The 72,089-nt window shown below is 34.2% G+C and overlaps 2 protein-coding genes across 2 annotated transcripts; both read left to right on the top strand.

Moving 5' to 3' along the window:
• The first annotated feature begins 33,739 nt into the window (after positions 1 to 33,739).
• LOC131648610 (protein neprosin-like) lies at positions 33,740 to 35,172 on the top strand. Its single transcript, XM_058918353.1, has 5 exons — positions 33,740 to 33,772; positions 33,876 to 34,031; positions 34,157 to 34,210; positions 34,295 to 34,441; positions 34,715 to 35,172. The coding sequence occupies exons 1-5, from the start codon at positions 33,740 to 33,742 to the stop codon at positions 35,105 to 35,107; spliced, it is 783 nt and encodes a 260-aa protein (XP_058774336.1). The 3' UTR covers positions 35,108 to 35,172.
• An 11,865-nt stretch (positions 35,173 to 47,037) lies between these two features.
• LOC131648609 (protein neprosin-like) lies at positions 47,038 to 56,573 on the top strand. The gene is made up of 10 exons (XM_058918352.1): positions 47,038 to 47,241; positions 47,368 to 47,550; positions 47,645 to 47,735; positions 53,348 to 53,466; positions 53,986 to 54,072; positions 54,190 to 54,384; positions 54,552 to 54,716; positions 55,337 to 55,390; positions 55,489 to 55,635; positions 56,202 to 56,573. The coding sequence occupies exons 1-10, from the start codon at positions 47,038 to 47,040 to the stop codon at positions 56,571 to 56,573; spliced, it is 1,617 nt and encodes a 538-aa protein (XP_058774335.1).
• Positions 56,574 to 72,089: the final 15,516 nt, after the last annotated feature.

Here is a 72,089-nt window from a genome sequence, read left to right as displayed (position 1 = left end):
ATTTTTGTATGAATTCCTTTGTCAGTATAAATATTGTAAGCAAAGTAAGAGATACATAATGGAAGGAATGAACTATTGCAATATGCAGTAAAAATGACATGTATATAGAAAATATTTATTTCTTATTTTATATTATTTAGTATTTATTTAAAGGCAAATATCACTCCTACCAGGTCCACCATAGAAAATATATGACCCATGAGATTTGTCAAACCCTCCCTTTATACGATAACAATTTGGTTTTTCTTCTAAATATTCAGGATTTGGAAGGTCAATATAGGTGTCATGAGTAACTGCAACTTGCATATTTCTAATAAATGCAGCAACTTCTAAACCTAGTTCTGGAAACTGTCCACTGCCCATGTCAGTGGCAGTAGTATCCCCTGTTGGGTTTAAATCCACAACTTCTCCACCAAATTGAATTAAATTTGCTTCATGGTTTAATTCTTTGAATAGAGAGTATGGCCAATAACCAACTTTTTCAAAAGGTCCAGTTCCAGATCCATATTCAAGCCACCAGTGCCCACTCTTTTGATCCTTCATACACAAAAATAACAAAATATAAAAGTAGTAAACAAGAGGAAATAATATATATATATATATATATATATATATATATATATATATATATATATATATATATATATATATATATATATATATATATATATATATATATATATATATATATATATATATTTATTATCATTTTATCCCTTTACCATATAGGTTATTTCTGGTTTTCTCCTGTAAAATATTTTTTTTGAAAAACAACCTTGTCATTTCAAAATATTAACAATTTAGTCCTTAAAATCAAAATCCGCATGAGAATTTGGAAAAAAAATTCGCAGAAAACCTGCAGATTTACCTGTGAATTTTGAATTTAAGGACTAAATTGTTAGTATTTTGAAATGACAAGGTTTTTTTTCAAAAGAAATATTTTACAAGGAAAATAAAAAATGGCCTATATGATAAGGGGGTAAAATAATAATAACCCTATTTCTAATTATCTAAAAATTTTAAACATTAAATTTATATTTTCAAAAAGATATTACCTGCTCGATCTTTAAGTTAAAACTATATTGTGTTCCTAGATGCTTAGACACTGGAGTAATAGCAGCTCCAAGTCCAATAGTTTTGCTAATTTGAACAAAACCAGGGCAATGTAAATTGTAGCATCCAGTGGATTGATAAGCATCTGCCTACAATTATTAATATTTATAATTAATTATCATTTAAGTTTATATATTTTTTTCACATCCTTTACTTCAATCAATTTACTTACCGTCCAATAAATAAATAATCTAGGATTGTGGTCTCCATATTGCTTCGGGAATACCTGCATAAATTATTATTTGAATTTGATTTAATTGGTCAAAATAAAAAATAAATAAAAAATGTTTAGCAATTAAATAAAAATACTAGAAAGCAAAGAAAGAAAAAACATGCAATGGAAATCAATGAAAAAAATAAATAAATGAGAGTAATATTTAACATGCCTGCCAACCAGCTTCAATACTTTCTTTAGCTGTTGGAGATTGAACCCAAATTTTAGCTGAACTGGATTCCTCTCCATTTTCCACTTGGGGTGCCCACACATTTAGGGAAGCCTTTGCTCCATGGTATCCATGCCCTTGCACAAACGTTATAACTTCCTATTTAGTATGGAGCAAGAAGAGAACAATCAATTAAGTTTAATATAAATTTTAGTGTTTAAGTTGAGAGGAAAAACATTAGTGATTGTGATTACATACATAGAGTCTTTTAGGAATGGTCATATCTTTTCTTCCAAATCTTATTTCTTGTTCTTTTGTTCTTCTAAATGGTATTGTTCCTTCCGGACAAAATTCACCCAATAAACTCCATGATTGAACAACACTCAAATTATTTATTTGGTTGCGCACTTTTGATTTTCCTTGAAAATCCTACGGATAAAAATATGGACGGAAATATTTTCAATTATACAATTAAAATATAATAAGTTCCTTAAGTTGAAACATTATTTCTGAATTCTATTAAATTAATATAAAAACATACCAATGATTTATATTCTTCGAGTAGTGGGAGATCAAAAGCTGGTTGTTTATGAAACAAAACACAATCTATGATATCACCGTCAGGACTCTGAAAAAATAAACACAAATCAGATAAACCCTAAAATATCAATGATGTTTTAAAATTATATTAACGTACTTGAATCGATTTTATCGCGGGTTTATTGATCTGATGTGTTTTTATTGTTTTATTCATCTTGTGAAATTCTTTGACATATTGTAAAGATTGATTGACTATTTGGTGGTTGTTTGTTTTTGAAGAGTAAATAGGACATATGAAAGTAACAAGAAAAATTAAATGCAAGAGGAAGGAGATGATTGGTGAGTTAAATTTCATATTTGTGTGTGTTTTTCCTATGTGTTTTGATGAGTTAAATATATAGGAGATGATTACTCAAACATTTTAATAAATTAACTACTTATTTATTATGAGGTAGTACAAACAATATATATTTTTTATTTGCATATCACTTTAGCTATCCCACCATAATATGAAATACATTTTAAATTTTATTCATTGAAGTTGGCTTCAAAAAAATAATTAAATTTTATTATATAAATATACATGACATTTACTATGGACTTGATTTTTGGTCAAATATTTTTTAATAATTTAAAATATCTCAAAATTAAATAATTAATATATATTGACCAATAAAAATTGAGTTACTTAGCTAAATATATTTTTAGTCTATATTATATTCTTTCAAAACTGATAAAAATATTTATTTATTTATTTTTAACCAAAAAAGAAATTCAATAAAACCAACACACGAGTACATAAGGAGACCAAATCAATACCCTTAAAAAAATCTTTACCTAGGAGTATCAATCTTATCTACCAAGTAATCTTTAACAATATCACCATGAACATGACTTACATACTTAGCCTAGGGGGACCAAACTCAATTTATTTATTTATATTCATTAGTAAGAAGTCGACTTCCAAAAAGATTATATTCTTTTGGACTTTATTTTTTTTATTCCAAATATAGACCTTATTTAAAGGTGAAAATATTAACTTTTTATAAAATATTTTATCTATTTTCTATTTTTTATTTGATTTTATAAAGTTGAGTTTGTAAGAAAAATGGTAGTACTATATTTAATTATGGTTTATTTTTAATAAACCAAAAATTATTTGACTTTTACATTTTCTTAAATTATATTTGGGTAATCAGTAAGATATACATATTTTATGAGTTACAATTTTATTTATTTAAATTTTTTTTAAAAAGGTGTTAATTTATAAATATCAGCAATTGTTTATATTAGTACATAAATGTATATAAATTTTGTTGTCAAAGATCAAATTCTAGACTATTAATTTACATTCATTTAACTCAATTAACACACATCATCTAAGCTACCTCACCCACCATATTTTTATAAATTATAATAAATATTTTTTATTTAAGTTAAATGATTAACAAAGTTAATCTAATCTAGTAAGTAAAATTAAAGGCTATTTTAATTTATTTGACTATATTTAAATAATAGATTAATTGCCCCGTCAAATTTATTTATTTTGTTTGTAATCAAGTTATATTGAAAGGGAACAAAATTTTAAAAACACCATTACAAAGGAGGGGCTAAAAATGAGCCCAACCACAAAAAATTGCTCACCAAATAGAACTATCTCAAGTATAGCAAAGAGTTTTGAAGGGTTTTGGGAGTCTACATAAATATATATCAAATATGCAAAAAAAATTATATTAGAGAGGTGTATTTGAATTCTTGACATAGTCCTTATTTATCTTTAATGATTGGTTTTTTGGTCATTAGTTTTTTAGATATATTGGAATTATGGTTTATATAAATATATTATTGAAATAAAATTATTTGTGTTTATATATTGAAAAACAATATTTTTATATGATTTAATATATATTTAAAAAATTGGATAAGATAATTTAGATTTTTTGAAAATTTATTTTGGTAATCAATTTTTTAAGAAATACGTAGTTTATGAGTTTTATTTTTAGTTTATTTTGACAAAATATTATTAAGTTTAGATTATATTATATGCTCAATGATATAGAAAATTAATCTAGTCAACCAAGTTAAAGATTATTTTAAGCAAGTTGTATACGCTAAACTAATACAACAAAAGAGTTTTTTTTTTTTTTTGGTGGCAAACAAGTTATATTGATAAAGAATGAAAGATTTCAAACAAGATTACAAGTTTGTGGAAAAGGAGTGGTCTTTGATTAAGGTACAAGATTACATAAATGTAAACAAGTTATATTGATAAAGACAATAGGAAGAATTGGGGCCCTAAACCGTTTAAATTTAACAACAACTGGCTGAAGCATAAAGACTTTTAAAAGTTTGTGGAAAAGGAGTGGTCTTTGATTAAGGTGCAAGGTAGAGGTGATTTTTGCTTGGCGGAGAAGATGAAAGTGCTAAAAGCTAGACTTGTTTGGTGGAACAAAACGGAATACGGGTGGCTGGATTTGAAGATAAAAGATGCGTGCAAGGAGATACAAGTTTTAGATAATGAGTTTGTTGCTTGTGCAGGTAAAGCTACGGAGGAGATGGTTAAAAAAAGAGCTAAAGAGGTGGAAATCTTTTGGGATAGTTTAGCAAAAAAAGAAGGGCTTCTCAGGCTTAAGTCTAAACAAACTTGGCTTAAGGAGGGAGATTGTAATTCTCGGTTTTTTCACAACTCTTTACGGAGTAGGAAAGGTCGGAGTAATTTGTGTTCTCTTAGCTCGAGGAATGGGATAGTGGTAGAGGTCGAAGAGGTTAAAAATCTCGTTTTTAATCACTTCAAGGAATTCTTCGAGGAGGAGGAAGGTATTAGGCCGGTTCCGTTGGATCTTGGTCTTGTTAAGTTGTCGTGTGCGAATAGGGTGATGTTGGAAGGAGTTTTTGAGGAAGAAGAAGTGAGGGAAGCTTTATGGTCTTGTGAAGGTAGCAAAAGTCCGGGGCCGGATGGTTACACTTTGGAGTTTTTCAAGGCGTTTTGGTGTATCTTGAAGGAGGATATCATGAGTTTTTTCGGGGACTTCCTCGCCAAAGGGAAACTTGTGAAGCCGATCAAGTCTTCCTTAATAGCTCTTATTCCCAAGTCTAATAATATGCAAGATTTGAGTGAATACCGTCCGATTTGTTTGGTGGGAACTTTGTATAAATTGCTTTCGAAGGTGTTAGCTTCTAGAATAAAAAAGGTGGTTGGAAAGCTTGTGTCCCCGAACCAATCCGCCTTTGTTCCGGGTAGGAATATGATGGATGGGGTGGTGTTAGTGAATGAAATCTTAGATTGGTCTTAGATATTCAAGAAAAGTTGTTTCCTCCTTAAGGTCGATTTCGAAAAGGCGTATGACAACGTTTCTTGGGATTACGCTAGATTTGTGTTAAAGGAGATGGGTTTTGGGGAGAAATGGATTAAGTGGATGGATGAAAGTGTGTTCAATAGCTATATGTCGATCCTTATGAATGGTAGTCCCACGAAAGATTTCGAGGTTCATAAGGGTCTTCGACAAGGGGACCCGATATCTCCGTTCCTTTTTGTTCTAATTATGGAAGGCCTCACCGCGTTAGTAAGGAAATCCGTGGTGTTAGGGGATTTTAAACCTATCAAGTATGGAGAAGGTGGGGTGGTGGACATTCTTCAATTTGCTGACGATACTATTCTCCTTGGAGAACCGACTACCGATAATCTATGGAGCTTGAAAGTTGTTCTGAGAGGGTTTGAATTGGTGTCGGGTTTGAGAATCATCTTTACGAAGAGCAATGTTTATGGCGTTAATGTTGGTGAGTGGTTTATGAACTCGGCGACGTACTTCCTTGGTTGCAAAAAAGGGGAGGTTCCTTTTATCTTTCTTGGTATTGCGGTGGGGGGAAACCATAGAAGAAGGAAAGCTTGGTTGAAACCCATTCAAAATATAAAGAATAGACTTTTGTCGTGGAAGGGTAAATCTATATCTATAGGAGGAAGGGTGACGCTCATAAATGTGGTTCTCAACGCATTCCCTTCGTTTATGTTCTCTTTTTACAAAGCGTCGGGGAAGGTAATAAAAGAGATTAGAGGTATAGCTAGTAACTTTCTTTGGGGAGGATGTAAGAACAAGAGATGTATTCATTGGGTTGATTGGGACACGGTTTGCAAAAGCAAAGAAAAAGGCGGATTGGGAATAAGGGATGTTGGAGACATTAATAGGGCGCTTCTCCTAAAGTGGAAATGGAGAATTCTAACGGAGAACAAAGCCATTTGGAGTAAGTTTATCAAAGTTATATATGTTGATCCGAAACTTAAAGTGCAAGGAAAAGTATCAGATGAAGTCAATTCGAGAGATTCATTATGGTGGAGGGAGGTAATAGCTAACGAAGTCATGTCGGTCGATGGTTTAGAAGGTTTCAAGAGCAACATTAGATGCTACTTTAACAATGGTGCTAATATTCTGTTTTGGCATAGTCTTTGGTGCGGTGATAAGCCGCTGTACCTTGCGTTCCCAGGTCTGTATGCAGTATCGGTCAACAAATTATGTGTTGTCTCCACTGTTTTTTTCAGGTCTGCGCAGGGAGAGTGCTGGCAGCCGTCAGTTTGTTTAGGCAGTGCTGAAACTGTGTCAGCGGTTATGGCTTGCCCAATTTTGGTGGTTCAGTGGTAGAGATGTCTGGAAATTCTGGATTCGGTGCAGCAGTGGGAGGGAAAGGGGGACGGTTTCGGTTGGAACCTCAACTCTGATGGGAGTTTTTCGGTGGCTAGCGTTTCCTCGTGGTGTTCCCGTGCCAAATCTTGTGCTTGGCAGCCCCCAACGGTGAGTAAATTGAAATCTTTATGGTGTTTGGATCTTCCGTCTAGGATTGCCATCTTTGCTTGGAGATTTTTCGTTTCTCGGCTCCCTACTATTGACTCCCTTATAGCGAGGGGAATCGATAATTTATCTAGCTTGAGCTGTGTGTTTTGCGGTGACCATACGGAGTCCTTAATCCACCTTTTTTTTCGACTGCAATGTTTCTAAGAGGGTGTGGGAGTGGGTCTACGATTGGATCGGTGACAAAGCTCTTATTTCGTTGGACGATTTAAAATACTTCCAAGAGGTTCAAGAGAAGGTGAAGAGAGTTAACGAAAGAATGAAGATTCAATTCATTTGGTTATCTTTAATTTGGAGTTTATGGCTTATGCGAAACTCTATGATCTTCGAGCAAGCTCTTTTTAGTTTTGAGGTTGTGGTTTATAATGTAATGTTTTTTTCTTGGATTTGGTTGGTTAGATTAGGGGGATCTATTCCTTTGTCTAGTTTTTATGAGTGGTACAAGTATCCCATGGATTGTTTCCACAAATTGTAACTTGGTGTAAGGGTTGCACCCCTAGTGCGATTTCTTAATCTCAAAAAATATCATGACTTTGATATTTGTTAGTATATAATCATATAAGACGTTATGGTTTATTCTTATATCATACTTGATTGTACAACATTATTCTAAAATAGTTTGTGGTCAAATTTTATTTTCAGTAAGCGTTGGAGAAGAATATGGGCTTGAATAGTGTCGAAATTGGTTGAATAGACCTTTCTCAAAAATATTAATTTTAAAACGTTTTTTCTTTAAATCAAAGCTTAGAAAAAAAATTTGGCGTAGTGTAATTTTTGTACAAAATATATGCCATTGAATTGATCGTATTATACATTTAATCAGATTTAATTAAAAGTAAGAAACTGGTCTTTGTTAATCTTTACTCAATCTCGACTTCTCACCTTCTAAATCCAAGAATTATGCTCTAAGCGTCCGTTATGCAACAACATTTACATAGTTCCATTTATTTCAATAGTTCCTTATTTGAGCCTTGATTCATCTAAAAGTAATAGAAATTCCAATTTTGCATGTAGTAGCTTCCACGGTTTGAATAGATGCTTGCCACGATTTGAAACACGCTTTCACGTGTTTCTTGATCCAAATCTCTAACTAATTGACTATATATAAACATATTATGTTGAATTTAAGAATATGGTTTGATTTATGTATTCGTAAAAATGATTTAGAACTCAACTCTAGAATGTGCAACTATGCGAGGAGACTCGATTACGACGGATAAACAAAAATATTAAATTGACAAGCAACAAAACATAAACAAGTAAATTCTAGGAAGCCAAACAACTTTTGTCTCCTCCTTTTTTTATGCTTGGCAAGCTTGCAATTTTTGCAAATGGAATTGAGTTGACATTGAGTAAAAGAAAAGTGCGATGAGTACTTTCCTCCTTTTTCTTCCCCCCTTAAAATATTGCATAATACAATAAATAACGTAAAACACATAAATTATATCTAGACACAAATTACACCCTTCCTACCTTTAACAAGATCAAAAAGAGATAGATGGTAATGAGTCTAAATACAAAATAACCAGCAACACATAAAATAATCTAAAGAAAATAAAGCTAAACATAGTTAAGAATGATATACCTCATATAAGAAGAATACATCACAAAGATACAACACATACCAAATGTAACAAATATGTGCAATATGATATGAACCAAACAACAACTAAACTTGAACTGATTAACAATAATGGAATGGAAGGATTAAATATTGGATGAAAAATTCAAAAGATGTTCCAAATGCACATAAACAAAATACACACTTAAAAATGTATTAAATGCATAATAAAAAAATTATTCAACAGATTGAATGTAAAGTCACATAGAAGATGTAAACACATAAACATATAGAATAAATTAAGAATAATAATACAAGTAAAGATAAAAGTTGAAGGGATCATCCAAATAGATTTGATTATAAGTAACTTGCTACACAAGAAATGTTATTTTATAACAAAAATATATATAGAGAAATGAATTAGAATCTGAATCTATTTATAACACGAAGAATCCATGATCCTTTGTTCCATATAAATCTTGTGAAAAAGCTATGTGGATAGAGGTTTTGTAAAACTACCAGCAAACTCGTAAATAACAATGTTGTTTTCAACATCATCTCTAGAAAAACGGTGTTGTATTTCTATATGTTTAGCGTGTGAATGAAACAGAAAATTCTTAATAAGATTCATAGAGCTACTATTATCGCATTTGATAGAAACATAATCGAGTTTTAAATTAAAATTCAATACCTGTTGCTTTAGCCATAAGTCTTATGGATAACAATTAACGAAAACTATATATTCAACCTCAGCGGTAGAAAAAGCAACGGTATGATGCTTCATACTGTGCCAAGAAACTAAATAATTTCCAAACAAATGGCTAGTACCACTCGAAATCTTCCTATCCTATTTACACCCAGCAAAGTCAAAATCAAAATATCCTACTAAGCTACACACACTTCACTTAGGATACCAAAGAATGTGATGTAAGGTTCCTTTAACATAACTCAAAAAAATTTAACGAACTTAAAATGAGTTTCTCTTGGTGACGCTTGAAATTGAGCGCATATACATATGCTAAGCCTAATATATTGCTTACTCATGGTTAAATAGAGTAAGATCCTATGATATTTATATATTTGGTAATATCGATCTATATGCCTTATTCATATTTATCAATTAGAAAATTTGAAATCATAAGAGTAGAAATGATCTTTGAATGTCTCATATCATATTTCATTATGCTTTGTTTGTGAGTTTGAAGGACAAGGGAGGGGAGGACTTTGAAAAATAGGAAGGGTTTGGTGAAAAGTATGGAAATATTTTGGGCAAGAGGGTTTTGTTTTATTTATAACACCATAAAACCCTTATATGGAGGAACTCAAAAATTGTATTGAAGAAGGGTTTTGGAAGGTTTTAGGGGGTCTACATAAATTTTCCAAATATCTTTTAGGTTTTTATAGTATTATGAAAATTAAAAATATAGTAATGATAATGACTATTTTATCTTTCCAAAAAAAATCATTTTAGAAAAATGTCAAATATTTTCCTGTATTTTTATAAAATTTCGTTTTCGGAAGCATTTCTCTCCCCTCCCCTTCAAACTCGCAAACAAAGCCTTAGGAGCTCCAAGCAATAAATACTTTGTTTAACTAATGAATGTACTAGTCTTTGATTGCTTGATCAACAATCCTAAAAAGTAATTAAGCTTTATCATCAATAAAATTTCAAACCCCCTTATATGATACTTTCAAACCCTTTGTATAAAAAACCATGAGTGGGTCCAAAAATATGTCATCAACAAAAATCTCAACTAATGAGATATGCATTTTCTTAACTTTTTGATTAAGTTGAGAAAACGCTGATATTAATAGAAAATATCATGACACATCCTTTGACATAGTAACCCAACTCAACACCAAACGCTAGGTCGTTAGGTAGAAAAAGTAACTAGTGCAACAAGTTGTCCCAAATTTTCAACTTCATTACAAAGATATTTGACTTGTACATGGTAGAGAGATAAAAAAACATCAAAAGAATCATAAACTAGAAAAAACAAAAAGTACATGAGTACTTACTTATCTTATGTTGTATACTTGAGTTGTAAGCGTAGGTGCTTGAGCTACATGAAAACGTTTGTCGTGAATATACTAGAAGAAAGGGAGAAAATTTTAATTAACGATATAACCTTTTAGCTATTCAGGCAAGCCATGCACATGCTCAAAAAAAATATCAAGTACTAATTCAATACTTCTCCACCAAACGTTTCCATTCATCAGATATGTGATTCACATGCATTTTCGATTCAAAATATTTCCGTACACAAAGATAAGAAAAAGGCTCACACTTTCTAAAGATTTTCTGGAACAAAAATAAAATTGGCAAGAGTTTGTGTCTTCTCTTTTTCATTTAATAATCATCTCAACTAAAGTTTATTTACATAAGAGGGTAGTTTTAAAAGTATAGTTAGCTAAAATGGAATTGTTTTTAGACATATTATGCACCTATGGTTGTTAATAAGGTATTGTGCGTTAAAGTGGTGTTAGATTTTGAATATGTGAGAATGTCTATACAGGAAAATTTTGTGATTTGAGAGCACACATTCTAGTCACAAATTGTGTTTCTTTCTAGCATCAAGTTATTATAAAAAAATCTTATAATCCAACAATATCAGTCTCTCAAGTTTTTTCAATACCACTTTAAAAAGTCATGTTATCTAGTGCTTCATTAGATAATGCAATTTTTATTTGTTTTTTTTTTCCATAAGCAATTTCTTATATTAAGAAAATGGAGTACTAGGGGTACTCCAACCCTTACAAGAAAAATCCTACAGCCTTACACAACCATAATGCTATGTTACAAACACAACAATGGATTTTTATACCATTCATAAAAACTACATACTAATCTATCCTTGGCTTCCATAGATAGCCACCACCAAGAAGCTCTCAATATCATGAAGAATAGCTCATCAATATCCAACTCCGCATTGTTAAAGACAATATCATTTCGCTTCCTCCAAACGCACCAGCATGTTGTCATCCATATGTCGCAAATCCTTTTCCTTTCTATCTTTCCCAATTGAGCCTCCACACATTTTAGCAAATGGTTTCTGCACTCATCCTCAGAATTGTTCAGTATATTCAGCCAGTTGAGTATTTTACACCATAGCAGCTTCATTCTTGGGCATAGCAGAAATACATGATTAACATCTTCCTCGCTCGTATGACAAAAGACACATAGCCCATCCTCCATTTGTTGTAATATCCTTAGCAGTAGGTTCTTTGTTGGTAATATGTCCTGGATTAATCTCCAACCAAACACCTTTATTTTCGACGGAACTTTTGCTCCCCACATAATGTCCAGAATCTGTCTACTGCTCTCGTCCATCACTGCCGCACCAATCTCTCTCTCCATTAGTGCATAACAGCTTTTTACAGAAAAATTATTAGAGCTATCATAAGGCCAGACAAACCTGTCCACTTCATTTATTGCGGCCCTCAATCCATCTAGAACACCACACAATTCTGCATGTTCCAACGTTGCCTCATGGCCCAGCACTTCGTTTCCTTTCCGTAGATTCCATATCCAGTCATCACCACCTCCGGTTCTCATGTCTTTAATGGTTGAATCCTTCGAGCTACACTCTTCAAACAGTTTCGGGTACTGCTCAGCTAAGCTCCTAATCCCTATCCAATTGGATTTCCAGAAAAACGCAATTGAACCGTCACCCACCTTCATTCTAATGTTCTGCCTAATTCCATTAGGGACATCACATAGTGCTACAATATCCTTCCACCATAACGAAGGCTTCACCTTTGATCCCACCCCTTCCGCCTTACACATCCAGTTCAGCATATTACCATATCTAACCTGCAGAATTCCTTTCCAAATGGCCTCATGCTCAGTTAGGAACCTCCATATCCATTTAGAGATTAGAGCTTTATTATACCTTCCAACATCCTTGACACCTAGTCCACCGTCACTTTTGTTTTTACATATGGTATCCCACCTTACCCAAGACACCCCTTTTTTATCCACCACACCATTCCATAGAAACTTTCTTTGGATGCTTCGTAACTCCTTTACAACAAGCGTAGGAACTTTGTAGAATGACATTTGAAAACTAGGAATATTTGACAATACACTATTCAATAAAGTCACCCTCCCACCTATTGATAACGTTCTACTCCTCCAAGATGAAAGTTTTGACTTCAAGGACTCAATGACTGGTCTCCAGAAATTTACCCTCCTATGATTTCCACCCACCATAAAACCCAAAAATTTGAATGGGAAACCGTCAGTCTTGCAACCAAGAAAGGTAGCTGCCGTTTCCAGAAAGTTAGGAGGACAACCAATACCGTAAATCTTGCATTTTGCCAAGTTTATACGTAGTCCAGAAGTCATCTCAAACCCTCTCAATATTGCCTTTAAAGCCCATAAGTTAGACCAGGATCCGTCCCCAAATAGTATAGTGTCGTCTGCGAATTGCAGTAGACTATACTCCACCAAGTTAGCCACTTTAAACCCTTTATATACCTCATTCGCTACTGCTTGTCTCACCAGCCCCGCCAATCCTTCTGCAACTATTGTAAATAGGAATGGAGATAGTGGGTCTCCCTGCCTTAGACCTCGAGTTACAACAAAATCCTTCGTCGGGCTCCCGTTAACTAAAATTGACATAGAACTTGAGAATATTGCTGCCTCCATCCACCTCATCCATTTTGCACCAAATCCTAATTTCTTCAACATAAACCTTAGAAAGTTCCAATCTACACAATCATATGTTTGTGCAAAATCTACCTTAAACATAAAGCAGTCCCTCTTGTTTCTTTTTGCAAAATCAATTATCTCGTTTGTGACTAGTACTCCATCTAGAATCTGCCTGCCTGGAATGAATGCAGTTTGATTGATAGACACCAATTTGGACATGAATTTCCTTAGTCTTGCTGCCAGCACTTTGGTAATGATCTTCAGCAGACAATTTATTAGGCATATTGGTCTGTAGTCGTCCAGAGTTTGAGGCAGATCACATTTAGGTACAAGCGCAAGAAATGAGGCAGTTAGAGCTTTCGGTAATTTCCCCCCTTTATGGAACTCTTTCATGAATGCAACCACCTCCCCACCCACCATATCCCAACACTTTTTTATGAACAACAAATTAAACCCGTCTGGGCCTGGACTTTTATCTCCATCCCCCTCAAATACAGCATCTTTTATCTCGTCCTCTGAAAATTCTGCCTCCAAACTATTTGCTTCTGCTACTGTCAAGCTAACAAAGTCAATATTATGTAAGCTAGGACGGGGAACAGCAACTTCTTGGAACCGGGCAGCAAAATGGTTCCTAACTTCCTCCTTCACCTCATGTACCGTCTCCACCACCTCACCATTCCTCCTTCTCACCGAGATTAAAGCATTTCTTCTGTATCTTGCCCTTAACGTAGCATGGAAAAATTTTGTGTTATTATCGCCCTCCCTAACCCATCTTGTTCTTGATTTTTGTTGAAGAATTCTTTCCTTGTAATGTATATTTTTCCAGAGCTCTTCCTGCTTCCTACTCCTTTCAAGACTCGCTTCATCTGTGATTTGTGATATGCACTCCAACATACTTTCTTCCATAGAGTTTAAATCTTTAGCATTCTCCTCTATTTTCAAATCCACCCACCCAAATACGTTAGTGTTCCACCATCGTAATTTATCCCTTAGTCTCTTGAATTTTTCCTTTAGAGTGAATGCTTTACTGCCCTTGAACTTGAGTAAATTCCACTCTTTCTCTACAAACTCTTTGAACTCCTTATGGTCAAACCAACAGCTATTAACTTTGAACACCTTTGGTCCCCAATCTAACCTACTTGATTTGAGCCACACCGGTTTGTGGTCAGAGATATTCCTTAGGCCCGTCTCCTGAGCAACAACACCCCAAATTGAAACCAACTCTTCAGACAGCAGGATTCTATCCAACCTGCTACACGCCTTGCCATTCGGTTTGATCCATGTGAAAATGCTGCCAATTGGTTGGACATCAACAACCTCCATACAATCTATAAAGCTGCCAAATTCCTCCATTTCTACTCTTCTACTAACAATCTCCACCCCCCTCCTTTCCACTCTACTTTTAATTGCGTTGAAGTCCCCTCCCACCACCCACAACCCTTTTTCCAATCTACTTTTCCACCCTAACAAATCCTCCCATAACAGTCTTTTATCTACTAATGTACAGGATGAATAGACATTTATGAAATAGATTAACTTACCTTTGCATAACACCTTCATCCCTACAAAACCTCTACCCGTAAAACTGAAAATAGGAGTGATGGATCCCTTCCTCCATAGAGTAAGAATACCTCCCGATCTTCCCTCCGCATTCCTAGCCGTCCATTCCACATCTTCAGAACCCCAAAGCCCTCTAACCACATAATCCTCCATCTTCTCCAATTTTGTTTCTTGTAAAAAGAGCACATCTGGTTTCTTTTTACTCATAATCTGACCAATTATTCGCCTCTTTGATGAGGCTCCACATCCTCGCATGTTAAATGTTCCAATTAACATGGTGACACAGTTGCATTATCCTTCACTCCTACTTTATTGCTCACTCCTACTTTATTGCTTTGGTCCCTGGTCTCCAGCTCCCTTATAATTCTCTCAAATACCTCGTCATCTTCATCTCCTTCCACCCCCAATTCCTTTATTGAATTCCATACCTTTCTAGGTACACTTTCAATGGCCTTCCAAATTCTTCGGTTTCCTTGTTGCACCCCTGAGTCAGTAACTGAATTACCAGGCGAATTGCTCCGTTTCAGCATCCTTAATTCCTCCTTATCCGTTTCGAGTCTCTGATTACTCAATTTTTTATGGGAAAGTGACACCTTCCCCATCCCAGTTTTAGGGTTTGTTTGTGATTGTAACAGAGACGAAAAATACGAAGGGGAGTACGGAATTTTCATAGAGTTGTATACATCTAACAAAGGCTTCTTTTTTGCATGAATTCTTGGTCTTATTGGGCCAATAGGGCCCAACTCAGTACACACAATAGTATCCTCCGACTCATTACGTTGGCCCACAATTTCCAAAACCGGATCCATCCTAACACGTGCCAGCTCACTGCCCAAACTCACGTGATTATCCCATGCCAGCTCACTACCAGGATTCACGTGGTTTGACCTCTGGTTAATGTCTCCACCATCACAATCAGCATTTAATGTTGACTTGTTCAGGTTTTCCACTCCTTCTATTCCATCATTATCTTTCTCGGTACTTACTCCCTTTTGAGTACCCACACACGAGTCTGCCACAACACTATCTTCCGATTGCACAGTATTATCACCTTTTGTACCTCCGCCGGCTACCTCTGTCTGCACATAATTGCAGCTATTCCTCAGACTACCCACTTCCTCTTCCTCACTCTCCCCGAAGTCTTCTTCTCCCCACATGTCGCTGTCATCGTCATCTTCCTCCATGGATGCATCTTCCGACAGTTCTTGGCTACTTTTCTCCATAGGTAGTAAGATTTGCTTTGGTCCATGCATATCCTCCATCAACTTGATCCCATACACATGGTCATTAATTTCCACGTTAATAGATTGATTCAACACCAGAGCTGACTTAGTACGAATTAAGAATCTTGCAACATCCAGTCTTGTTCTATCAGTAGTTTCCTCGTCCATGGCTACATAAACTCCCACGCATCCCGCTAGGAACTCAAAGAACTTACTATTCCACGCATGGCAAGGAAGTCCAAAACACCTCATCCACGTTAACCTTTCATTGTCTACATCCTCCGGCGTCCAAGGGTGAATCTCAGCAAACCATTGTGATACCCAATCTTTCGCTTCTTCAACTAGTTTCTTAAGTACCCCTCCTTCTTGTTCTTCTAGTAAACATAAGTTGGCTCCCATAGGTGTAGCTTTTATCCTGAAGATTCCCTCTGCATGGAGCGCATTCTGTACATTATACGTCATCCCCGGCACCTCTACAACTCCCACGAAGGCACTCTCATATCTTTCCAACTCTTCCTTCTTAACATTGAACTGTAAATGAGCAAACCACTTTTTTTGCTCCTTATTCTTCCATCCTATTGTACAATCGTTCTTTCTTTGTCTCTCCTTCAAGTTTCCCATGAATACCACCTCTTCCTTTCCTTGGTTAGCCTGGTCTTTCACAACATTAGCATAAGATCTACCTTTTGATTGTTGCTCCATTGTCTTAGTTTCACCTCTCACCAAATTTTCTTGCTTCCTCTTAGTCATATTATACTGCACACCTCCCCCTACCACCCTATCAGCATTTCTCTCCTTGCTAAACCTAGGGATATTGGCAAAAAGCTTCCTGCCTCTGATGTAAATGTTGTCAAGTTTCGTTGCTAATATTCTTTCGTCTCCTACATTCCTGAAACGCACAAACCCATACCTTCTTCCCCTCTTATCTCTTCTAGGTGGTATCGAAACATCCACCACCAGACCAAACTCTTTAAAGATTCCGAACATCTCCTTTGCATCTACCTCATCTGAGAATTCTGTGAAGAAAAAATTTGATACTGTTTCTTCTTGATCAACTCCTTTTCCTCTTCTATCCTCCCAGAATGACCCCCCACCTCTCCGCTTGTTGATATATTTCCTACCAACTTCCGTCCAACTTCCATCCCCCATGGTTTAAGCTAGTAAAACACACAGATTGCTAGAAAGACACGAAGAACTAGAAGAACCACACCAAAACCAAGGCCCCTAACCCTAAGGTTAGGAGTTTAAGCCGAAGATCTTAATGCGTTAAAACTAATTCATCGTGAAAGGAAGATCTTAAAAACATAAAAAAACGTTCAATAGGTTCTAAATTCAATACTTGTGACCACAAACATATGTCATATTTTTGCAATTTTTATTTGTTCCATACATGCTATAACTTGAATATCATGGTATCTTACAAGAACTATTGCATGTAAGATGGTGAAAACAGTTCTCATGTATTCATATTTTGGAATTAATATGCAAGATGTATGTAGAAAGAAGTATGCAATTTATTTTGTTATGAAAGAGATATGAGTGGAAATGCAATAAAAATGATTTTGCTATGCAAGGTAGACATGCAAGGATGCAAAATGCAAAACCTAGAGACAAGGGAGAGCTTCTTGGTAACTCACTATTTTTGAGATAATTAGGCCTTATTACGTGACTTTATTTTATTAGCAATGAGTTTTAAACAACTATAAGAAATAACCATGGTTTTCAACGGAAATCAACGGGAAGGAGGTTGGGAGAATGTTCACAGGAGAGGGAGAAGTTACACAAACAGAGACAGATGGGATATCATGAAGAATTCAAATCCAGGGGATGGAGGAGAAATAACATCTTTTTTCTTCACTAATTTCGATAACAAATGGAGAGCCAAAGACCTGTTCTTCGAGTTCAAGGATTTGGGGCTGGTTGACGAAATTGTGATTCCACCGAAAAAGGATTGGAGAGGTGAAAGATATGGTTTCGTGAGATTTTGTAAGGTGGAGGATGTTAGGATTTTGGAGGTCAAATTAGACAATCTATGGTTAGAAGGGAGGAAGTTAAAGGCAAATGTTTCAAAAATCAAAAGGAAAGGGTTACCGGTGAAAGCCCAAGCTGAGGATAGAATCAGGGGAGGAGGTTTGGCGAAGGGAGAGGGAAGAAAATCGACAGACACAGGAGGTTTTAGGGTTAGAGGCGACGGGATCTTTAAAACGTCTTTTGCAAACATAGTGAAGAAGGGTAAAGGAGAAGAGATTAGTGGAGACAATAGCAACAAAGAGATGTTCAACAAAACCTTTTATTTTAAATCTGAAGCAGATGAGATTGAAAGGTTTAAATCAGCCTGGGTGGGAATTTCAAGGGAACCAGGTTCTGCTTTTTGTGTGAGTCAAAGTCTACTGGAGGAAGGTATATTCACGGTGGTCGCTACACCACTTGGCCCAAATTTGTGCTTGCTGGAGGAAACAATCGAGGGCGATTTGGAACTCTTACTCAAAGATGCAGGGGATTGGAAAAGTAAATGGTTTAAAGAGGTAAGGAAGTGGAGAAAGACGGACGTGGAATGCTTCAGAGCCGTGTGGATTTCTATATACGGAATCCCTTGTTTCGTGAGGAACATTAGATTTTGTGAGGCTTTGCTTTCGGACATAGGTTTTGTCGCTAATCAGAAGGCTTTAGAGGGAAGACAACTGAGACTAGATGTTTTGAAGATTATGATTTTCACAAATAAGCTGGGACCTATTAATAGGAAGATATCGGTGGCTGTGGATGGTGAGTGGTATACAATCTTGGTGAAGGAAGAACCGCCGGCGACGGGAGAAACGGACGGAGAATCGTTTTCTGACTCTGTGTTCTCGTCTGAAGAAGGGGAAGATGAGGTTGACGTGGAGGAGATGATTACACTAGGGGAGATGGAAGAGAAAAGGGATGACTGTCAGATAGGTTGCGTGAAAAAGGAGGTGGAGGAAGGTGCTACATCTAGGAGTGTCAGAACAGCAGGGTTTAACCCTTTGGATGTTTGCAAAAGAAACGACTCTTTCAGTAAAGGACAAGAAATAGGCTGCTTAAAGTGTTGTTCTTCCCAGGAGCAGTTACAGCAGAGATGTTCAGATAGCATATCCAGTGACTTTTCAACTAGGGTTGCTTGTTCTTTAGCAGCGGCCAAGCTGAATGGGAAAAAGGTTGACGGCGAAAAGGGTATGGGACAGAGTGAAGAAGAAGCTGAGGTTAATTCTGTCCTAGCACTTGTGAATCAAAAAGGCGGGGCCGAAGAAGGTGATATGGTCGTTGGGCCTATGGACTTTTCCTTTATGGGCCCATCAGAGTTTAATAGAAAAATTGATTTAACCAAAACACGTGGAACACACGCGGAAGAGGCGTTTTGGGAGAATAAGCCAAAAGACAATCTTATAAAGGTGGGACCCAGCAGTGAGATATCTCCTAATAATTCTGTTACCAATAACAAGTGCACTCACGTGGAGGATTGCTGCATGGAAAATGTTAGTTTTGACGCACAGTGTTATAAGGTAAAAAATTCAAAAAAGGTGAGAAAAAAAATGAGGGATATTATGAACTTAGGAGAAAAGGTGGAAAACTATGTTTACCCAAGTGAGGTATTCTTCCCGTCGAACCCACACTTGTTGAAGCGCCAGACTGGAATGGGCACAGGTACTAATAACTTTCATCCTGATTTGGAAGAAACTAAGTTATCTTGTGAGTCTTTAACACATTCAGATGTGAGGAACTGTAATTTTAGAAGGGGCAATGGAGCTTTAGGGACGGCATCAGAAGGATTGTGGAAGTCCATGAACAAGCTAGGAATTACGGTCAAACCAAATTCTTTTGATCCTATTTCGAACTTGGATGAGATGGAGAGGAGAGTTATCAAGGAGGATAAGGAGACAAAGGGGAACAAAAGTCTGTTTAAATGATTGTGTTTTCTTTAAATATAAGAGGAGGAGGTAAATTGGTAAAGAGGAAGAGAGTGGGCTTTAACATTCAAAGAGGAGGGGTGGATGTCGCTTTTATTCAAGAAACAAAAATTAGGGGGGTTCAGTTTCAGACTGTGAAAGAGTTATGGGGAGAGGCTTCGGTGGAGTGGTCTCATTTGGATGCGGAAGGAGCGTCGGGAGGAATTCTAATCATGTGGAGAAAGGATTTCTTTAAGGTAATTTATATTTTTAGAGGAGAAGGTTTTATAGGTGTTTGTGTGGAAAAGGAGAATAAAAAAATATACTTTGTGAATATATATGCTTCTTGTGATCATAAAACTAGATTGAGATCTTGGAAGAGATTATTGGATATTAAGAGGAAAAGTAGTGATGGTTCTTGGTGTGTTGGAGGCGACTTTAATTTGATTACTTCTATGGATGAAAGGGTTGGTATTTCGAAGAAGAGCTATAGGAAGGAGATAGAAGATTTTAAGGAGTTCATAGACGAAATGGAATTGGTGGATCCACCTACGATAGGTGGAAAGTTCACGTGGAGCAATAGAGGAGGAAGTGCTATGAGTAGATTGGATAGATTTCTTCTATCGGAGGAATTTATAGATGATTGGAAAGTAGAAGGTCAAACTATAGGAGAAAGGGATGTATCGGATCATGCGCCTATTTGGATTAAGGATAACAAAAGAAATTGGGGACCCAAACCTTTTAGGTTCAACAATTTGTGGTTTGACAATGAGAAGTTTTCTTTGTTCGTGGAAGGGGAATGGAAGAAGTTGAAGGTGAAAGGTAGAGGTGACTTTTGCTTGGTTGAAAAATTGAAAATCCTAAAAAGTCATCTAATCAAATGGAATAAGGAGGTTTTTGGTTGGATAGACCTAAAAATAGAGGAAGCGGGAAAGGAGATGCATTTTTTAGATAACAAGTTTGCTCATTTTGCAGGTAACGTTCCGGAAGAAGTGGTGGTGGATAGAGCTAGCGCGGCGATTGATTTTTGGGAAAATCTTTACAAAAAAGAAGGTTTTCTCCGTCAAAAATCAAGGCAACTTTGGCTAACCGAAGGAGATTGCAACTCCCGTTTCTTTCATAATTCTCTTAAAGAGAGAAGAAGGAGAAATTCTTTATGCGCGCTTGACTCTAGAGGAGGGAGATTGGAAGATGTTTCCGATATCAAAGACTTTATTTTCAATCATTTCAATTTGTTTTTCAATGACAAAGAGAAGGAGAGACCGACGATGAGTGGAGTTCCCTTGAAGTCGCTTAGTTCATTGGAGAGTGGGGATCTTGAAAGACCATTCACGGAGAAGGAAGTTAAGGAAGCCATTTGGTCTTGTGATGGCAATAAAAGTGTGGGACCGGATGGATATTCTATAGACTTTTTTAAAAGGTTTTGGTTGCTCATTCGGACGGATGTAATACGGCTATGCAATGATTTTCACGGAAAAGGTACTCTCGTGAAATCTATTACCTCTTCTTTTTTAGCTTTGATCCCAAAAAACAACAATCCGCAACATTTAGGTGAATACCGCCCCATTTGTTTGGTGGGTAGTATTTACAAAATCATTGCTAAAATTTTGACGGCTAGATTGAAAGAAGTGATTGGTTCATTGGTGTCCAATAATCAAACCGCCTTTGTTCCGGGAAGAAATATGATGGATGGTGTTTTATTGGTGAATGAGTTATTAGATTGGATGAAGAAAAAGAAGAGAAGTTGCATTTTACTCAAGGTGGATTTTGAGAAGGCTTATGACTCCGTATCTTGGAATTATCTCAAAGAGATAATGGTGAGAATGGGGTTTGGAGAGAGGTGGATGAGGTGGATGGATGCTTGTGTTTTTACGAGTCACATGTCCGTTTTGGTTAACGGGAGTGCAACGAAAGAATTCAAGGTATCTAAAGGATTGAGACAAGGAGATCCTCTATCTCCTTTTCTTTTTGTTCTTGCTATGGAAGGTTTAACCGCGCTCGTGAGTAAATCTATAGAGGTGGGGGACTTCAAACCTTTTAAGTACGGGGAAGAGGATTTTGTGGATATTTTGCAATTTGCGGATGATACTATAATTCTTGGAGAACCGACATGTGACAATCTTTGGAGTTTGAAAGTTTTATTGAGAGGTTTTGAGATGGTTTCCGGGTTGAGAATAAATTTTGGAAAAAGTAATATCATTGGTGTTAATGTTGGTGATTGGTACTTAAATGCGGCAACGATGTTTCTTTCTTGTAAAAAAGGAGGCTCTTCTTTCAAATTTTTAGGAATCATGGTGGGGGAGAATCAAAGGAAGAAAAAGGTGTGGGCGGAAGTGATTAATAAAATAAAGGGGAGGCTTTTTTCTTGGAGAGGTAGAAACATTTCTTTGGGAGGAAGAGTTACTCTTGTAAACGCGGTTTTAAATGCCATACCAATCTTCACTTTATCTTTTTTTAAAGCTCCGGGCAAGGTGATACAAGAGATAAGAAGGCTTCAAAGTGACTTTTTATGGGGAGGGAGTGAGGAAAAAAAGTGTATTCATTGGGTGAAGTGGAAGTATGTGTGTAGACCGAAAGATAAGGGCGGGCTTGGTGTGAGAGATGTGGCGGAAGTTAACAAAGCTCTTCTTTTGAAATGGAGGTGGAGAATTTTGATAGAGGATAATGCTATTTGGAGTAGATTCATTTCATTGAGATATCATCGTCATAAAATCAAGATGCAAGTTCCTAATGGAGACATGAATAGGAATGACGATTCAATTTGGTGGAGAGACATTTCTAACAATAACTTGTTAGATGATTTTGTTGATAGCGGTTTTACCGGATGTTTTTTGTCTTGTTGTAAAAATGGTAAAAATATTCTTTTTTGGCATAGTTTGTGGTTGGGAGATCAATCTCTTCGCGAGCGTTATCCGGATGTGTTTGATTTGTCAACCATAAAAAATTGTGCGGTGGCGGATGTGTTGGTTTGGATTAATGGAAAGCACCATTGGGAGTTGGAAGCCTTATTTAATGGAGGGGCTGCCATCGCTTTTTCGCAAGGTACAGCTACTGCTTTGCCGACCGGGACAGCAACGGTTTTACCGAATGGGGCAGCAACAACAGCAGCGTTCGCGGCAGCCAGGGGGCTGTCCTCTTGGGCCTGTTTTTGTGACGACCTAAATTCTTTTATCCCGGTAGAATTGGAGGAGGATAGCTTCATGTGGCGTATCAATTCGGAAAAGGAGTTTTCGGTAAGAAGCGTCTCTTATATAGTTAATGATTCTAAACCTTTTGTGTGGCCTAGCCATTTGATAAATTGGTTGAAAGAGATGTGGGAGCTAAAAATTCCTCCTAAAATCAAAGTCTTTTCTTGGAGATTTTTCATTGGAAAAATTCCTACCATAGACGAGTTGATGAAAAGAGGAGTTTCTAGCATCATTAACAAAGATTGTGTGTTTTGTGGCAACCATCCGGAAGTGATTTCTCATCTCTTTTTTAATTGTCATGTGGTGAAGGAGGTTTGGAAACATATGTTCGGTTGGGTGGGCATAAAGGAGGTTTTGAACGGAATGGATTTTTTGGATTTTTTGGATTTCGGAGTTTTACAAGAGAAAGTGAGTAATGTTAACCATAGGTTGAAGTTAATCATAATTTGGATTGCTATAATCTGGTGCACTTGGATTATGCGAAACGCTATTATCTTCAAGGGGGAAGCTTTTTGCTATGATGTGGTTTGTTCAAATATCATCTTCCTTTCATGGAGATGGTTGTCTTTTGGTTATCCTAAGTTCAAAGCCACTTACTATGAATGGTTCAAATTTCCTTTATCTTGTTCTAACGCTTTTTAGCGTCTCTTTGTAAGGGTTGCACCCCTAGTGCGAGCTTTATATTGAATTGCTTATTAAAAAAAAAATTTTATTAGCAAGCTTTAATTAGATTAATTTAAGTTTATTTTGATGTTTTAGTTCATTTATTGTAGAGAAAGATATGTGCTCTATTTTTCTTGTTTTACGTGTTTGTCACTTGTGTTGGACTTCTTTATGATAAGTTATGGCACAAAAAATCTAGAGTGTAACATTAACCTCAAGTCCTAGCAACTCGTAGAACTTAAAGAGATTAAAAGCAATGAAGTTCCATGGAACTAGGGAAAACATTGCAACAATGTGAAGATTGAAGTGCTAGTAAGTTTTTAAATAGAATGGATAAGATCAAACACTACAAGACAAAACTCTATAAAAGCTATAGTACACATAATTACGTTATTCACTTAATTGTCTGTGCAGCAAACCAACCACATGATGTGGTGTCCCCTGCATGCTAGAATTGTAATACATTAAGCTGATTTGAAGGAAAAGAGAAGGAAAATGATGTATTTAGTGAGCCAAAATAAGGAATATCCGCAAGGTCCATGATTCAATGATAAGACAAAATCCTAAAAGCTATAAGGTATAAAATGGAACTTCTTGGACAAAATGGTGAAAGGAGAGAGGTTCGTAAGTTGAACAACTTGTGAAATTACTTTAAAAACATCTTATTAAAGTAGACAAGCAGAAGTCTGAACCAGTAGTGAACAGTTATTTCCTTTCTCCCTCCATTAAAAAAATTGTGGAGCATCCTAGCTTGATAGAAGTAGCTCCGGTTGATTGAAAGATTTCAAGGAGCAAAGTGTTATACTTAGGTTTATATTTACTTTTCATTTGTGTTTAGAAATGTTGAATGTAAGAAATTGTGTTGTTTTATTTTTATTTTTGCTCTTCATGAGGTAAACCTCTTTATGTTTAGCAGTGTGAAGTTTAATGAAAAGTTTTGTTTTAACAAATGGTGTGGTTTGAAGTGATGCATTTTACTATGTGAAATGATGTTATACATATGTTTCTTTGCTTGATCACCCTTATAAAAAAGTAAAAGTTGGTTATTGATCGAGAGAACTAACATACTTCATAAGTAAATATGGTTGAAAATAGTAGGTAAATATATTCACTAGATTAGTAACTTTAGATATAAAGACCTACAACCATAGGGAAACTCAAAAGATGCATATAGATATGCTTTAATGTTATTGTGAGACCTCGAGTATTGTTCCCTTGACTTAATGCATGTGCCTTGATATTATAGACTTACACCAAAAGATCACCTTCTTCCTCATTTGTCATGACAGGTCTCATCAGACACACACAAAAATATGAACTTTATTAGATGGATCATTGCATACTATGCGTCTTGCTATTGATTTAACTTCTTCATCATTACTTCTTATTATTGTATTTTAGCCAAAATCTGTGACAATCCATTATTACTTTTACCTTTTTGCTCATGGCTATTCACAAGGTTTTAATGTGAGGAACAATTTAAGCTATTATAATATTTTGAGATTGATACTCTTACTTCTATATAACTTACTACTATTTAACCGTGTATACTTGCACATATCATTAATTCACATAACGAGTTTATGGTGGCATTTTTCGGGGATTCTATTAATAACACTTGGATTTTCTAAAAAAAGTGTGAAAAGTAATTAGAGCTTTAAACCTTTCCTGCCTAGAAGTGACACAATAGATGTAAGTATGTTACATGTGCAGGTTGCTTACTCCAGTATACAATGGAGATCTTGAACTTAAGAGAACACTCAGACTGCTAAGAATATTTAAAATAGCTAGTCACTTACCAGGAAGCCCTCCTTGTACTCTTATGTTCGGAAAATTTGAAGGATACTTTGAAGATCCCTTGAAAGAATTACAATTGGAATAAGAAGAAGCCATGGAAGAAAATGACATTATTGCACTGTCAACGATAGAGCAAGGGACATAGAGGATTATGTTGTGTTTGATCTCAATGCCATGAATACATGAATTATAAGACTAGAGATCATAGTGACACAACTTTAATTCAAGCATATGATGTTTCAAATGCTATAAACTATCAACTAATATTCTAGAGCTGCCAGTGAAGATCCATATTTGCACTTTAAGTAAATCTTAGATGTCGCTAAAACTTCAAAATTACAAGTATTACTGATGATACCTTCAGATTGAGGTTATTACCCCTACTATATAAGGGATATAGATAAATTCTAGCTAAATTCATTTGAATCCGATCCCATAGCCACATGGAATTCCTTAACTGAATTTTTTTAGCTAAGTATTTCGCTCCTTTCAAGAATACTTAGATGAGGAATGGGAATACTTCATTTAGGAAAAGAGATTATAAGTCTTTGTTTAATGCGTGGGATATTTTCAAGGATTTATTAAGGTAATGTCCTCACCATGGGATCCTAATCTACATTAAGTAGAAACATTTTACAATCGATTGGTACAGTCCTTAAGAAACATGTTGGATGCACCCTTTAATGGAGCTTTGCTACCTAAGTCTTATGAAGAAGGTTAAAACCCGATTGAAAGAATTACTACCAATACTTATCAATGATAAATTACTATAGCAACCACTATAGTTGTTCCATAGAAGCCATATGGTGTTCATAAAGTCACTAAGACCACAACCTTAGTTGCTCAAGTGGGCAAAATACACCAAATGATGAAGTACATTATGACAAGTTATGATATGCTAGTTGCCGAGCCATTCAAAGTGGTAACTAATGCCAATATTGTAGCATGTGATTATTGTGAGGGATCTCACTTATTTTACGAATGTTCAACTAATCATGTGTGTGTCAACTTTGTGGGTAACAACAAATATAACAACCTCTACAACAACATATACAACTCTTGATGGCGTAATAATCACAGTTTCTCATGGAGTAACACCCAAAGTCATCTAAAGCCTCAAACACCACAAATTCACCTTGTTTTTTCTACACATATTCATGTTATGGCTACATAAGGAAAAGCTAGCTGGAGAATATTTTGAAGTCCTTTATACAAGAAAAAAAAGAACTAGTTTCAAGATTAGGGTGTAAGCATAAAAACTTTGAGAACCAAGCTCGGAAAATTTCTTCTTCACTTAGTTCAAGGCCTATGGGAGCACTCATAAATTCTAATAAAACACCAATATCTACATCTCAAACCAAGAGCATTGAGCTATGTAAGGTCATCTCATTAAGAAGTGGTAAGGGGTATGAAGGAGAAAGTCAATAAAATACTTACCAACCAAAGAAGAATATGACATCTTCTGATTTATGAGATAAAGAGAAACCAATACCTACAACAAATCCCTTGGTTGAAGAGATAACAGAAATACAGCAAGTTGATCAACCTAATCTGACAACTTCAATAGTAGAAACCATAACTAATACACCAGAAGTCGCCACAATACCCAAATTTATCCAAGAGATACCACAACCAGTTTTTGCCCAAAGAATTATAATAGTTTAGAGGAGCAACAATTTGGTAAATCCATAGAGATCTTGAAGCAACAATAAATCAACATACATATGATTGAATTCATTCAACAAATGCCAAACTATTCTAAATTTTTGAATGATGTATTGACAAAAAGAAAAAAAGTTGGAGAATTTTCTGTTGTAGCATTAACCCAATAATGTAGCAAATTGGTTCAAGGAAAATTGCTAATAAAGTACATCATGATTCACTATGTTCATCATTAATTCAGCATATAAAATATCAAGTACAAATGACCAATCATAACTAACCACTGTGTTCATCACTAATTCATCATTCTCTTATTGCATAAAGGTACAATTAGGCATTTCATGTGTCTAAACCCAATAATCTTCATATAAGTCATCAAATTCAATATCACCCAAGTTATCATTATCTTCCTGAATAAAATCTTCATCCTCCTCACCATCATATCCACTTTGATCTACCTGTACTTCTTCTCTCTCCTCAGTATGTACTTCTTCATTCTCCTCTTCTTATACTTGTTCCCTCTCCTCAGCATGTAATTCTTCATCAGCGTCAATATTTATTAGTTTTTGATAGGTTCAACAAACTCCCTTAATTCATCTTCTGTTATATCAATTGGTTCATCTACTATATACTTAACATATATATTAGCACATTCATAACCAGACATGGCTTCCCTAAATTTCAAAATACTTGTTTCATTATTTAGAGGTCTAACCCTTGCTTAAATGAATACATCAGATCATGGTACCACATGTATTTGATTCATATAACCCAATTTCTTGATTACTTCTCCAATATCCATATATGATATAAAATCAATAACTCGTTTCCAATTTATTTCTTCAACCTCCCCGCTAACAGAAAGCTTGTAAGGATAATGAAGTAAAGTGCCTCCATGATTAATTCTCAATCCTACCGCACCAGTATGAGCTGTCCTAGAACAAAGCAAAATAAAAATACACAGCATATCACTTCACAAAAAAAAACGTGCATAACTCACATGCATTATTGTATAGTGCATAACACTTCACAACAACATATCACTTATTATTTCACAACACAACATATAAGTTAATTTAACATAATCTTTTCACAACAATGTGAAAGAATAACTTTTCAAAATAAAATGAAATCATAACATTTCATAGCAACATTACACAGTTCAGGTATCAATTCATGTTCAGAGTGAAAAATCAACATAACTCACACAAAACTTAGGATCTTCATTAGTCCTGTACAAAGATGGTCAATATGAGTGAAAGACATTAAGCCATTACATACAATTGAAATGGAAATTAGGGTTTTAGTTTCCATTTCGTGTTAACATTCAATATTAGAAAAGGTTTCACAAATTGTACAAAATACTTGGATTTCAGCGATGTTTTCTTCCTTCAGTCGTCTTCCTCGTGTTTTCTCTCTTAACCTCTCCATCTTCTCCGTTCTCCATGTTTCCCGAGTCTTATCTCCTAGAAATCTTTTAACCATTATTTGTCTTTCTTTTTTTTTAGTAAGGAAAATGGAATTAAAGAAAAAGGAGAGATACAAAAAGGAGAGGGGGGACTATACCAAGACCCTCTCAGCAATAACGAAACCTGTAGAAACTCATCCCTAATCTATTTTTTACAAAATCACATCTAATAGCTATAGGGATGGCATCAAAAAGAGTTAGAGAAGTGACACTACGACCTACGTTAACAAAAAAGTCGGCACATGAATTGCCTTCTCTAAAAATATGAGTGATGATAAAATCCATGTGAACAAGAATAGATTTACAGTGCAACCATCTAGTCCTGAGATGCCAAGGAATCATAGTCTCCTTTGAAAAAGCTTGGACTACGAGAAGAGAGTCAGATTCAATCCAAAGCTTTGACCATGCATTATCTGCAGCAATCTCAATTGCTCTGAACACCGCAGCAAATTCGGCATGCAAGGAGCAAAGCCTCAAACAAGGATCAGCAAAAGCTATCAAAAAATTACCAAGATGATTCCGAAAGATACCACCGCAACCGCTACTATCATCCAATAAAGAACCGTCACAGTTACCTTTAACCCAACCAAGAAGGGGGGGCTTCCAAAGTACCTCCAAAATGCGCGGAGCTTTTGGATAGTTAATATCAATCTTGAAAGATTTGAGAAGCATAAAATCCGACATGGAAGAAGAAGCGAGAGAAATAATAGAGTGCAAGTTGAAGGATTTATTATCGTATCTCACACAGTTTCTAGTATGCCAAATAGAATCAAAAACCAAAACTGTGGCAGCAGTGATGACAATCTTACATTGATGAGAGTCACCTTTCTTTCGAAGCTCCCACGCCGTGTCCAATGAATTTACCAAGAGAGGAGAGTTAAGGTGTGAACAGAGCCAATTCCAAAGTTTACTAGCAAACCGGCAAGAGAAAAATAAATGATCTATCGATTCCTCGGCCAATCCACAGATACTACAGCGAGAACAAATACTACACCCTCGCCGTTGGAGCGCCGCATCGGTTGGGATTTTATTATGGAAGATTCTCCATATGAGAAAAGCCTTTGAGGGAGCAATATCATGATTCCAGATATAATTTGTCCAAGATAGCTTAGAACCAATGGGAGATTTAAAAGAGTAGGCTTCTTTTAAGGAGAGGCAGCCATTTGCATAATGCTTCCAGCATCTGCAGTCTTGCGTTTGAGAAAAAGAAACAGAATTGCGTTTGTCAATTTGATAAACATAATCTTTATAAGTTTTAATTTAATTAATAAAAAAACAATTTAATAAAATGACATGAAAAATTAATAGCTAAAATTTCGTATGTCAAGTCAGTAAAAATATGCACATATTTAAAAAATAGTACACATCGATATTTTTTGGATAATAAATAGACACGGGGAGATCAAAACTATTTAAAAAATAAATAGAGGAAGATATTTCGTAAGTTAGACAAATTAAGGGGGGAAATTATAATTTAGCCTACAAATTTTCTCTTTAAAGAAGACTAAATTAGAGCTTACCATTTTTCTAAGACCTAATTTATCTTCACTCTAAAAAAATAAAACTTAACTACAAAGTAAAATAAAAAAAGTATAAGACATTATAAAACTAATGAAATAAATTTTGAATAAAATGAATTAAAATAATCACATTTTGTCATTGAACATTTAGGATGTAGGGTTCCCGTTTTTTACCTTTGGGTGGAGTATCCCTTATACTCTCTTTTATTGGATTTGTCTATTAAAAAAAATAAATAAAAATTAATATCTGTATATCTTATAAGAATGGTTGCAAAAATATGTTCCCAAAAATCTTAAATTATTTTTCCTAAATTTAAAAAAATAAATCTTTAATCATATATAATATTATTTTGTAATATTAAAACACAATCAAACTCATTGTAATTCTTTATTAAAATATCCTTTAAATATATTGACTGGAATACATTTTTTAGTCATAAACTTAAATAAAGGTATTCTTTTATAAAGTTTATTTCCAAATTTAATTTTCAAAAATGTAATCACAACTAAATTTGTTAAAATGATAAATTAATATCTGTGTTTATTAAAATGTGAGAGATGTAAAGAAAACCATTTAAGAACTTTAAAGATAAAATATATATAAGTTACAATTCATTGAAGGTTTTTCTAACCTATGCATTGCATATTATTTCTTTTCATATAAATTATCATTTTAATTATTTTTCTTTTGAAAAGTAATTTTTTATATTTTCTCTCTCCTACCCAATTAATGGATAACATAAATAATAATAAATATGGTAATTTATATTTAAAAAAGTTGTGTATTAATTATCTCTTATCCTATGCAAGATTCCATAGGTTAGAAAAACCCTTAAATTAAATATTTTCCCAAAAATTTTAAATTATTTTTCCCAAATTTTAAAAATAAATATTTAATCATTAAATGCACTTTTGGTCCCTAAAATCAAAATTCGCAGGAAAATCTGCAAAAAAAACCTGCAGATTTTCCTGCGTATTTTGGTTTTAGGGACTAAACCTCAAGCAAAAAGTAAGATATAGGGACTCAAACAAAAAAATATAACTTATAGGAACGAAAATAAAAAACTCACTAATTTACATGGACCAAAAGTGCATTTAGGCCTATATATTATTATTTTGTAATATTAAAACACAATCAAACTCATTGTAATTCTTTATTTAAATATCCTTTAAATATATTGACTGGAATAAATTTTTTAGTCATAAACTTTAAAAAAGGTATTTTTTTATAAAGTTTATTTTCAAATTTAATTTTAAAAAATCTAATCACAACTAAATTTATTAAAATGATAAGCGCTGGACTTGGTAGGGAGAACCACAGTTTGATCCCCGCAACTGCGATCGGGAGGAGGATGGAACCACTTGATGCCAGAACTTGCCCCTGAACTGGACTAAACCGGTGGTATAAAGCCAAAAAATATAAAATAATTCGGTGAATGAGGTAAAATAGATGGACCAAAACTATAATTAAAATAAAAACTTATTTAACCAATAATTAAATTAAAATTAGTCATTATATTTAAATTAGAGTAATTAATTTACCTTTGAGATATTATAAAATATATAGCAGAATTTTATTACTTTAAAAAGGGTTGAGAACCCTTAATTCTCTTATTTATAATATCTTGCTTAAAAAAAATATTTAAAAAGTATTTGACCAAAAGTAGATAAATTCCATCTATATAAATATAATTAATATAACTTTATTTTGAAATTCAATTTTTGTAAAAGTTTTGTTGATTTATGAGTATTTTTAAAATTAATGATGAATCTATTATTAAATTATATGCCACTAGTAAAACATGGTCAATCATTATATAAGAACCTTTGTAAGTATAATTTTCAAGTTAAAAAAAATATAAGTTTCACATTATTAAATAATGGACATGTTAGCAATTTTTAGTGCAAACATGGGTTACAAAAACCTTTGAAAAACTTTAAAAGTAAAATAACTTTATTTTGAATGGAATTTTAAAATTGGTGATTTATAAACATTAAGAATATTTTTGTTAAATGATAAATTTTTTATTTTAAAAATTTATCCTCATCTAATTCAACTACAAATACCTTTTGATCTCCCTCAACTATCATAAAAGTAATCTTCCTATTAATAAATTAATAGAAATTAAAATTAATAATTATATGAGTTTTAAAATGGTATCTCATAAAACTAATAAGTAATTATTTCAAAGGAATATATCGCAAGAGTAAAACAAATATATTTAACCAAGGCTCTGTTTGACAAGTCATATTTTGAGCTTATATATTAAAGTTTATAAGCTCGTATGATAATTAAAGACATATTTGGTAATAGTTTTTTCATCATAAGTTTATAGTTTATTTTACTAATTTATAATTTATTTTTCTGACGTTATTTTAAGTAGTGTTTTAGCTTATAGCTTATAGGTTATACTTTTTCTTCCATTAATTCCCTTATAAAATTTAATTATTTTAAATGTGCTTTTAATTGTTATTTAATAAATGTCTTTTTATGTCATTTTACATATATCAGTTAGTTAAACCGCTACTTTTACCAAACACTTTAATTAACTTATCAGCTATCAGTCATCAGCCATCACATATAAGCTATCAGACATCAGTCATCAGTCATAAACTATTAGCCATCAGTTATAAACTAACTTATCACCCAACCGTTAATTTTACTAAACATAGCCTAAATAATTAAATTTATATTTATAAAAAGTTTATTTTCTAGATAATATTATAAAATATACAACAAATTTGTCAAAATGCTTGACCAGAGCAATATGTTTGTATCAATTTTATATATATATATATATATATATATATATATATATATATATATATATATATATATATATATATATATATATATATATATATATATATATATATATATATATATATCCCTACAATTCACGTAAGAAAAACACTCACAAAACACGAACATGAAATTCAGCTCAAAAATTATGTCCTTCATCTTGCATTTTATTTTTCTTGGTGCTTTCATTTGTCCTATTTACTCATTAGAAACAAGCAACCACCAGATAGTAAACCAAACTTTACGATTGGAAAAAGAATCTCAGAAAATAAATAAAACGATAAAGGCACATCTTCAACAAATCAATAAGCCTGCTATTAAGACAATTCAGGTATATGTTAAAATAAATTTTAAAACATCATTAATATACTTAGATTTATTTAATTTGTGTTTGTTTTTTCAGAGTCCCTATGGTGATATCATAGATTGTGTTTTGTTTCAAAAACAACCCGCTTTTGATCTCCCTCAATTAAAAGGACAAAATTCATTGGTACGTTGTTTTTCTGTCAATTTAATTATAGACATTTTGAAAATAAATTATCGAATTTATTGAAAATATTTTCATCCATATTTTCATGTGCAGAATTCTCAAGAAGAATCAAAAGCGCACAACCAAATAGATAATTCAATTGTAAACTTTCCATCATGAAGTTTATCAGGTGAATCTTGTCCGAATGGAACAATACCAATTAGAAGAACAAAAGAAGAAGAAATAAAATTTGGAACAAAAGGCCTACCCTTTCATGAAAGACTCTATGTATGCAATTACAATAACTTAGTGTATTTCCTCTCAATTTTTTTTTGTTTTTCCTTTTTATGGTAATTAAATTAAGAAATAAGCAAACAACTTAGCCTATGATAATGAGTGCACTAAAAAAAAAAATCTCCAATGGTGTTATTCAACTTATATTTTAATTTCATCTACAATGTCACTTTATATTTAAACTAAATCCTTTTTAAACACTTAATTTAACTTTAAATTTTTTTGCATCATCAGGAAACAATTACCTATGTGCAAGGAGCTGGTTACCATGGAGCAAAGGGTACCATAAATGTATGGTCTCCTCGAGTAGAAAATAGAGAGGAATCAAGCTCATCTAAAATTTGGGTTCAATCTCTAACAGCTAAAGAAAGTATTGAAGCTGGTTGGCAGGTATGGTTTTTTTTTGTGTTCAAATATTTTTTAATTTTAATTTTAATGATTTACATTTTTTGATATTTTAATTGTAATAGTCACTTTAAATATATAAAATTTTATATTTAATCAATCATCTGCAGGTATGTCCGAAGAGATTCGGGGACAGTCGCCCTAGAATATTTACTTATTGGACGGTAAGTAAATTGATCGAAGTAAAAAATATAAAAAGTATAGAAATTTTATTAAGATCAAATCAATAATATTAATAATAATTGTAGGCGGATGCTTATAAAGCAACTGGATGTTACAATGTAATATGTCCTGGTTTTGTTCAAACTAGCAAAAAAATTGTCCTTGGACTTCCAGTTGGTCCGGTGTCGGTAATCGGAGGAGACCAATATGATTTTAACCTAAAAATCGAGCAGGTAATAATTTTCTTAGAAACTAAATTAACCTCTTAAAAGAAAAAATCCACTACTACTTCGGCCTTATTTATAAGTAAAGATTTCTTTTTTAGGTTCATTTAATAATAAATGTATCTAGTCTACTATACAGACTATATACATTCATTACTCAATGAACTAAAAAAAGAATCTTTGCTTATAAATAAGACCAGAGGAGGGGAAGTATGTTGTTAATCATATTAGTATTTTTTTTTTAAAGGTTGTAAATGTATTGTTTATTTTTTGTTTGTGAAGGATCAACAGAACCAGCGTTGGTGGCTTGAATATGCAGCTGGAAATGAGAATTATGAAAGAGTTGGTTATTGGTCATACTCACTTTTTAAAGAATTAAATCATGAAGCAAATTTAATTCAGTTTGGTGGAGAAGTTGTGGATTTAAATCCATCGGGAGATCATACTTCAACTTTCATGGGTAGTGGAGAATTTGCTGATGAAGGTTTGAAAAAGGCTGCATATATTAGGAATATGAAAGTTGCAGTTAATCCAAACGTCTATATAGACCTTCTGGATGCTGAATATTTAGAAGAAAAACCAGATTGTTATAATATAAAAGGAGGTTTTGATAAAGATTATGAGACATATATTTTCTTTGGTGGACCTGGTAGGAATTATCCGAGATGTCCGTAAAGGAATATTGTATAAAATAAAATAAAATAAAATAAGAAATAAAGAGCTAAAAATATATATATTTTTAATTTCTGTGGGCAATTCTTGAGTATGAGTGCTTTATTCTTATATGGAACTTGATGCTTTATTGCATAAATTAATTTTATCTTCATTCTTTAGTATAACAAAATTTTGATATTTTAAATTCATTGAATCATTGGTGTGGTATAAATAAAGATCAGATACATCAATTATTCAATACAATTAAATGATTAAAATTTACTTATTATTAATTTACAATCAATTATTCAATACAATTAAATTATTAAAATTTACTTATTATTAATTTACAGTCAATTAATCTTTTCTCAATTGTGAATTCACCTTAGGGTTACAAGTGAAGAAGAGAGTTACAAACCAAGAAATGGCTGAACTATTTTATATAATAAGTTGTGAGAATTTGGAAAGCAAGGTCTACCTTAAAAAAATGATTCAAAAGAAGACTTAATCATCTTTAGATATATATATTTTTTAAACCTTAATTTACACAATATTTTCTACTTTATCATATGCTCTGCCTACCTCCAATTGTTATAATTTTCCTTTTATAAAAAATATTTAAGAGTGAAGTCCTATTTTAGTTCCTCACAAAAATGTTAGAGGTCAGATTAGTCCTTGAGAAAAAAAAAAGTCCCTATTAAATCCCTTACAAAATTTAACCGAGCCAGGTTAGTCCCTCTATTAATATTTTTTTTAAACCGATATTTTTTACTTTTGAACCGTGACTGGGCCACTAGTGAAGATCCATTTTAGCCCTCACAAAAAAGGGAGAGTCCAAATTAGTCCCTGAAAAAAAGTCTCTATTTAATCCCTTGCAAAATTTAACTGAGCCATGTTAATCCTCTTTTAATATTTTTTTCTAACGATTTTTTTCGTATTTTTAAACTATGACTTGATGACAAGATAGACCTGCTTTCAGAAATTGAGTACAGGTCAGAGGTTAAGTTCCTTTGCACATGGTCTTCAGAGTCTAAGTTTCCACCAGAAGCTGGGTTCCCTAGATGTGAGACATTAAAATCTTATCATTCAGAATTTGAGTCATCATATTCTGATCTTTCATAATCTGAGTCTCAAGTTTCTCTTCATATGTTCCTATTGAAGTTAGAGCCTGATAAATTCTTTGACTAATGATCCTGCACACTTGAACATATGTTAGTATACCTAATTGTTCATTAAATACTTTGTTATCATCAAAACCTAAGTGATATGGTATAAACCAATTTTCTTCCAACATACCATGTGTATTATTTTCGTCACAAGTATTATTTAGAAAAGCAAGAAATTATCCTAAATCACCTTAGTAACAAAACTAAACCTTCCTAAAAAATCATTAACAACTAAAACAATAACGACACCTAATACACAATAATACATAACAACAAAAACAGTAGTCACCCACCCATAAGCCTGATAATAAACCAAACAAAGAAAAGAACGTTGTGGTATCGCGATGATTTATCTACAATCCCTTCATAAATAATTTCAATTCAACAGTCGTAAAATAGGAGTCCAATCACAATTTAAAAAAAAATCGATTTAAAAGAAATACTAAAAGAGGGACTAACATGGCTTGATTAAGTTTTGTAAGGGATTAAATATAGAAATTTTTTCATTGGGACTAATTTGGACTCTTCCTTTTTTGTGAGGGACTAAAATGAGTCTTTATTAGCAGTCAAGTCACGGTTCAAAACTAAGAAAAAAAACTGATTTTAAAAAAATGTTTGTTGTGGGACTAACATGGCTCGGTTAAATTTTGTAAGGGATTTAATAGAGACTTTTTTTTCCTCATGGACTAATCTGACCTCTATAATTTTTATGAGAGACTAAAATGGAACTTCACTCTAAATTAAACTAGCAAGAGACTCGTGCGTTCACACGGGTCGCGCATATGTAATTGTAAATAATAAATAAATATAATATAATAACGGTTAATAAAAATATATAAAAGATATATAAATTAAGTAGTCTCGTTCAGTCAAAAATAAATGTTTTAGTAAAAATTTAATATAAGGATTAAAAAACCTATATTTTGTCGGCCCGTTAGAACATATGATCTATAATATCTGTTCAATTTAAGTAAATATTTCGTCGGCCCGTTAGTAAAAAAGGTTCGGCCCGTCGGACATGCCTATAATTTTTAAATTTTTTTGTATTGTAAATTTATGCATTCTATTGATATTATATGATTTTATGATCATATATTAAATAAATATTTAATGATATCTTTTAAAAATAATCATAATTAATGATTGTGAGAATGAATTTAATTTAACTTTTTATTTTTTAATTAAAAAATATTTAATAAAATAGTAACCATCATTGTTGCGGTAGAACTATAAATTAAAGTTTATAAATGATGATTTAATTAAAATATTTAGGGTTTTGGGTTTAAAATAAAATATATCATAAATATTAAATTCCAAAAATTAAATATTAATAATATTAATAATAATAATATATTATTATTATTATTGAATTATAAGGATTAATAGTAATAAAAAATAGATATTAAACTTGATTATTATTTACTCACAATATTGATATTAATAGTGTAATGTTATTATTGTCACATTTTAATTCACAATATCGATATTGATAGCATATCGTTATTATTGTCACTTTACTCAATTACATATCAGCTTAAATCTACGATATTGATAGCATATTTGGGGAAGGAGGGGATGATAATCCGTGGAGTTTGAAAGCCATATTGAGAGGATTTGAGCTGATGCCTGGCTTGAAAGTGAATTTTTGCAAGAGCAACATCTACGGTATCAATATGTGTGAGAGGGCGATGTCATATGCGTCTACTTTTTTAGCTTGCGGTGTTGGTTCCATGCCGTTTAAATTCTTGGGAGTGTGGGTTGGTGACAATCCTAGAAAGGCTTTAATGTGGAAGGAGGTGGTGCGTAACATTAAAAGTAGACAATCGAGGTGGACAGGAAGGTTCTTATCCTTGGGGGGCAGAGTGGTTCTAATTAACTCGGTGTTGAACCCAATTCCGTTGTATTCTTTATCGTTTTATAGAGCCCCGAAGAAGATAATCAAAGAAATTAGAAGTATCCAAAGTAAATTTTTGTGGAGAGGAGAGGAAGGAAAGAGATGTATCCATTGGATAAGCTGGAAAAATGTGTGAAAAGAGAAAGCTGAGGGGGGCTGGGAATTAGAGACGTCGAAGGCATGAATGTTTCGTTGTTGATGAAGTGGAAGTGGAGAATTGTTTCGGAGGATCAAGCCGTGTGGAATAATTTGTTATGCTACAGGTACACTATCCAACAACAAAGATGTTTGTAAACGATGCGAAGGTGATAACAAAGATGAATTCAATATGATGGAGAGATTTGATTCTGATCAATGACAGTACCGGTTCTAGTGGCATGTCTTTTTCGGATCTGGTTGCTTGCAGGGTTAACAATGGGGAGAAAACTTCATTTTGGTTCAGTAAATGGGCTGCAAACCAGAATCTGTCTGAAGCTTATGTAGAATTATATGTCTTTTTCTGATCCGTTCATGACGGTGGCAGAGGCGGAAGAGTGGGAGAACGGAGATTGGAGCTGGAATTGCGATAACTGGTTCCTAAATTCTGATAATTCTATGTTGTTTTTGAAAAATGAAGTGCTTCAGATCTTTGTAGCAACAACTATGATGCATGATGTAACGCCCGTATACTTTTAATATTAATTTAATTTGGAATATTGAATTAATAATTAGAATTATTGAGAATTTTATGGAAAATAATGGTTTATGACATTGGGCCATTGTAAGGAAATAGTAAAGAAGGGGGTGTGATATAGTAAAGTTTTTACTAACCTTAATATTATTATTTTCATAAAATAATAAAGGATTGGGAAAAAGAAAGAACGTGAAAGAACAGAAGTTTTGGGAACGAGGAACTTGAAGGAGAACTGAAGAGGAGAGACCAAAGATCAAGAATTTGGCTAAGGTAAGGGGGGACTTGTCTGATTATCATCTATTATCGGGTTAGGGGTTAATAGCATAGAATAGATGTGGAATTCGTATCAATTGAGTCATATGATAGGTTTAGGGATTGGGTTCATTTGTGTGACTTTTAATCCTTTGTTGAATCCATGATGTGTATGATGTTATGATGTCAATTGATGCTTGAATTGTGTACACTAATGTGCAATTTGTGTTGTATGTGTGGTTCATTTTCCGAAACTCGTACTGGTGTGATTTTGAGGGCATTTGGGATGTGTAGAATGCTGTTTTCTACAGGTTGGGGTTTCTGAAATCACCGGTTCGCGCCGCGTGCATAGAGTTGGCGCCGCGAACAGGTGGGTAGAATGCCAGGAAGTTGTGATACGCACAGGTCGCGCCGCGTACCCGTGTTGGCGCCGCGAAGGCGTAACTTTTTCTCGCTTCGCGCCGCGTGCAGATGGTTGCGCCGCGAACAACTTGGCAGAGAGCCAAGGATTTTTGGGACGCTCAATTCGCGCCGCGAACCAAGATGGCGCCGCGTGCTGTTGATGTTTGGGATATTTTAAAAGTTCAAAGATGCATAACTTTTTAACTGTTAGTCCGTTTGATGTGTCGTTTCGAGCTAAACGAACCTTATAGAATAATCTATATGATGATGATTGATTGGTTTTAGAATGATGAAAATACATGTATGCTATTTCTTGTTGAAGATGATGATTGGTGCAAATACGTGTATATTTTCTATATGATGATGATGGAATTGTGATTGAATGATGTTAATATATATGAACATACTTGATGATGATGATTTTGATGATGATGATGATGACGATGACATAAGTATGTTGTATATGTTGCATTCATTCATGTTCATTGATGATACTGTATCCATAAGGGTGTGTTGGATCAGTGAAGGGCATGATTCCCATTGTGTGGAATCTGTGATGGCAGGGCCGTATCTTGAAGATGTTGGATCGGTCATGGGTTATCCCCATTTGATGATGTTGGTACCACATGCATAGTGTCAGTTCATACATATGCATAATTTATAACATGATTGGAGGTATTCCAGTGTTGTAAATATTGATGATGTGTTGATTGTTGTTTGACTTGTTTTGAATGTCTGTTTATGAAACAATTGGGTGAATGATGCAACTGTGATGTGTTATTGCTTTATAACCTTATAACATTTGTTAATTATGATGAGACTCACCCTTACATGTTGTCATTTTCAGATTGAGGATAGCGGTTGTTCGACTCGGTGAGGATTAGCTCATGAGTCAGTTATTTTAGTAGCGTCAGGTGTCATGCTCTGATAGTTGTAACACTGGGGACGCGATATTTAGAGTTTATGTTTGATAACTCTCGCTACGTTTTGATGTTTTGAAGGATAAGTTTTAAAGATGTTAAACTTAGTCCGTTTGATAAATTTCCGCCGTGTTAACATGAAACGTTTTAATTTATGATGATTACCTCAGTGAATGCATGACATGACTGAATGATGTTTATTTATTATGAATTGTGGCACACCCATATTTCATGTACTCTGAATATTTGTTTTATATTGCCGCGGGGTTAGTAAGGGGTGTTACAATAGTGGTATCAGAGCATAGTCGGTCGTTATGACCAGAGTCTTAGTGTTAAGTTTTGTTTTCCTGTGTATGCGACTAGTAAGAGTAAACTGTTGATACTTCTGTTCTGATTAAATTGGTTGTGATTTAAGCAGAACAATGGCTGGAAGAGGAGGAAAAAACGATGATGCTATCGCTGAGGCTCTGGGCATGATTGCTGGTGTGCTGGGAGGAAATGCCATTGGAGCTGCGATTGGTGCTGACAGGAAGCTGAACAGTTTTCAGAGGAACAATCCTCCATTGTTCAAGGGCACGCATGATCCTGAAGGTGCTCAGAATTGGCTTAAGGAGATCGAGAGAATCTTCAGAGGCATCGATTGTGCTGAGGATCTGAAGGTGAGATATGGTACTCACATGTTGTCTGAAGAAGCTGACGACTGGTGGATGGCCACCAGGACTGAACTGGAAACTGATGGTGTGGCTATTTCTTGGACTGTGTTCAAGAGAGAATTTTTGAGAAGGTACTTTCCTGAAGACGTAAGAGGTCGAAAGGAGATTGAATTTTTGGAACTGGTTCAAGGTAGTATGACGGTACCAGAATATGCTTAGAAGTTTGTTGAGTTGGCGAAGTACTATGTCCACTACAACAATGATGAAGCTAGTGAATTCTCGAAATGCATCAAGTTTGAGAACGGTCTCCGTGATGAGATTAAACAGGGTATCAGATATCAGAGGATCCGGAGATTTGTGGACTTGGTGGACTGTAGTAGGATCTTCGAGGAAGATAATCTCAAGCTGAAGTCATCTCACTCTCGCGAGTTAGTCGACAGAAAAGGGAAGAAACCTATGGATAAGAGTAAGCCATATGGTAGAGGTAATTCCAAGACTGGTGGTTGGAAGAAGCCTAGTGGAGGAGACTCCAGTGCTTTTGTAGGTGCTATAATTGTGGTGAGGTCGGGCACCGTAGGAATGAGTGCAAACTGAACCAGAAGAAGTGCTTCAAGTGTGAAGAAGTGGGTCATATTGCTGCTGACTGCAAGAAGAGGGTTGTGACTTGTTACAACTGTGGTGAAGAGGGTCACATCAGTCCGAATTGTCCTAAGCCAAAGAAGAACCAATCGGGAGGAAAGGTTTTTGCTTTGACCGAGTCAGAGACCACTCTGGAGGATAGACTAATTAAAGGTACGTGTTTTATTCATGGCACACCTTTAGTTGCGATTATTGATACTGGAGCAACTCATTCTTTTATTTCTTTGGATTGTGCTGAGAGGTTAAATCTTGAGATATCTGACATAAATGGAAGTATGGTTATTGACACTCCTGCGTCGGGTTCAGTAACTACTTCGTCTGCATGCTTGAATTGTCCGGTTGACATTTTTGGTAGTGAATTCGGGATGGACTTAGTGTGCCTTCCGTTGAAACAACTCGATGTAATCCTGGGAATGAACTGGTTGGAAGTCAACCGTGTTCATATCAACTTTTTTGCGAAGACGGTAATTTTTCCTGAAGAGGTTAGTACTGATGATCTGGAAATGACAGCTAGACAGGTGAATGAAGCTATCGGGGATGGTGCAACAGTGTTTATGTTGTTCGCATTGATGAATGTGAAGGAGAAAGTGGCGAGTAGCGAATTACCAGTGGTGTGTGAATTTCCAGAAGTCTTTCCAGAAGATGTGAATGAGTTACCACCGGAAAGAGAAGTGGAGTTTTCTATTGATTTGGTTCCGGGAACTAGTCCAGTGTCGATGGCACCGTATCGTATGTCGCCGTCTGAATTGGCTGAACTGAAGAAGCAGTTAGAAGAATTGCTTGAGAAGAAATTTATTCATCCTAGTGTTTCGCTGTGGGGTGCGCCTGTGTTGTTGGTAAAGAAGAAAGAGGGTTCAATGAGGTTGTTTGTAGATTACAGACAATTGAACAAGGTTACTATCAAGAATCGGTATCCATTGCCGAGGATTGATGATTTGATGGATCAGCTGGTTGGAGCGCGTGTGTTTAGTAAGATTGATCTGAGATCTGGGTATCACCAAATTCGTGTGAAAGATGATGATATTCAAAAGACTGCTTTTAGAACAAGGTATGGACATTACGAGTATTCGGTAATGCCGTTTGGATTTACTAATGCACCTGGTGTTTTTATGGAGTATATGAATAGGATATTCCATCCTTATCTCGATAAGTTCGTGGTGGTGTTTATAGATGATATCCTAATATATTCTAAGAACGAAGAAGAACATGCGGGACATCTCAAGACTGTGCTAGAGCTGTTAAAAGAGAAGTAACTTTTGCCAAGCTATCGAAGTGTGAATTTTGGTTGGAAGAGGTCAGTTTCTGGGACACGTGATTTCTAAGAATGGTATTGCTGTTGATCCTACAAAGATAGAAGCGGTATCTCAGTGGGAAGCTCCGAAGTCAGTGTCGGAGATTCGTAGTTTTCTTGGTCTTGCAGGTTACTACAGAAAGTTCATTGAGGGATTTTCAAAGTTAGCATTGCCGTTAACCAAATTAACCAGAAAGGGACAGGCTTTTATTTGGGATGTAAAATGTGAGGAAGGATTCCAAGAGCTGAAGAAGAGGTTGACTAGTGCTCCTATTTTGATTTTGCCGAATCCGATAGAATCATTTGTGGTTTATTGTGATGCTTCGTTGATGGGTTTAGGTGGTGTACTGATGCAGAATCAACAAGTGGTCGCTTATGCGTCAAGACAACTCAAAGTGCATGAAAGGAATTATCCGACTCATGATTTAGAGTTGGCAGCGGTAGTTTTTGTTTTGAAATTGTGGCGACATTATCTGTATGGTTCGAGATTTGAGGTGTTCAGTGATCATAAGAGTCTGAAGTATCTCTTTGACCAGAAAGAACTGGATATGAGGCAAAGAAGGTGGTTGGAATTCCTTAAAGATTATGATTTTAGTTTAAATTACCATCCGGGTAAGGCAAACGTGGTTGCTGATGCTTTAAGTAGGAAGACTTTGCATATGGCTATGCTAATGGTGAAGGGATTGGATTTGATCGAACAATTCAGATACTTGAGTTTGGTATGTGAAGGTACTCCTACTAGTGTTAAGTTGGGTATGCTGAAGCTGACTAGTGGTATTCTTGAAGAGATCAGAGAGGGTCAGAAGGCTGATGTCGAATAAGTCGACAAGTTGACTTTGATTAACCAAGACAAGGGCGGTGAATTTAGAGTTGACAAGAATGGGTTACTGAGGTTTGGTGATAGAGTTTGTGTTCCTAATGTTGCTGAACTTCGAAGAAGTATTTTAGAAGAAGGACACCGTAGTGGATTAAGTATTCATCCTGGTGCTACCAAGATGTATCATGATTTGAGAAAGCTATTTTGGTGGCCTGGAATGAAGAAAGAAATTGCTGAGTTTGTGTATTCTTGTTTGACTTGTCAGAATTCAAAAGTTGAACATCAGAAGCCATCTGGATTTATGCAACCGATGTTTATTCCTGAGTGGAAATGGGATAGCATATCGATGGATTTTGTTTCGGGTCTGCCGAGAACTGTTAAGAATTGTGAAGCTATTTGGGTCGTGGTGGACAGGTTGACGAAGTCCGCACATTTCATTCTGGTAAGAATGGAATATCCGATGGAAAAGCTGGCTCGATTATATATTGAGAAGATAGTCAGTCTACATGGTATTCCTTCGAGTATTGTGTCAGACAGAGATCCGAGATTTACGTCTAAGTTCTGGGAAGGTTTGCAGAAGGCTTTGGGTACTAAGCTGAGATTGAGTTCTGCTTATCATCCACAGACGGATGGACAGACTGAGAGGACAATTCAGTCATTAGAAGACTTGTTACGTGCTTGTGTGTTGGAAAAAGGAGGTGCTTGGGATAGTTATCTGCCTTTGATTGAGTTTACCTATAACAATAGTTATCATTCGAGTATAGGTATGGCTCCGTTTGAGGCATTGTATGGTAGGAGATGTAGAACTCCATTGTGTTGGTACGAAGCTGGTGAGAGTGCTGTGATTGGACTAGAAATTGTACAACAGACCACGGAGAAGATTAAGATGATTCAAGAGAAGATGAAAGCTTCTCAGAGTCGTCAGAAGAGTTATTATGATAAAAGAAGGAAGGCACTTGAGTTTCAAGAGGGAGATCATGTGTTTATGAAGGTTACTCCTATGACGGGTATTGGTCGAGCCTTGAAGTCAAAGAAGTTGACTTCGCGTTTTATTGGACCATTCCAAATTTCTGAAAGAGTGGGAGAAGTGGCATATCGTATTGCTTTACCGCCGATGCTTGCCAACTTGCATGATGTATTTCATGTGTCTCAATTGAGGAAATACATTTCGGATCCGTCCCACGTGATCCAAGTGGAATACGTGCAGGTTAAAGACAACTTAACGGTTGAAACGTTGCCTGTGAGGATTGAAGATAGAAGACTGAAGCAATTGCGGGGCAAGGAAATAACTTTAGTCAGAGTAGCTTGGGGAGGACCAGCTGATGGAAACATCACCTAGGAGTTAGAAAGCCAGATGAAAGATTCCTATCCGGAACTCTTTGCTTGAGGTCGAGGACGAAAACTCTTTTAGTGGGGGAGAGTTGTAACGCCCGTATACTTTTAATATTAATTTAATTTGGAATATTGAATTAATAATTAGAATTATTGAGAATTTTATGGAAAATAATGGTTTATGACATTGGGCCATTGTAAGGAAATAGTAAAGAAGGGGGTGTGATATAGTAAAGTTTTTACTAACCTTAATATTATTATTTTCATAAAATAATAAAGGATTGGGGAAAAGAAAGAACGTGAAAGAACAGAAGTTTTGGGAACGAGGAACGTGAAGGAGAACTGAAGAGGAGAGACCAAAGATCAAGAATTTGGCTAAGGTAAGGGGGGACTTGTCTGATTATCATCTATTATCGGGTTAGGGGTTAATAGCATAGAATAGATGTGGAATTCGTATCAATTGAGTCATATGATAGGTTTAGGGATTGGGTTCATTTGTGTGACTTTTAATCCTTTGTTGAATCCATGATGTGTATGATGTTATGATGTCAATTGAAGCTTGAATTGTGTACACTAATGTGCAATTTGTGTTGTATGTGTGGTTCATTTTCCGAAACTCGTACTGGTGTGATTTTGAGGGCATTTGGGATGTGTAGAATGTTGTTTTCTGCAGGTTGGGGTTTCTAAATAATCACCGGTTCGCGCCGCGTGCATAGGGTTGGCGCAGCGAACAGGTGGGCAGAATGCCAGGAAGTTGTGATACGCACAGGTCGCGCCGCGTACCCGTGTTGGCGCCGCGAAGGCGTAACTTTTTCTCGCTTCGCGCCGCATGCAGATGGTTGCGCCGCGAACAGCTTGGCAGAGAGCCAAGGATTTTTGGGACGCTCAGTTCGCGCCGCGAACCAAGATGGCGCCGCGTGCTGTTGATGTTTGGGATATTTTAAAAGTTCAAAGATGCATAACTTTTTAACTGTTAGTCCGTTTGATGTGTCGTTTCGAGCTAAACGAACCTTATAGAATAATCTATATGATGATGATTGATTGGTTTTAGAATGATGAAAATACATGTATGCTATTTCTTGTTGAAGATGATGATTGGTGCAAATACGTGTATATTTTCTATATGATGATGATGGAATTGTGATTGAATGATGTTAATATATATGAACATACTTGATGATGATGATTTTGATGATGATGATGACGATGATATAAGTATGTTGTATATGTTGGATTCATTCATGTTCATTGATGATACTGTATCCATAAGGGTGTGTTGGATCAGTGAAGGGCATGATTCCCATTGTGTGGAATCTGTGCTGGCAGGGCCGTATCTTGATGATGTTGGATCGGTCATGGGTTATCCCCATTTGATGATGTTGGTACCACATGCATAGTGTCAGTTCATACATATGCATAATTTATAACATGATTGGAGGTATTCCAGTGTTGTAAATGTTGATGATGTGTTGATTGTTGTTTGACTTGTTTTGAATGTCTGTTTATGAAACAATTGGGTGAATGATGCAACTGTGATGTGTTATTGCTTTATAACCTTATAACATTTGTTAATTATGATGAGACTCACTCTTACATGTTGTCATTTTCAGATTGAGGATAGCGGCTGTTCGACTCGGTGAGGATTAGCTCATGAGTCAGTTATTTTAGTAGCGTCAGGTGTCATGCTCTGATAGTTGTAACACTGGGGACGCGATGTTTAGAGTTTATGTTTGATAACTCTCGCTACGTTTTGATGTTTTGAAGGATAAGTTTTAAAGATGTTAAACTTAGTCCGTTTGATAAATTTCTGCTGTGTTAACATGAAACGTTTTAATTTATGATGATTACCTCATTGAATGCATGACATGACTGAATGATGTTTATTTATTATGAATTGTGGCACCCATATTTTATGTACTCTGAATATTTGTTTTATATTGCCGCGGGGTTAGTAAGGGGTGTTACACATGACGCACCAGACGAGTTTGTCTGGAACTCGGATCCGGTAGCGGGATTTTCGGTAAGATCTTGTGCTGTTGTATTGCGTAACACTACAGAGACGGAGGAGCTGGACATAACGGTTAAGGAGGCGTTAGCTTTCATGTGGAGCTTGAATGTACCTTCAAACATTAAGATGTTTGGATGGAGAAATAAGCTCAATAGACTCCCTACAAGAGATCAGCTATGGAAGAGAGGCATATTAGTGAATGTTAGCGAGAAATGCTGTGTGTTTTGTTTTTAGGAAGATGAGAATACTAGTCATCTCTTCGAAACGTGCATAATAACAACAAGAATTCGGGAAAAGGTTGAAAATTGGGTTGGAGGAGACTTGAATATAACAGTGGAAGATTTGAAGTTGTTCATATATCACAATCATAAGATTAAGGACTCAGATGAAAAATTAACAGTAGGGGTTATTTGGATGGTTGTGATATGGAATATTTGGTCGATGAGGAACGCGATTATGTTTAACGGTAATATTTTCAATTTCAATGATTGTATTACGTCGATCATTATAGTGTCTTGGAAGTGGTTTAGGTCTGTTAACGTTTCCTCTGTTTGCTGTAGTTTTCATATTTGGAATACTCTGCCTCTTAAATGTATCAAGAGGTAATTTAGAGGCTGTGTTTTACTGCTTGTAATTCATCCTGTTGGAGTTTAATGAAATCATTACTTATTAAAAAAAATTAAATCTAAATAATATAAACAATATTTTTCCTTTTATAAAAATAAGGATCCACGTAAATAAATAAATAAAAGTCAAATGATCCTTTATTAAGGAAGGTTTATAACTTTGTATTAAAAATTTAAATAGATATTATTGTTCATTATTATCCACATATATTATTGTTCTATAGGATTTTTATTCTAATTGTGAGTGAATATTAGGTAAGTTATTTTAGAATTTTATTGCTACTATACTAATGTACCGAAGATTCAAGATAGAAACAAATTCACATTAAAAATAATTCAATTGCATTAGAAATTAAAGTAATAACAATCATTATACAAATATTTAATATATCTTTCTACTATGTTTTTACACAATATCTCTTTCACAGACATATCATTTGGTGAGTTAAGAAAAAAAATCCTTCAACTAAGGTACAAAAACCAACTTCATAAACAAATTTACACTCAGTCACATTTGGTTTCAAAGAGAACCTATAATTAACCAACTACAGTCTCTCTCTCCATTAGATACTAAAGTTACATAATATAAAAATCATGAAGATAAATTCCTGCACTTTCAGAAAACAAAAGAAACAAAATTTGCAAAAGTTATTCAACTTGGAAAGGTTGGAACTTTTAAAAATGTTTATAACAAACAATCTATAACATGGTGGAAAGAATTGAACTGGAAATTATGGTCCAATTTATGGGAGAAAACAATCTTAAGAACTTGAAAACTGAAACATCAATATAGTATAAAAACATTAAAAAAAAAAAGTTAAAGGCCTTTTACCCCCTGCCATATAGGCGTGTTTTGATTTTCCCCCCCTTAAAAAAAAAAATTTGTAACAGACCTCACAAAATATATTACCATCATTAAAGACCCTGTTCCATTTTTTTTTGCAAAAAATGCCTACGTGTACAATAAAAAAATGCTGACTGTGCATATGCTGCACACATGGCATTTATTATTATTTTTTTTATAATTCCACGTGGAATTTCATAATATTTTTTATTTTTTTTATTTTTTATAAAAAAAATTTTAAATTTTTTAATTTTTTATTTAAAATTTTTATATTTAATATTTCTTTTTATTTTATAAATATTTATTTAATATAACAATACTTAAATTAAATGACATATAAATACACATAATACTTATATGTAGTAAACATGTCATTACATTGAATTAATTTGCCTTGTATTTAAATACATTTGAATAATTAATATTTTAATTATTTTAATATTAAAAAATTATTAAATTTATTATAATTAATTTCCAGTTTTAAGTGTTTTTTATTATAATATATACTATTAAAATGTGTTTTGATGTACAATTATTTTTAAAGTGATATATAAGAATAAATTAAGATAAATTTAGAAATAAACTGAAATAATAAACTATAGTATATATTTTGAAATAATGTGAAAAATTAATTCCAGTTTATTTATCCAAATTATACTATATATTATAAATTAATTTCAGTTTATTATTATATGCTATATATTATAAAAAGCACTTAAAACAGAACATTAAAACTGAAAATTAATTAAAATAAATCTAAAAGTTGTTAATATTAAAAATAATTAAAATATTAATTTTTCAAATGTATTTAAAATATTAATTTCTAAATATTTTTAAAGAGAACATGTGAAATACTATGTATTGACAATGTTTACTACATATAAATATCATGTGAAATATTAACAAACTAATTGTTATAGTGTAGTGGTAAAAGCTCAAGCATTTGAGTGGAGGGGAGTGCTTAATAATAGTTTCGGTTTATTTATTAGAATAAAATTATATATTTAAGAGAATAAATTATAATTTAAGTTTATATTAGTTTCGATTTATATATATATAATTTATTTATTTAAATTAATATATTTAAATTATTTCAATAATTTTCAGTTTATTTTATATATATTATTTATTTTTAGTTATTTTATATATAAATAATTTCATTTTATTATAATTAAAGTAAAATTTATAATTAAGTGGTAACTAAGTGATAATAATATGTGCATTGTGTGTTAGTGTTACAAGTAAATTCATATGGCCTAGTGGTAAGTGCATTGGTGGTAAGGAGTTAAAGGGCATGAGTTCAAGTATTAAAAAAAAATACGAAATTCCACGTGGAATTATAAAAAAAATAAAATAAATGCCACGTGTGCAGCATACGCACAGTCAGCATTTTTTATTGTCCACTTAGGCCTTTTTTGCAAAAAAAAAATGGAACAGGGTTTTTTTTTAATAGGCAATCGAATATAAGCTCGCACTAAGGGTGCAACCCTTACAAACATTAGGAGATACTATTACAAGAAAGAGGAACAGGGTCTTTAATGATGGTAATATATTTTGTGAGGTCTGTTACAAAATTTTTTTTTAAGGAGGGAAAATCAAAACACGCCTATATGGCAGGGGGTAAAAGGCCTTTAACCCTAAAAAAAAATGAAAGAATGAAAAAAAGTATCATTATCGTTCTGGACTTGAAAACAATCATTCACACTATTATTTGATTGTAGACTTCTCTTTAAGCCCAATCTTCAAAAAAATAAAGCAATTTCAACAAATATATTAATAAACAACCAAATTCCTGATTAGAAATAAATAAAGTATCAAATGTTGTCAAAGAACTGGTTATTCTATAACTACTATCATTATTCTATAACAAAGATTACACCCACCAATAAAATATTCAAAATACCAACAAAAAATGAGAAGAGTGAAATCTAGTAGATTTCAACTACCATCATTAAAGCTCGCATTATTTGCGTTCATATCACTCAAATACGGTACTCATCGTCTCCAAAAGAAACTTCCACATTTTCTGTTCAATTCATAATCAACAACAAAAAATCAATTTCTTCCAAATCTATAATAATAATCACCAAATTCAGAAATCAGACACAAAAATAAAGGTAGAACTTATGATCAAAAATATTTTCAAAGATTTATCTCAATTTGTCTATAATTAAAAATCAAAAATTTGTAAACAACTAAATCAGAAGCTCAGTAAAAGATTTTTATCATAGTTACCGCATAACAAAATCACGGTTCATTAAGAACAGAAAATCAGAGGTTGCAAAAGCCCAATAGAGAATTTCAAAATAGGTCTGCAAGCAAAATGAGAAATACCTTAATTAAGTCAGCATATATAAGCATTCAATACAAAATTTCTAAGGCAGAGATCACTGTTCAGAAACATCAGCCACAGAGAACAATCAAACCCTAAAAAAATTTCATCGTCATCTTCCTCATGAACACAAATTTTCCAGAAATTATGTGAAGAAAGAAAAAGAACACAGTATTCAGTTCATCAAAAATGCCATAGTTGCATTCATACAAAAAATCCTTGAAACCTTGTTCATCATTTTCCTATCACAAAAACCCTTCAGAATCGTTGAGAGAGATTAAAGAAAGAACAGAAAATTCAAAAAGATCTCACCCTGTTTTGAAGATTCAGAACTGGTTTCAAGAATGTAACATCACCATCTTCATATGACGATTCAACCTCAACGATTCAAACCCACATCGGATGCTTCCGTTGCATGTTCATGAGAAAGTGAAGAAGGGTTTCGAATCGGACCAGAATCAAATTACAAAGGCTACCGTTCGGATCGGAGCGAGGAGATCGCTTGCGTTTTGAAGACGGGGCTTCCGTTTGACGGTGAGAAGAAGAAATCAAAAGAGGACGGTATATGCAAGGGTTTAGGATTGTTTGATATAATATAGATGATGAAGAAGAATATGATAGGGCAATGGATTGTATGGAGAACATCAATTACACAGCCCTCAACTATAAGAAATGAATTTAGCCGCCTCCTTGAATGTGCATAGCCGCAAGAAATGAATTGTTCCATGGAATGTGCATTTTATTGAAATTGAATTATTTGATGTGAATAGGGGAGATGTTGAAGAATCTATTTTTGAAGGGGCACGTGAATAGTAACGATGGAACTAACTCCTAAGTAACAAAGAATCTATTCCGTAATGATGTTTTTAACCCTAAAAATTGAGTAATCCATGGATTACTTTAGAATTAGTATGTAATTAGATGGGGATTCAAATTTCTTATTATAGTAGTTGATTTATCATTGCTTAGATACGGATTATAAAAAAAATTACTAATTGAAGACCTTTACTTTCACTTGCAAAAATATTCATTAAGTGTTTTGTGTAGCTGTCGAGGGTCGTTTGTTGGTTTAACACGGCTGTCGAGGGTCGTTTGTTGGTTTAACACGGCAATTCAAATTTTTTACTTGTTGAGAAATTTTTAGAATATTATTTGTTTATGAAATCTTATTTCTCTTAATCTTATCTTTGTGGATTTTTTTTTTAATAACCAAGTTTTAAAAAAAATATACATAACTAACCCCTATTTTAAGAAAATTACCCCAATAATCTTGTTTGGGGGTATTTTACACGTTGGCGCGACTCCATATGGCGTCTCCTATTTTTTTTTCAAATTTTTCTAGTTACATACGGATTTATTGTTACCTGCGGAATTACCCGCGAATTTACATGCAGAAAACTTTAATGTTTGGTCTGCATGTAAATCCACAGGTAACACTAAGTCCGCAGGTAACTGAAAAATATTGAAAAAAATAGGAGGCGCCATATGGAATGGCGCCTACGTGTAAAACACCCCCAAACATGGTTATTGGGGTAATTTTCTTGAAATAGGGGCTAGTTATGTATATAATTCTTAAAACTTGGTTATTAAAAAAATATTTCCTATCTTTGTTTAGATTTCAATAAAAAAAATTTAAAAAATGGTTTCTATTAATTTAATTGAAGAATTTGAGATATTTTGTTTTTGTCTATGCGAGGTAAGAGATCATACAAATTGTTTGTCTAAAGCAAATTGACAATTTGATCAATTAAGGAAGCAAGTAGAAAATTGAAAGGTTAACAAACTAAATCCTAGTCAACAAAATTGTTTTATAATAAGATTTATACTTGTACAATGCACTATTGAATCTTAGTTTTTATTCACTTTGTCTTGAATTTTAATTATGTTAACAATTTATTTTGATAAATATGATCTATAAATTATAATAATTTATTCTTATTTATAGTTGAGACAATGATATGAATTGATAAAAAAAGGTCATTTTCGTTTGATAGAAAAATATTTGTTTGAAATTTGATGGTGGTATTCAAAAGCTATGTTCCATATCCTTGAAAGTTTATTATATTATTTTGAATCTCATGCCATTTTTCTATTTATCTTTACTTTGTAAATTTTTAAAAAATAAAATACTCAACATTCTAAATTAGTATTACATATTTAAATAAAAAATAATTCCTTAATGGTGTTTAAATAAGTTTTTATTTTGACTGAAGTACATATTTGAAGTTAATAAAATGATAAATATATATTTCTAGAAACACAAAAATGTGTATATATATAGTTAATAAAAGAAAACAACATAATTGTGGACAAATAAACACAAAACTAACATGGGCCTTACCTCTCCAATCACCTATCTCCTTCTACATTTACTTGTCTTTGTTTCTTTGTTTTATTCTAATAATTCTCTAGAAACAAGAAATCCATTAGTTAATCAAACTTTTAGATCAGAGGATGAAATTCAAAAGTTGAAGGAAACCATAGCTATTCAACTTAAGCAACTCAACAAGCCAGCAGTTAAGACAATTCATGTATGGTAAAATAAATTATTTGAAATAATATCATATTAATTATTATAATTTTTTTTTGTTATTTTGGATATTGAAATTTTTAGATTTGTTAAAATTGAAAGAATTTCATGAGATATTAATCTTATTAATGCAAAATTTACAAATACCACCTATACTTTTTCACATTAAAACTTTAAAATATTTGTTATAATTTTTTAAAATGTACAAGCAAGTTATTATATATTTCAAATTAGTCACTCTATTTATCATAAATTTACAAATTGTTCACTTTAGTTTTAAATAAATTGAAAATTATTCACGATATTTTTAATAATTTTCAAATATACCTCTATCAAAATTGCAACTTTTATAATTTTTTTATTAAAACTTAAACAACTTTTTTTTAACCCAAAAAATTATTAACTTAAAAAAATTACCATACTTAAAATTTAAAATTAGTCAATCCAATTAGAAGCTTATATGTATGAATGTTAACTTTAATGCTTGTTCATAAGCTAATGCAATTTTGTCGACTCGCAGAGTCCTGACGGCGATATCATAGATTGTGTTTTGACACATCTACAACCAGCTTTTGATCATCCTTTATTAAAAGGACAAAAACCATTGGTATATTTTTTTCTTTTGTTTTCTTTTATTTAAGTAAAATATATTCTTGAAGATAATTGAAGTAGAATATTTCAATTTTATAATTGAAAAATTTTGTGTGCATATTTTTGTTTTTAGGATCCTCCAGAAATTCCAAACGGGAATAATCAAATGAATAATTTTAGTGGAGGTTTTCAACTGTGGAGTTTATCAGGTGAATCATGTCCCGATGGAACAATTCCAATAAGAAGAACAACAGAACAAGATTTGATAAGAGCTAGCTCTGATAGTAGATTTGGAAAAAAATTTCCCACTGCTAGCGATTATCACCAAGTATGCAATTCCATAAACTCTATATTTATCACTTTTTTTTTTATCATCTAGATATATGCAAAACATGCAAATTTACTATGAATTGTATTTAATTTATTTTTTATATTTTCTTTAATTGTTTTTGAAAATGAAGTAACAAAAATATTGGTAATTTGTTATTTCCGCAGCATGCAATTCAGTATGTGCAAGATGGAGTGTTCTATGGAGGTCAAGCTAATTTGAATGTGTGGAATCCACAGGGAGACTCTGACGATCTATTCAGCTTGGCTCAAATGTGGGTAATGTCTGGTACATTTGGAAAAGACCTCAACACCATTGAAACTGGTTGGCAGGTATATTAATTGTTCTCATATTATATTAACTACTTCATTTTAATCAATTTAAATTACCACAAATAGGGTCATTTTTTTTTTCAGTTTTTATAAAAAAGTAATTTTTTTAGTTTTATATATTTTTATTTTAAAAAAACTTTACAGTAATTTTTTAAAAAAGTTTCTAATGAAAAATTTATCTTAAATAATTATTTTTAACCTAATATTTTATTCTTTTACTGTAATTTTTTTACAAATATAAATTTCAAAAAATTATTTAAATTTGAATCTATTTTAAATTGGTTTTTCATAAAAATTAATTTTTAGATACATATTTTTGATAATTTGTGACTTTGACTATATTTTAATCTTTAAAACAAAACGAAAAAAAAAACATTTTTTTTAAAGATTTCATCTTTCTTATTAATATATTATTTTACCATTAAAAAACTAATAAAATATACCATTTAATAAAATTATTTTCAATTCTTATAAAAAGTAGAATGAATAATAAATAGTTTACGGACATATGATAAATTGTTTTTCTCCTAACAATCCTGTAATTGCTTATTTCATTGATATCTCTATTCAAATATGCTATATATGAAAAATATAATATAAGTTCAAGTGATATTTTCTAGGTAGATGTACCACTCTATGGGGACCGTCGCACTAGATTTTTCATTTTTTGGACGGTAAGTAATTTGATTAAAATAAAGAAGGTGGAAAAGTATATACGAGTATTATGCAATAGAAACTTTATTGAAAAACAGAATGGTGTTTATAATTGCAGGCTGATGCATATCACCAAACTGGTTGCTTCAACTTAAAATGCCCTGGCTTTGTTCAAACCAACAAAGATATTGCATTAGGAGCTACAATTGCTCACATGTCTACATATAATGGAAACCAATATAAAATTTCCTTATCCGTATGGAAGGTAATTTTTACTTTTTTTTTTTGGTTGATTTTATTCATATAAGGCTTCATAACGTCCTTATGCATTTTCTCTTACAAAATTATTTTTATAATAATTTAAATATGTATACTTAACCTTTTCTTTTGTAGGGTAAGTTGGACCACTTTTAAAGTGGTGAATTTTATTTGGCAACTTCTACAAGATAACATTCTTAGTAGAGAGAATATGTTTAAATTTAGAGTTTTAGTTGAAGTGTTTTGTGTGAAGTGTATGGATGTCGGTAGAGTCGGTTTCTCATCTATTTGTCATTTATGATATGAGTTTGACTATGAGGTATACAAATTTATAATGCTTTTGATGGTTATGAGTTCTCCCTAGGGGTTAAAGTATCTTTTATAGTTATTTATCTCTCTAGGTGATAGGTCTAGGGTTAGGGGCAAGCTTTCTATAATTTGGTATTTTTAGTCGGGTCGATTTGGAAATTTCTAAATGATATTATTTTGAAAGAAACAAGAATTTTTTTACATTAAAAATTGTATCTTGATAGGTTCGTGACACACTATTGTGTTTCAAATTTGTTTGTGTAGGATGTAAAGACAGGAAATTGGTGGCTTAGTTATGAAAATAGAACCGTTGGATATTGGCCATCCTCCATATTCACAAACCTAAAAGATGTTGCAACTATGGTTCATTGGGGTGGAGAAATATTTAATCAAAATTATCCACAAGCTTCTTCTGTCCAAATGGGTAGTGGACACTTTCCTGAAGAGGGTTATAAAAGAGCTGCACATATTAGCCATATTAATGTTTTAAATTCAAATAGAGTTTGGGTTAAGCCAACAAATCCACAGAATTATGCAGATCACCCAAATTGTTATAATGTAAAAGGAGGAATTGACCGTAATTGGGGGACTTACTTTTTTTATGGTGGACCGGGTAAGAATAAGAATTGTCTCTAAACAAATATTATTACATATTATATCACAAGAATTATAAAGGCACTTGTTCATGATACCAGTATACTACTTGGTGTTTGACTCTTTGTAATTGTATGAATATATGTGAAAATAAAATAAATAATAAGTTTTTGTACCATTTCCATGCCTTTCAAACATTTCCTTCGGTCAATCATTATTTTATTACTGTAATATTTTTTTTTTAATTGGAAAATATTATAATAAACATGAGTATAAGGGATACTTCACCCTTTACTACAGAACAAAAACCTTTACTTCCTAAAGTAGAGGAGAGGTAAGATGTTCCACTCATAAAAGTTACATAGAAACTGTATTATACATGATACCTAAAATTTGATCATTATGTGAGTGGCTGGGAGAAACCTGACTAGCGATAAATGTAGGAACTAAAGGATTAAAGTTGGACTATTGTAGTAGGGTGAAAAGGGAATCATAATGAGCTTAAGAAATTAATGAATGATTACTTAGATCTGAAGTAACCTGTATCTCACTTTAAGCTTAAGAAGGGACATAAGCATCAACTTGAATGACATTGATAGAAGATTTGTTTTTGTTGAGGTTTGGACGACCATGCTTTTGGTAGAAAAAATCAATGGTACCATGCTTTTGTTAGAAGGTACATACTGTAGTTGAGTGTTTGGCAGCATTAAAACCACCTTTATGCTTGAAATTGATTCTATGAGCAGCATTAACAAAGACTAAATTTTCATTAACAACAACTATATTTTTGTGATTAAGTTCTTCTTGACCTACAAGGGAATAGATTCGATAGATGGATGGTAAAGGGTCCATGAGTAAAACCCTATTTCTCACAATTGAGATTGTATCGTTCAATCCTATAAGAAATTTTCTCGTAAATCATCCCAAACATCCATCTCATTTCATGAAAAACAATAGTGGAAGCAATTTGATCACTAACCGAGTTTATGATCCAAAATTGAATAATCTGCTTGCATCTTTTCCATTATACAAAATGGAGATCATCTACAAGAGGAATTTTAATAGTTCAAACAACAAACTTCAGTGTCTTCTTGGTGCCAAGAGTATATTCAAAATTATTTAGGCGCTTAATGTAAGGAGGGGTCACCATGTGCAACACTTTAAGAGGTAAACAAAAAATATATTCAAAATTATTTAGGTGCTTAATGTAAGAAGCTTTATGAAGGGTATCCTCATGCAACGGGAAATATCTTTTCCCAGCTTTTTAGTCATAGGCATATTGGTGTCAAGATAAAATTGAATTTTGCGAGGGACAACCCCTAACAAAAGTAGACAACTGTAGTTTCCAAGAGGTATCCCCCAGCAAAAAGCAACATATTTTTATATTTAACATTATATTTCTCTCTTTCTTCTTAATAAGCTCACACCAAATTTTACACAAAATTTAGAATTTTTTTCCCAACTCAAAATGCAGGCAGGCTTATTTCATCATTTTTTGTCTTTCTTCAAGCATATATTTATTCAATTTGGTCTTCCTCCACACCAAATCCTCATCAATTATTTCAGTTTTTATTTTCTTTTTTCATATTGTAATACGGTGGGAGAACTGACTTTTTTAAATGTTGCGGATAGCAAGAGTCGCCATCGACTTTTATTTTATCCAATTTGTAAAGGCTAAAAGAACAGAAAAAAACCTTTTAAAAGACTTTGAGTTTGGGGGTAGGTTATACATAGGGAATGTGTAAGCACCCTTTGTATCCATAGTTATCCATGGGCTCTTAATTGCTTATCTCCCTTTTTGTTTTCAAAATGTTTGAAGTGTAGTGTGTGAATAGAAAAATAAATTGAATAAGAACTTTAGCTTGTAAATAAGCATAGTCTTTTTGAAAAGATTCTTTGAAAAGAAGTGGGAAAATATTTTGAATTTTAAATTTGAATTTGAATAGAGCAAGTAATCAGTAGCACCTACCCTAAGTTAAGAAAAAATGTTCTTTTAGTTTTTTGGTTTGAAAAGGCTATCCATACCATAAAGAGGGGAGGTAGTCCTTTCATTGGATTCGAAGGGTCATCGAGAAATTATCGTTCTCTATAAAACTGTCCCTACCATGAAGAGGTAGATAATCTTTAGGGAAGGATATAATAGTCATTAATCTTTTTTAGGCAACATGCGAGGATACCTTAGCAATAGGACAATCATCTTATTTCCGAGGCAACATCGAGGGACAAGATCTTGTGATGATTTCATTGAACTGAGGGCAACATTTTCTTTAGGTATCCTCGGAATCGAGGGACTTGACTATTTGATCGTAATTAAAAGGCAACAGGCAGCTTAAGAAGGGTTACCCTAAAGGTGTGTGTGTGTGTGTGTGTGTGGTGTAACACCCCTTATTTTATAATTTTAATTTAATCGGAAATTAAATTATTAATTATAATTATTTGGCATTTGATTGGATTTAATTGAAGAATTATGGAAAAAGAGGTTATTGGGCTTGATGTGGTTTTAGTAAAGAGGGGGTGCTATGTTAGTAGGCCTTTTTCTAAATTAAAATCTATTTTCATAAAAATAAGGAGTTGAGGAAAAAAGGAAAATAGATGTGAAGGAGGAGCAGAAGAGTAGAAGTGATGATACGTGAAAGAGGAACAGAAGAGGAAGAGGGCTAATCAAGATCCTTGGCTAAGGTAAGGGGGGACTCTTCCGGTTAACATCTTTTATCGTATTATAGATAATAAGACTGATTTAGATGCATTGTTTGTGTCAATTGGTTATATGATGGGTTGGGGTTTTGGGATGATTTTGAAGGGAATTGTATGATTTGATGAATTGTATGATTGTATGATTGTTATGATGATTAAATGATCCTCTTTGTGTGTTATATTTGTGTTATAACATGTATGTGGCTGACATGGTGGTGTTTAAGGTTCATGACATAACTTGATTTGGGTTTTGAGGATTTTGGGATAAATCTCGTAATGCTGTCAGTTGCGATGAGAACTCTGACTTTTGCCAGTTCGCGCCGCGAAGGTAGATGCGCGCCGCGAAGGTGTAGTTATTTTCTCGTTCCGCGCCGCAAGCCTTTGTTTGCGCCGCGAAGGCGTGATTTCTATTCGTTACGCGCCGCGGACTCTGTGTGGCGCCGCGTGCTGTAGCGATAATTGTTTTCTTTGAAAAATGTAAAGATGTGTAACTTTCATACCGTAAGTCAGTTTTGGACGCCGTTTTGGACGTTGTTCCTTAAATTTAATGCTCTACCATATGAAATAAATAAAACAACAATTACTTGATTTTATTTTGAAAAGTATCATTTTCTCCAAATGTGGTTTATTCTTGTTTTGCATGGTTGATGAGGTGCAATGATTGTTGTTTGCATAGTTGAATATGTGCAATGATGTGTGTTGTGATAATGTGGTTGCTTCTGCTTGTTATGCAAATGGATATTTTTCATGGTAAAATATGGTTATCATGTGTTTTGATGAATGATGATGTAAATGTACTGTTGTTGTTGGGTTGACTTATTGGACTTGGTACACGGTTGTGAGAGGTGCTATTGTTGTTGCACTGTGTGGTGGTTTATGCATACAGGCACATTAATGAATGATTTACCTGTCATGATGTTGTGGTTGTAATTGGTTTTTGTTATACATATATTGTTGGTATAAAATATGTATTTTATTATGGTTGAGAAATAGCATTAACTGTGTGTGGCTATTTATTTTGTGGTGGTTGATGATTATGACATTTGGTTGTTTAATGTTGATGATGAGCATGTTATGGTTGATACATGCATTTCATAATCATCATGTGGCTGATCCTTGACGATGGTGGATTAGTGGTAGCTAATTTCCATTGTGTGGAATTAGTGAGTGGGTGTTGCCGTATCCTTGACGATGGTGGATCGGTGAGATGGGTTATCCCAGATTTTGGTACCACATGCATATAGTTGCATTTGCATTAGGCTAATTGTGTTATTATAACATGAATGGAAGATTGTCCAATGTTATAATATATGATGATTGTGTAATGGTTATGATTTGTTTGGATGAATTATGGTGTTGTCTCTTGGTAATGTATTCTAATTGTTGTTGTGTGTTGATGAGTACTTCCTAACAATCTGAATATAATGAAATTGGATGGATAATGTGACTATGATGTGTTATTGTTTATGATTCGATAACATTTGTTAATTGTGAATGAGACTCCTCCTTACTGTTGATATTTTCAGATTGAGGATAGCAGCTTTTGGCTCGGTGAGGATTAACTCATGAGTCAGTTTGTTTAGTATAGCGTCGGTGTCATGCTCTGATATTGTAACACTGGGGGAACGCTAGTTTAGAGTTGATGATGATACTCTATTTTGTTGTTATTGGAGTAATTTTGTGAGACATTGCATAAATGATGTCATGCTTATCCTTTGATTAATGTTCCGCTGTGTAGAAACATGATTTTGTTAAATGGATGATTTTCCCCTAAGTGAAGCATGACAATTGATTTATGATAATTCGTTTTAAATTGAATTGTGGCACCCTTGTTTTCATGTTTTACTCTGAATTATTTTATTAATTTCCGCGGGGTTTAGAAGGGTGTTACAATAGTGGTATCAGAGCAGGTCGGTCCGTCCGGCCAATTGTTGAGTCAGTTGAGTTGCGCGACAGTTGTATACTGTCGACGTTTTATCCCTTGGTACACGACATGTGAGTGAATCACTGTCCGTACTTGGTTGTTTATTGCGGGAGTTGGTTTGAAACAAGTGGGGGAGAAGCTTGGCTTCTCGGTTATGTTTCAGTTGTAAGATGATTGATTCAGTAGGCTGTTGTTGACAACAGTGCAAGCGTTGTTAGAGTTTGCTGTTTCCCGAATTGAAGATGACTTGGGATCAAGACTTAACTGGTAATTAAGTTGGAACATCTTGATGGAAGATGATTAGAGGTAATTGACAGTTATTGTAAGAGAAAGAAATTGGAAAGTTGGGATGTGTCAGCTCTGCTGGTGTGCTGCGAAGATGTCAGTTGAGTAGTCTTACGTCTCGGAAGAGATTCAGCTGCAAGTTTGCAAAGAGGATTGCTGTCGTAATGTTCTAGAAATCGCACTTCGGCGATGGGATGTGTTGCTCAAGTTGTAAGAATGTTTGGAAGTGAAGAGATATGATAAGGAGCTGTTTGGAATGTGATCGAGTTGAAGAGAATGAGTTTTGGAGTGAGATTTTCGTAAGCAAAACGCAGGAAAATTGCTGAATAGCTGCAGAACTTCGAAAATTCATAACTGGAGTTCTGGACATCCGATTTGAGTTCCGTTTGAAGCGTCAGAAAGCTAACTAGATGAACTTTGTTATAAAAATGGTTGCAGCAGCTGTAACATAATTAATTGTGACAGGATGACGTTTGAAAGAGGTGAAGTCGCGGTGACTCTTGTTCTTATAACTAGGCTTATTTATTGGTACTGCACGGGATGTCAGTGTCAGTGTTGAATGGATTGAAGGAATAATTAGAAGGTTTGTTGAGAAGTAATTTTGAGGATTGAATTTACCAATTGAGGAGTTTTGGATATATCGTATAGAGTGTCGTTGCATGACGTCAGTGTTGCATTTTTCGGGCGATGATTGGAAAATTCATATCTTGAGTTCGAGCGTCGGATTAATGTGCCGTTTGAACCTACGAAGAGGAGAGATTATGTTCTACCTTGTGGGAGAGTTATAAATACAGTAGATTGATCCTATAAGGAGATATTGTGGAGTCGGTTAAGGAAGCGTGAAACTGGTTGAATAGGAATGCCTACTACCGTGATTGTTTGAAACAAAAATTGAGTGGAACGTGATGTTGATGAATAAGTTGATGAGCTGTTTGGTAATAAAGATGGTTTGAGGGCCGATGGAGTTTAGGGAGAAGTGAATTAGTAGTAAAGATGGGATAAACTTTAGAACTCTTGGAATCGTATTTGTGATGGCAAAGTAACGATAAGTATAAAAGAAGAATTGTAGAGATTTTCTAACACCTATTGATGTGAGGAAGACTTGTTGAGATTCCGAGTGGAATGATATTGGGATGTGAAAGACGTCACGGAATTGGGAGTAAAACCATGAGTTATGAATGTTGTCGCGGTCTTTTGCTAAGAGGAGGATTTTGATTTGGGACGGGATGAATAGTAATATACGAGTATATTAGTGATTATGAAGTTTGGAAGTACTTAACAAGTATGTGATGCCAAGTGACTATGAAGCGGATTGCGTAAAGTGTTGGACGTTGGTGTCTCACCGACAAGATCCAATGAGAAGGAAGTGTGTGAGTTGTAAAGACTCAAAGTGAATTATTGGATTATGATGATATTAATGAGTTTGAATGCAAACTCAGGAAGGACACTATTATGTAGTAACGACAGTTTATGCTTAAATATGGTTGTCGGCTAACTATTGACAAATTGAGGACTTGATCACCCTTAATCTCTTGTTGGTAGTAGACGGAAATCATATAGATGGGATGAACTTGTTTTGTTACCTTAATGGTATAAGTTGTGATGGATATTAAGCCGTGAGGATAATCACTCACTATGTTGTGTGAACTTATGAAGAAGTGAATATGAAAGAGTGCAACATGGTGGACAAATGACTTAAGATGGGTAATCAGAGTCGCGCAGAAAAGTGTGATGTGGAGTAGTGTTATGAGTACTACTTGTGGGCAGTGAGGAATTAATATGTCGGAGCCTACATAGAGAAGATGTATTGATCTATATGTTGGATTTAGAACCCAGTGGATATAAGGATGTCGTATCGAAGAATTATAACTCTTTTGAATAATTGTCGAGATGATGAATATGTTATTATGGTTGTACGTAGTTAACGAGTATGTATTCGGCGAAATTAAAAGGAAGAGTTGATGCTATATGATGCTGTAATAATTTTGTGTTGTTGTTAAGGGGTTATTGTGGATTTCCAGATATAATGGGGAATTATACTCTATGAAGGATGAAGTTGATTTAATTCTTAGAGAATGAAGAGACTCAGTTTGAGCTATTTTGTAAGCAATAGTATATTGATGCTAATGAGTGTGAGTATAATTACTTGGATGTACTTGTTCCTATGGTTGGAATTTTTTTAATAGATGTAGTAACTCGGGGATTTGTTTTTGAGTGCGAGTAAGTATTGCTAAGTGGTAGATTAGTACCATGGATGGTAAAGAATGATTCTTGAACGAATGAGTAAAGAGAGTCAGAATCGGGTAAAACTCAGAAATCTAATTGGTGTAGATGATTGTAATGAGTAATCAGAATAGTGCAGCAAAAGCATAATGTAACGTGTTGGATAATTGATGGTGTGACTTAACAGGAGTCAAATAATTGGAATTCAATGGTATAGGAATATGAGTATTGAGTTTCTTGAAGGAAGCATTTGGTGAAAAGTGTAAGTATTACTTTGTCACGCAAATGGGAAAGTGTATTTCAGGTTGGTACGTTCGTATACGGAATTGATTAATGCAGTGTTGATCAGGTGTGGTCATACCGTGGATTAAGTAATTATATTACTCGGTTATTGGGCGTATTGTATGGGTCGGACCTTGACGTTTCATTGTCGTTAACCTTTTGGAGATATAGCAAGCGGTACGCCTTTAGGTGGTAAAATGCGTCGTAAGAGCTGAAATTGAATGCATGGGACATGTTTCTATTGGTTGTGTCAGGTGGATTTTGAGGATTGACTGATGGAAATGTTACCTGGAAGTAAGAAAGCTAGATGAAAGACTCCTATCCAGAACTTTTCACTTAAGGTATGTTTTCGAGGACGAAAACTCTTTTAGTGGGGGAGAGTTGTAACACCCCTTATTTTATAATTTTAATTTAATCGGAAATTAAATTATTATTTATAATTATTTGGCATTTGATTGGATTTAATTGAAGAATTATGGAAAAAGAGGTTATTGGGCTTGATGTGGTTTTAGTAAAGAGGGGGTGCTATGTTAGTAGGCCTTTTTCTAAATTAAAATCTATTTTCATAAAAATAAGGAATTGAGGAAAAAAGGAAAATAGATGTGAAGGAGGAGCAGAAGAGTAGAAGTGATGATACGTGAAAGAGGAACAGAAGAGGAAGAGGGCTAATCAAGATCCTTGGCTAAGGTAAGGGGGGACTCTTCCGGTTAACATCTTTTATCGTATTATAGATAATAAGACTGATTTAGATGCATTGTTTGTGTCAAATTGTTATATGATGGGTTGGGGTTTTGGGATGATTTTGAAGGGAATTGTATGATTTGATGAATTGTATGATTGTATGATTGTTATGATGATTAAATGATCCTCTTTGTGTGTTATATTTGTGTTATAACATGTATGTGGCTGACATGGTGGTGTTTAAGGTTCATGACATAACTTGATTTGGGTTTTGAGGATTTTGGGATAAATCTCGTAATGCTGTCAGTTGCGATGAGAACTCTGACTTTTGCCAGTTCGCGCCGCGAAGGTAGATGCGCGCCGCGAAGGTAGATGCGCGCCGCGAAGGCGTAGTTATTTTCTCGTTCCGCACCGCGAGCCTTTGTTTGCGCCGCGAAGGCGTGATTTCTATTCGTTACGCGCCGCGGACTCTGTGTGGCGCCGCGTGCTGTAGCGATAATTGTTTTCTTTGAAAAATGTAAAGATGTGTAACTTTCAAACCGTAAGTCAGTTTTGGACGCCGTTTTGGACGTTGTTCCTTAAATTTAATGCTCTACCATATGAAATAAATAAAACAACAATTACTTGAGGATTTAATTTACTAATCCAGTCCACCCCTTGGAGTGATTTACCTCACCTGAGGATTTAATCCACTAATCACACGAGATTACAATGGTTTTCCACTTAGACAACTGTTAAGTCTTCTAGAGTATACTGATCACAACCTGATCACTCTAGGAACAATCTGCTTAGATACCCTCTAATACTTTATAGAGTTTACTGATCAACAACCTGATCACTCTAATCCTTACAACTTAATGTAAACAAATTGTTTTAAGATTTACAATGCTTCTTATAAAGCTATTATCACAACTGTGATTTTTCTCTTAAGTTTAAGCATAATCTCACTAATATATTACAACAACAATGTTGTGAGTTTGATGATGAAGTTTGAGAGCTTTTGAATTTGACAACGTATATGCAAGTTGGTTCAAAGATCGTCACATAGCTTCTCATCAGAACTTCATATTTATAGGCGTTGAGAAGATGACCGTTGGGAGCATTTAATGCTTTGCGTAATCCGAACAACACTGCATTTAATGTTTCACTCTTTTGTCAACTACCTCGAGCCTTGCTTTCGCTGTGTCTACTGACGTTTCCTTTAATAGCTTCTAACGTTCCTTTTATCAGTCAGCGTAGCCTGCCATCTTGTACTTGCTTCTGATCTGATGTTTGTGTAAACAACGTTTGAATATCATCAGTGTCAAACAGCTTGGTGCAGAGCATCTTCTTGTCTTCTGACATTGAAGTGCTTCTGAGCGTGATACCATGAGACCTTCAGTGCTTCTACTTCTGATCTCCAGTTCTTCTGATGCTTTCATAGACCCATGTTCTGATTCTGCTTGACCATCTTCTGATGTCTTGCCAGACCATGTTCTGATGTTGCATGTTGAACCTTCCGAGTCAGTGCTTCTTGCGCTGATTTTCTGCATACTCTTTATATAATTCCTGAAATGGAAATTGCATAGTATTAGAGTACCACATTATCTCATACAAAATTCATATGCTTGTTATCATCAAAAATAAGAATATTGATCAGAACAAATCTTTTTCTAACAATCTCCCCCTTTTTGATGATGACAAAAATATGCATAAATGAGATGAATTTGCAATAAGAATAACAGACGGCTAAAAACAATTACACAGCTATAGCATAAGCATATAGACATTGTCTGTGAATTTGTCTCCCCCTGAGATTAACAATATCCCCCTGAGATAAATAATCTCCCCCTGAAATAAATACTAGAAGAATTTTATAAATAAAAGACTTCCCTGAGTATTTCAGTTGAGACTTTCACATATGCTTAGATTTTTCAGAACATTCACAGCTTCTGATTCTTGCTTCCATCGGACAGCTTCAGAACTTGAATTTCTTCTAGAATCATTGCATGCTAGATTGTATCAGAGCATTGTTGAATGTACCAGAGCATCATCAGAGCATCTCTACATCCTGAAATGTTACAGAACAAACTAAACGACAAAAGTCAGCATGAATGAATCAGAACATAGAATATGTATTAGAACATATAATATGTATCAGAGCAAACAAAAGTAATGTTACAGAGCATATTTTATAACTAAAAACATGCATCAGAACATATAAGGAATAAGAATGAGTTATAGCATATTCTATCATCAGAATATCAGAACATTCTTACTTCTTGCTTCTGATCTTGAAGCTTTACAGCACTCAGCTTGCTTCAATTTCCATGAGCTTGTCTCTATGTAGAATTGCTTTTCCTCATGTCTTTGCTTCTCATGTTGAGCTTTAAGGAGAATCTTTAATTACTGCAAAACACTCAAAGACATAGAACTTTGCAAGTTCTGTTAGAGATGTGGAGCCTTTTTCCTAGCAACTGATTAAGTAAATCAGATCATTTATCACATTTTTCTCCCCTTTTTGTCATAACATCAAAAACATAAAAGATTCAGATGAAAAAATAAGACAAACAGTATGAGAGAAGAAAAGATAATTTCATTGATAGCAAGGAGAAACTTGTCAGAAGTACAAGAGTACATGGAAGATGCATAGAAAACAGATGCAGCAAGCAAAGAAAACAACAAAGACTCAAAAACTAAGATGACCCTAGCTTGGACATGATCTTGGCCAGCATGTCATGAATTTCATTGTTGCTTTCAGTCTACCTCTCCATGAAGGTGCGAAACTCAGCATTGATCGTTCGCTGCTCATCCATGCAAGAAGATAGCTCAGCTTGGTTCTTCTGAATAACTTCCAGAGTCCTTGCGAGACGAGAAGGTTCATCAGAAGAAGCTTCACAACTTCTGTCCAGAGGGATAGCATTCTGAATCGCAACTTCCATAGTTAGATCATCACCTTGATTTTCCTCAACAGGAATAGTTTCAGCAGGATGATATTCCGCATCTGCTTCTTCCATAGAAACATCTCCATACTCTGCAGCAGGTAGCTCAGAATCTCCATTCTCAAGAGCCTGAAGAATGGCAGCCAGATTTCGAGGAGCAGAAGGTCCTTCAACTTCTGGAGGATCAGCAACTTCTGGAATGACCATAGCAGGATCTTCCTCAGAAGGATTCTCCCTCAGATAGTCAAACAAAGACCTGAAGTCCCCAGTCAGAACTGGATATTGAGGTCTCCAGACCACAATATCCCTGCAAGGATTATCTTCCAGCAACTCATCAAAGAACATCCTCTCCACAAGGGACGTCCTGTTTCTGATGGGATGAAAGTATCTGCCATCATCAACTTCCAGTCGATACCCATAGAGGGGAGGTGCAGCAGCCACGAATCTTCGTTGAACATTCATAGCACTGAGCTGAAACTTCTGTCGAAAGCCTCTCCAAAGATGTCGAGTAGAGACATCATCAAGATTTTTGAAGAAAACGTCCTTCAGAATGTCCAGCATACTCAGGATTTCATATCTGAACAGCTCAAGGTAGCATGTGGGTTCGGGTTCAGGTTCAGGAGGGTTGAAGGTGAATTTGTAGTCAGGGTAGAGAAGACAGTATGGGTTGGATTCTTTGGTAGTTAGGGGATGGGATAGAGAAGGTGGAGGTGCAGTGTTTGAAGAAGATGGAATATTTGTGGGGGTGTTGATGTGGATGGACTATCAGAAAATATCTGATGTGATGTGGATGGAGTATCAGAAAATATATAGGGATGGATATTTAGTGGAGTGGGGTTTAGAACAGGTGTAGGAAGAGTTGGTGGAGGAGGATTTGGTATGATGAAGGTATTTTATGGTTCAGAAGGAGGTGGTTGATATACTTGCCTTGAGGTGCTAACAGATCTTGAAGAACGGAGAGCTTCTCTTATGCGCTGCTGTTGATAATCTAGAGTGTTAACCTTGTCAGGATCATAGGTTACCCTCTGCCTCTTGGCTTTCTTGATCTCATCTTCTTGAGCCTTTCTTTTTAGCCTTGCTTCTTACTTCTTCTGATCCTTCTTCTGAAGATCAGCAAGAGAAGGAATCACTCTTCCACTAATCCAAGCAGGATCAACAGAAGATTGGATCCTAATAGAAGCTTCCAAGTAGTGCTTGACAGCCTTGCGAAGTTCTGCTTGGAACAAAGTAGCAAATCCTGCAACAGGAACTCTCCTAGACAGAATATCTGAAAAGCTTGTACCAATAGAATTTACCTCCTTGATGAGATCAAGTCTGAACAGATCAACACCATTGAAGATAGGACCTTGAACAACTCCAAGAAATTGGGACGCTCCAGTGATCCTTATAGAATCCAGCACATCACTTTCAATCATAATGTCTGAGATCATTCTGGCAAAAGGAATGGTATTTCTTGGAAGATGAGGACACTTTGCACGTTCTTCATCTCTAGACTCAACAATAGAAGTCCTCAGATTCTGAAAAAGAATGTGAGAGATGTTGAGTTCCATTCTTCTTCCAATGCAGAAGAGAGTGTATTTGTGATCAGGACTGATGTAGAAGGAGGAGGAGAATAACTGCTTTCTGTGGTGAAAAGAACCAAGAATAATTTCAGCCCACACTTGATAAAAAGCTCTCAATGTACCAGTTTTATGAGATTCAATACCGGTAGCAAGAGAGATTTGTTGTTCAACCTGAAACCAGTTAACTCTTCCAGGAAGAGGACCAGTGCAACCTTCTTCATCATCCAGGTTGTATAACTTCCTTATCATCTTTCCAGTAACAACAACTTCATGCCCTAACACGAAGGAGATGATTGCAGTTGGATTGACCGTTGCATGAACCCAGAAGTCCTTCACCAGATCAGGATAAATTGGTCCAACCAATCTACCAAGATAGTTTGACCATCCTTGTACCAGGATTCTTGCATCAAGGTGGAAACCATTTGCTTTTAGGTTTTCAAAGTCCACAGCAGACTCACAGAGAACCTCCAAATCTTCAGTGGGTATAGTGCATGTCTTCAATGGAGCATACCCATGCTTTCTTAGAAGTATTTCAGTGGAGGAGAGTCTTTCTGCTGGGCTAGAGGAACTCGATGAAGAATACATGATATTTGCTTGGTTACAGATCAAAGCTATGGTTTGAGCGGAAAAAAATGCAAAGAGAGAGAGAGACACAAGAATAGAGAGAACGAAAAAGATGAAATGAAGATGAAGGGGGTTACTTAAACAGTTTGAATAAAAGAAAAAATAATAAATGAAATAAAGTTTAAATGAAATGATTATAGAAAAAACATGACATCAATATGCATTTAATGAGAAATGACATTAGGAAAGATAAAATGAGAAAATGAAATGATTTGCACAGTTACCTAGGGTGGCGTCTCCTCAACTGCACGCATGCTTGTCCAAAAATAGTGAACACGTGTTCATTTTCTTGAAAGACTGGTGACAACTGTTTTGCTTTAAAAGAGCTTCTGGGTCAACTTAGATTATAAAACGTTAGTGATAACAGAATCAGAACTTCTAATTGAACAATATCAGAACTTTTTATGAGCACCCAGTTCCTAACACATTTCAGAAGTTAACCATACATAAGATCTTCTCATCTTCTCATTCTAGGCATAAATCCATACTGATATTTTCCAAAATGAACTTAAACCTATCTTCAGCAAGGGGTTTTGTAAAGATATCAGCCCATTGATGGTCTGTATCCACAAAGTTCAAAGAGATAATGCCCTTCTGAACATAGTCCCTAATAAAATGATGTTTAATCTCAATATGTTTAGCCTTGGAATGCAAGATAGGGTTCTTAGATAAACAAATCGCAGAAGTATTATCATAGAAAATAGGAATGTTACTCTCATATATCTGATAATCTTCTAGCTGACTCTTCATCTAGAGCATTTGTGTGCTACACCCAGCAGCAGCAACATATTCTGCTTCTATGGTTGAAAGGGCTATGGTAGCTTGCTTCTTGCTGTACCAGGAGATTAAATGACTTCCAAGAAATTGGCAACTTCCAGAAGCACTCTTCCTTTCAATTCTACCTCCAGCATAGTCAGCATCACAGAATCCTACTAAGTTGTATTCTTTAGATCTTCTGTAGACTAAACCAACATTAGTAGTACCTTTCAAATACCTCAGAATTCTCTTAACAACAGTTAAGTGAGATTCTCTAGGATTTGATTGGAATCTAGCACACAAGCAAAAACTGAAAAGAATGTCAGGTCTAGAAGCAGTTAAATATAGAAGAGATTCAATCATACCTCTGTACAACTTCTGATCTACCTTCTTATTTACCTCATCCTTACCTATAACACATGTTGAATGCATAGGAGTTTTGGCTTCTTTGCTTTCAGAAAGATTAAACTTCTTCAAAAGTTCTTTCACATACTTCATTTGATGAACATAAGTTCCATCAGAAGTTTGGTTGATTTGAATCCCAAGAAAATACTTGAGTTCACCCATCATACTCATTTCAACTTCAGCCTGCATAGACTTAGCAAACTCCTTTCCAAGTGAAGCATTAGATGTTCCAAAGATAATATCATCAACATAAATTTGACAGATTAAAATGTCCTTCTTAGATGTTTTACAGAAAAGGGTTGTATCCACTTGTCCTCTAGTGAAACCATTATTCATAAGGAAAGAACTTAATCTTTCATACCAAGCTCTAGGAGCTTGCTTCAACCCATACAATGATTTCTTAAGTTTGAAAACATGTTCAGGAGACTTAGAGTCTTCAAAACCAGGAGGTTGGTGGACATAGACTTCCTCATCTATATAACCATTTAAAAAGGCACTCATAACATCCATCTGATACAGAGTGATGTTATGCTGAGTGGCAAAAGAAATTAATAAGCGAATAGATTCAAACCTGGCCACTGGTGCAAAGGTTTCTGTATAGTCAATCCCTTCTTGCTGACTATATCCCCGAGCCACCAGTCTGGCTTTGTTTCTTACCACTTCTCCTTTCTCACTAAGCTTGTTTCTGAACACCCACTTAGTGCCAATGATGTTGAATCCTTTTGGTCTAGGAACCAAATCACATACATCATTCCTTGTAAACTGATTGAGTTCTTCTTGCATGGAAATTATCCAGTCTGGATATTCTAGAGCTTGATCAACAGAAGTTGGCTTGATCAAAGAAACAAGACCTAATTGACATTTTGCATTGTTCTTAAGGAGTGCTCTTGTTCTAATGGGATCATCTTTCTTTCCAAGGATCACATCTTCTGAGTGAGCTGAGGTGAGTCTAGAAGATCTTCTGACTGCTGGCTCTTCAGAAATTCTGAGATTCTATAAAGATGCAGCAACTTGATCTTCTGATCCATTGCTTCTGAGACTTTCAGCTTCTGGAACTTTGCTTCTTGGTTCTACAGCTTCTGATATGTCAATATCTGTATCTGCAAAATTCTCAAACTTCTTTGGTTTTTCAAGACCAAACTTATCATCAAATATGATATTGATTGATTCTTCTACAACCAATGTTTCAGTATTGTATACT

Source organism: Vicia villosa, linkage group LG2, assembly GCF_029867415.1.
Source record: "Vicia villosa cultivar HV-30 ecotype Madison, WI linkage group LG2, Vvil1.0, whole genome shotgun sequence".
Lineage (NCBI taxonomy): Eukaryota > Viridiplantae > Streptophyta > Magnoliopsida > Fabales > Fabaceae > Vicia > Vicia villosa.
The sequence above is the reverse complement of the archived record's forward strand: the minus strand, read 5'-3'. Positions and strand labels throughout refer to the sequence as shown.

What these genes read in the sequence shown, in the direction of transcription:
- LOC131648610 (XM_058918353.1), top strand. Translation starts at nt 33,740, where the DNA reads ATGAGTGCACTAAAAAAAAAAATCTCCAATGGT. An exon ending in AAAAAAAAATCTCCAATGGT is followed by an intron (nt 33,773 to 33,875) that starts GTTATTCAACTT and finishes TTGCATCATCAG; the next exon opens with GAAACAATTACCTATGTGCA. An exon ending in TTAACCTAAAAATCGAGCAG is followed by an intron (nt 34,442 to 34,714) that starts GTAATAATTTTC and finishes TTGTTTGTGAAG; the next exon opens with GATCAACAGAACCAGCGTTG.
- LOC131648609 (XM_058918352.1), top strand. Translation starts at nt 47,038, where the DNA reads ATGTACTCTGAATATTTGTTTTATATTGCCGCGGGGTTAGTAAGGGGT. An exon ending in CAGCAGTTAAGACAATTCAT is followed by an intron (nt 53,467 to 53,985) that starts GTATGGTAAAAT and finishes GTCGACTCGCAG; the next exon opens with AGTCCTGACGGCGATATCAT. An exon ending in CCATTGAAACTGGTTGGCAG is followed by an intron (nt 54,717 to 55,336) that starts GTATATTAATTG and finishes GATATTTTCTAG; the next exon opens with GTAGATGTACCACTCTATGG.